Source organism: Indicator indicator, chromosome 15 (assembly GCF_027791375.1).
Source record: "Indicator indicator isolate 239-I01 chromosome 15, UM_Iind_1.1, whole genome shotgun sequence".
NCBI lineage: Eukaryota > Metazoa > Chordata > Aves > Piciformes > Indicatoridae > Indicator > Indicator indicator.
Genome location: NC_072024.1, coordinates 22,179,538 through 22,250,542, shown reverse-complemented (window position 1 = coordinate 22,250,542; position 71,005 = coordinate 22,179,538). Strand labels below are relative to the sequence as shown.

Below are 71,005 nucleotides of genomic sequence, written 5' to 3'. Positions count from 1 at the left end.
CCCCCTCTAGGAATTCTATATTCTCTCCTATTGATTCTATATTCTCCCCTATGAATTCTGTATCCTCTTCTTCTATTAATTCTATATTCTTCCCTTCTATTAATTCTATAGCCACACCTTCTATAAATTCTATATTCTCTCATTCTATTAATTCTATATTGTCTCCTATTAATTCTATATTACCTCTTTCTATTAATTCTATATCACCTCCTTCTATTAATTCTATATCCTCTTCTTCTATTAATTCTATACTCTCTCCTATGAATTCTACATTCTCCCCTTTTATGAATTGTAGTCTCTCCTTAATTCCATATTTTCTCCTCTTAATTCCACATCCTCTCCGTTTATGATAAAAGCTTTCTTGAACCTGCTGTTCTTTCTTTTTCTTGAATGAGGAATGCCATATTCAATGTAAAAACCACCTATTTGTATAAGAAAATTATTATGGATAGTTATTGCAGTCATTATTAAAAATAACTACAGAAATGATTACTTAAAATATTCCTCAACTTTGACTACTGAGCATTTTTTATCCTTGCCTCTGCCTCCTTATCTTCTTAGATAAAACATTTTCCGTATGTTTGGATGAAGGGTTGGACTTGATGATTTTGAAGGTCTTTTCCAACCAAATGGGTTCTGTAGTGTTTTTTTTTTTTTTAAAGATTGTTTCTAGCCCAGCAGAACAATCAAATTTACTCAGGATTATCAGATTCTACAGTATTAGCTACTTCCAAGCAGCACTTTCTTACCAAGAACTCAAATTGCAGAGGAAAGGTAATTAGAACATCCTGGATTTTTGCCACATTTCAAGGCAGGATTCCTTGGCAAAGCATCAGCTCAAGTGTTTGATCTAAGTTGTTCTACAGCAGTTCTACTTTCCTCAAGGAAAAGCTATTTTTCTAGAAAGGGAGTCTCAGTGATCTTTCCTTCTTGACTGCTTTATTATTTCTTGTTCCACACTGCTGCAGCAGGAGCGTAGTTGGGTGTCAGTTCTTTCCATTAGTCACAAAGCCACACAAACATTGTGGGGCTTTCCTCAGAGAATTCTGAACTTCCTACAAAAACAAACAACAAAAAGCTACCAGGAAGAGTTTTAATCACTGAAGTCTATTGTCTTCCCCTAAGAGAAACTTGGATTTTCCACATGCCTGAGTTAAATACTCGAATGAATCACATGGCCTGTAAGAAACTGAATAATCTATGATCTCTTTTTTGATATGAGCTATATTGTGTCAAATCTAACAACAGATCCTGGTCCTTACCTACACTGAAAGACTTCCTAGGAGTGCTGCAGGAATGGAAATCCTTTTGGAACAGGCTTGGTTTATCTTTTGGTCACTTGGCAAACAATCATAGAATCACCTGGTTGGAAAAGATATTGAGGCCACTGAGTCCACTGGAGTGCATCAAGACAAGTATGTCCAGCAGGGCTAGGGAGGTTCTTCTCCCCCTCTGCTCTGTCCTGGTGAGACCACACCTGGAATACTGTGTCCAGTTTAGGGCTCCCCAATTCAAGAGTGACAGAGACCTGCTGGAGAGAGTCCAAGGGAGAGCCAGGAGGATGCTTAGGGGACTTGAGCATCTCCCCTGTGGAGAGAGACTGAGAGCCCTGGGGCTGTTTAGTCTGGAGAAGAGAAGGCTGAGAGGGATCTGATCAATGTCTATCAATAGCTGAGGGGTGGGGGTCAAGTGGAGGGGGCCAAGTTCTTTACAGTGGTGTGCAGTAATAAGCCAAGGAACAACAGGTACAAGCTGGAACATAGAAGATTTCACCTCAGCATGAGGAGAAACTTCTTTACAGTGAGGGTGACAGAGCCCTGGAGCAGGCTGCCAAGAGAGGTTGTGGAGTCTCCTTCTCTGGAGACTTTCAAAAGCCACCTGGATGCATTCCTGTGTGGACTACCCTGGGTGATGCTGCTCTGGCAGGGGGGTTGGACCAAATGATCTCTGGAGGTCCCTTCCAACCTCTAATGTACTGTGATAACCTAACATCTCCCTGGACACAGCTGTTAGACCATGTTCCTAAGCTGCTCATCCAGACAGCTTTCAAACACCTCTAGGGATGGGGACTCCACCACTTCCTTGGGCAGCCTGTTCCAGTGCCTGATGACCCTTCTGGTGAAGAAATCCTTCATGATATCCAATCTAATCCTCCCCTGGTGCAATTTGAGTCCATTTCATCTTGTCCTATCACTTGTTACTATGGAGAACAAGACAGCCACCACCTGGCTCCAACCTCTTTTCAGGGAGCTGTAGAGAGCATTGAGGTCTCTGCTCAACCTCCTCTTCTTCAGGCTGAACAATCCCAGTTCCCTCAGCAGCTGCTCATAGAACTTGTATTCAAAAGCCCTCACCAGCTTTGCAGCCCTTCTCTGGACCTGCTCCAGCACCTCAGTATCCTTCCTATAGTGAGTGGCCCAAAACTGAACTCAGTATTCAAGGGATGACCTCTCCAATGCCCAGTACAGGAGCAAGATCACTGCCCTGTTCCTGCTGCCCACACCATTGCTGATCCAGGCCAGGATGCTCTTGGCCTTCTTGGCCACCCATGCACACTGCTGGCTCACGTTCAGTTGGCTATCGACCAGTACGTCCAGACCCCTCTCTGCCAAGCCATTACCAAGCTGCTCTTCCCCCAGCCTAGGACAGTTCATGGGGTTGTGGTGATCCGAGTGCAGGACCCCACACTTGGCCTCAGCCCATCGCTCCAGCCTGTCCAGGTGATGGTTGGACTCCATGATCTGGGAGGTCCTTTCCAGGCAAAACATGATTATGATTTTATGATTGTGTTGCTGAAATGTATGAACCAGCTGCCCTCACTCCTCTTGACTCCTCAAGGCCAGGTTGGACAGGGCCTTGAGCAAGCTGCTCTAGTGGAAGGTGTCCCTGCCCATGGCAGGAAGTTGGAACTAGATGATCTTTAAGGTTCTTCCCAACCCATTCTGTGATAAATGAAAGCTTCTCCAGGCCCATGGTTTAAATACAAAATACTGGGTAAGACACGGACAAGAACTCAGAGTCTTGTCTTTACTCTGAAACACTCACTACCACCCTCCAGACAGCAGAGGAATTAGGATATATCAGATGTGAGCTCTTTGAGTATTCCAAGGACAAACTTCATGGCAGTTCATAGCATCACAGAACTATTTGTGTTGGAAAAGACCTCTAAGATCATCGAGTCCAACCACTGATCTAACACCAGCGTGGCCACTATGCATGATGCTAAAGCTTTGCATTGATCATGTTTAAATCCTCTGAACTGCTCTGACGTGTGCTCAGATGGAAACATAATTGCACTAAGGCTTGGCACAGAATGTTAGGACACTTGTACAGCTAGAAACAATGGCCCACCTTGGAGTGAAATGGAAGCAAAGCCAAGTGCCAGGAGCATCTGGAAGAGATGACTTGTCCTCCTTACATCCATTTACTAGCAGGGAGCTTGGTAAATTTAGTCCTCTGATACTGAAGGTAATGATTTGATTTTAGTTTGGGATACTTAGGTGTTCTAACATTATTGGCTTGGCTTGTATCAGGAATGGTGTGGCCAGCAGGACAAGGGGTGGAATTCCACCCTGTATTCAGCACTGGTGAGGCCTCAGCTCAAGCACTGTGTGCAGCTCTGGGCCCTCACTGCAAGAAAGATCTTGAGGTGCTGGAGCAGGTGCAGAGGAGAGCAACAAGGCTGGGGAAGGGACTGGAGGGAAAGGCTGATGAGGAGAAGCTGAGGGAGCTGGGGGTGTTCAGCCTGGAGAAGAGGAGGCTCAGGGGGGACCTTGTCACTCTCTACAACTCGCTGAAGGGAAGGTGCAGTAAGGTGGGGGTCAGGCTCTGCTCCCAGGCAGCTTGTGACAGGACAAGAGGGCAGAGCCTGAAGCTGTGCCAGGGGAGGCTTAGCTTGGATGTTAGGAAGCAATTCCTCATGGGAAGGGCAATCAGAGGCTGGAATGTTCTGCCCAGGGAGGTGATGGAGTTGCCCTCCCTGGAGGTGTTTAAGGCAAGATTGGATGTGGCACTCAGTGCCATGGTCTGGTGGATGTGGTGGTGTTAGGTCTTAAGCTGGGCTGGATGAGCTCAGAGGTCTGTTCCAGCCTCAATAATTCTGTGATTCTGTGATTCTGTTTTGTTTGCTTTCAGATTTTTGTTGTGTGGTGTGGTTTTGCTGTGTAGTTTGTTTTTTTTTTTTTTACCCTCTCTCAAAATTAAATTCTAAATGTTGCCTTCCTAACTCTCTGAGCTATGTGAAGATGGGTAGGAAACTACAATTGTAGGAGTTAAAGGGGGGAAAGATTATACATAAAGTTCTAAAAGTGAGCAATCTCAGTCATATGCTTTACCATGAGAGAACTAAAACATTTGGGTTCCATGGAAATATCCTGAATTCTCCTAGGTCTAAACGAAGCAGGTGTGAAGCATTCATTTATAATACATAGAATTTATAATAGTATTTCATTATAGTGTTATCAATATACAAGAAGTGTTCATGATACAGTATTATTAATGTAGAATAGGTACTATAGGATATTATTAACACCTTATTATATTATAATATATGCTGTGGGCCTAGAAAAAAGCTGGGGAGGGACTTTTTAGGGTGTCAGGGAATGACAGGACTGGGGGGAATGGAACAAAACTAGAAATGGGTAGATTCAGATTGGGTGTTAGGAAGAAATTCTTCCCATGAGGGTGGTGAGACACTGGCAGAGGTTGCCCAGGGAGGTGGTGGAAGCCTCATCCCTGGAGGTTTTTGCAGCCAGGCTGGATGTGGCTGTGAGCAACCTGCTGTAGTGTGAGGTGTCCCTGCCCATGGCAGGGGGGTTGGAACTGGATGAGCCTTGAGGTCCCTTCCAACCCTGACAATTCTGTGATTCTGTGTTTCAAATAGTCTGGAAATGTGCTTATAAAAAAAATACGGAAGATTTCTTTTGAACAAAATCATAATCATTAAATGACAAATCAAATAATGACAGAATCCTAGACATACAGAATGGTAGGAGTTGGAAGAGACTCCCAGAGATGATCCAGTCCAACCCCCCTGCCAAAACAGGATAATCTAGGACAGGTCACACAGGAGTGCATCCAGATGGGTCTTGAAAGTCTCCAGGGAAGGAGACTCCACAACCTCTCTGGGAAGCCTACTCCAGGGCTCCAGTATCCTCACACCAAGAGAAGTTTCTCCTCATGTGGAGGTTGAACTTCCTGTGTTCCAGTTTGTATCCATTGACCCTTGTGCTATCAAGGGACACCACTGAAAAGAGCCTGGCCCCTTCTTCTTGTCACCCACCCTTCAGATATAGGTAAACATAGAGAAGATCCCCTCTCAGGATGCTCTTCTGCAGGCTAAGCAGCCCCAGGTCTCTCAGCCCTTCCTTCCTCATCAGTCCCTTCATCATCCTTGTAGCCTTGTGCTGGACTCTCTCCAGCAGTTCCCTGTCTCTCTTGAACTGGGGAATCCAGAACTGGAAACAATAGTCCCAACATGGTGCCACCAGGGCAGAGTGGGAGAAGAATCTCCCTCAACCTGCTGGCCAAACAAACTCAAAGCCTATGACAATCCATCCCAATTTCAGCACAAGCACAGCTGAGGGTATGTTCTCAAATGCTAAGTGAAGCCTAGGGAAAAAAAAAAAGGAAAAAGAAAAAGCCAAGTAATTTTGCTGCATTCTTGTCAGCTAAGAGCATGGCCCTGCTTGAAAACCTGATAAAGCCAATCCTCAGTTACAGGGCCATCAAAAAGCACTGCTGACCCTCTCGTACTGCAAGTGACACTCTGGAATGAGGGCAATAGCATGGCATCTATATAGGAATTAAAATGTTATGTGAAGGCTTCAAACCCCACACTGGAATTATGAGTAAACATGTGAGTGGTCTTGAGAACAGGTCTTTTAAGGAGCAGCTGATGGAGCTGGGGTTGTCCAGCCTGCACAACAGGAGGCTGAGGGGAGCCCTCCTGGCTCCTCTCTACATCTCCCTGAAAGGAGGCTGGAGCCAGGTTGGAGCCAGGTGGGGGCTGTCCTCTTCTCCCAGGTAACAAGCAACAGGATGAGAGGAAATGGCCTCAAGTTGCACCAGGGGAGGTTTAGGTTGGACATGGGGAACAATTTCTTCCCCCAAATGGTTGTCAAAGTCTGGAACAGGCTGCCCAGGGCAGTGGTGGAGTCCCCATCCCTGGAGGGATTGAAAAGTTGTGCAGATGTGGTGCTGTGGGCCATGGTTTAGTGGTGAGCTGGCAGTGCTGGGTTGACAGTTGGACACAATGATCTTAAAGGTCTCTTGCAACCTAAACAATTCTATGATTCCCTGTATTATGTACTGGCACCATAACTTTGCTGTTCCTTTCCCTCCATTCAAATTCATATGTGTTCAGGAACAAAAATACCCTTTTGCTGCTTTCCTGCTGGAAGTGAGTGTGTGAACATGGAGTCAGGTTACTGCAACTCACAAGGATATTAACAACGTGTACTTTAAGAAAAACAGGGCTTTACTCTCCAGGGAACAGTTTGCTTTTTTTTTCTTCCTTTGGCTTGACTATGAAACAGGCTGCCCAGAGATGTGGTTGAGGCCCCATCCCTTGCAGACATTCAAGATCAGACTCGATTGCAGCCCTGGGCAGGCCGATCTAGTTAGAGGTGTCCCTGCTGCCTGCAGGGAGGGTGGACAAGATGACCTTTGAGGGTCCTTTTCAACCCAGTGCCATCTGTGAATGTGCGAATAAAACTGATGTCTGCACTGATGTTTTAGCAGTGCCTGACCCTTTTGTGTCACTGCTGAGGTGACCTGCAGAATGAAAGGCTTCCATACCGCGCCGCCAACAGCAAGCTTCTGCCTCCGCCAGAAAGAAGTCTGAAGGTGGGGAATGTCTGAATAAATTCATCTGAATGCATCTGAGTATTAGACACACGTTTGGAAAGCCTTAAAAATAGTCAGGTAGCAGCAGACATGTCGATACTCATTTCTCTGCAATTGCTGAGAGGTTCACAAATCTCCTAACGCAAGCAGAGTGGGGTTCTGCAGCCAGGCACAGCCAGAGACTCGTATGTTTGCATTCCTTTCACCTGATGTCTTTGCTAATTACTGCTCAACTAATTCAGTTGTTTTGCTCATAGCATTGTTGTGGGCTTTCACTATCTTGCAGAAAGAAAGTTAGGGGGGAAAGAAAAAAAGAAAAAAAGTTTTTAGAGAAATGAGAGCAAAATGGTCATCTTGGATTAGAAGCCTTGAAAGTGATTGAGGGAAAGTATCCCTTGATGCATAGAATCAAGCCACCAGCCAAAGAGAATCACAGGACCATAGAATGATTTGGGTTGGGAAGGACCTTGAAGATCATCTAATTCCAACCCCTGGCCAAGTCTAAGATTCTAAGAGAATGACAGAAACAGAACTCAAAGGCTGCAGAACAGTTCCTTGTCTCATCTGGATTCTCCTCTTGCAGTGGCTGCACAACTGACCCATGCCACAATTTTCCATCTCTGAGAGGCTTCACTTCTCACCTTCTGCTGTCTTTAAGGGCAGTGCTGGGCAAGACACAGAACCTTGTTAGAGTCATGCTAAAAAAATAAAGGGGCTGTGGCTTTGTACCCAATTCTCTGGCTATAAATCTGTGTGAGAAGCACTGTGCTGAGATGTCAGTGGTGGCCCTGATTGTCTTACTACGCAAGCAAGAGTCTGTCTGTTGTAGTTAGAATATATGACTGCAAAAATTAGAGTTCTTACTGTAACTAAATAGTCGAATTGTAGAATGGTTCAGGTTGGAAGGGACCTTAAAGACCATCTAGTTCCAATCCCCTGCCATTCCCACCAGCCCAGGTTCCTCAAGGCCTCATCCAGCCTGGCCTTGAACACCTCCACAGACTGGGCATCCATGACCTCCCTGGGCAACCTGTTCCAGTGTCTCACCACCCTCACTGGAAAGAATTTTTCTTATATCCAAACTAAAACTATCCGCTTTCAGCTTAAACCCACCCCCCCTTGCCCTATCACTACAAGCCCTTGTAGGAAGTCCTTCCCCATCTGAAACAATAACATGAAACATCTGACACAAACACCCCCCACCTTCATGACTGAGACTAAGCCAGCCATACAGATATGCAGTTCCTCATGAAATGACATCCACACAGTGCTGTGTCACCTCACAGAGCTTCAGAGAGTGAAGCCTTCTGCCGTGTGCTGCTGACAGGACTGCTGCTGACACCTGCCACAGAGGTGTAGGCTGATAGCACCTACTGACATTTCCACCCCTGCACCTCAGCCTGGCTCTGAAACCTGCTGGAGCAGCACGCTGCAGGCAGATAACACTGTGAACCTACACTTGTGCAGCTCCCAGGCTTCATCAGCTTAGCACTGAGGTCCTGTCACCACTGTCCTCTTTCCATCAGGGCACTGTTTCTGAAGCTATGTGCTTACAGCAGGATTTCTGATGGGCCTTCCTGCCTCAGCACCGTTTGCTGCACATGGCACTGAAGCAGAGAGTATCAAAGGCTAGCCAAAAGCTGGGGCTATTGCCAAGGGGAATGTGTGCCTTTGATCACCTATCTGTGGTTATCTGCATGTTTGAGATGAACTTGAAAGACAGGGGATAAATAGGCTTCTGCTGAAAGCCAAATGCCTTTTTTTTCCTTCTTACTTTGCATAGCATTTTATAACAGAATCCAGTAAATCAGAGCTCCAGTTTCTCTTAGTGCATGGCTAAAATGGACTTTTAATTTATCTTCTTGCTAGGTACATTGAACCCCTGAAGGATGGCAGGTATTTACAACCTTGTACTCACATTCTAATTAGTCTGGCTGTACCTGGGAATGGCAGTGCTGGAGAGCAGCCTGGATAGACATGCTGGCTAGACTGCTTTTGCTTCCCTTGTCTCTTGGAATCTACCTTTGATAAAAGCTGAATGTGACGTCAAAAAGAGTGTGAGTGTTTCTGTACCCAGTGCTAGACAGCAGTAAGAGCAGGTTTCTCACCAAAACTATAGGGGGAAAAAATAGCTTTTTTAAATGAAGAAGCACATTAAATAGGATTTATGAAAATCCCAGAATCCCAGCATGGTGGGAGTTGGAAGGGATCTCAAGAGATCATCCAGTCCAAACTCGCTGCTAAAGCAGGGAAACCCACAGCAGCTTGCCCAGGATCACAGTGTTCAGGTGGGTTTGTAATCTCTCCAGAGAAGGAGACTCCACAGCTTCTCTGGGCAGCCTGCTCCAGGACTCCAGCACCCTCACACCAAAGTTTTTCCTTCTGATCAGATGGAACCTCCTGGGTTATAATTTGTGCTCATTGTCCCTTATCCTGTCACTGGGCATCACTGAAAAGAGTCTGGCCCCAGCCTCTTGACCCCCACCCTTTAGCTCTTGCTGAGCATTGAGCAGATCTCCTCTCAGGCTGCTCTTCTCCAGGCTCAGCAGCCCCAGGGCTCTAAGCCTTTTCCTCCTCACAGAGATGCTTCAGGCCCCTCAGAATCTTTGTAACCTGCACTGGACTCTCTCCAGTAGTTCCCTGTCTGTCTTGAAATGGGGAGTCCAGAAATGGACAGAGCACTTCAGATGTGGCCTCACTATGGCACAGCAGAGGGGCAGGAGAACCTCCTTAACCTGCTGGTTACACTCTTCTGAATGCACTCCAGGAGACCACTGGCCCCCTTGGCCATGAGGGCACATTGCTGGTTCATGGTGAACTTGTTCACCAGCACTCCCTCTCTGCAGAGCTGCTTTCCAACAGGTCAATCCCTCAGCTGTCCTGGTGAAAAGATAAAGAGAGGTTTATGATCTTTTTTTGTCTGGTTACCTCTCACCCTTCCATAACCTTTGAACACCAGACAGACACACTCAGATATAGGCAGATACACATGTGCATGTTGCATACATTGTCCCAGTATCTTAAGGGGGCCTACAAGAAAGCTGGGGAGGGACTTTTTAGGGTGTCAGGTAATGATAGAACTAGGGGGAAATGGAAAAAACATAGAGATGGGTAGATTCAGATTGGGTGTTAGGAAGAAGTTGTTCCCCATGAGGGTGGTGAGAGACTGGCAGAGGTTGCCCAGGGAGGTGGTGGAAGCCTCACCCCTGGAGGTTTTTGCAGCCAGGCTGGATGTGGCTGTGAGCAACCTGCTGTAGCGTGAGGTGTCCCTGCCCATGGCAGGGGGGTTGGAACTAGATGATTCTTGAGGTCCCTTCCAACCCTGACAATTCTATGATTCTATGATTCTATTTCACCTGCTGCTACTGATGATGATTCTTCATAGAAGTCTCACATTTTGCTGTCATCCTACTGCACATTATGACAATGAATAACTCCTAGAGAAACCAAGCACTGAGTGTGGCTCAGTGACCACACACTAGAAACTGTCCCTGCACAGGAAAAATGCTGAATAGCTTGGGGTTTTGCCAGATCAGATGCTCAGCCTCTTCATGTTGCTCTAGATCAGGTGGAGTAAGAAGTCTCCTGAGCAATTATATATTCAGGGTCGGCTCTGACAATGTTTGTCAGGAAGGAGCTATTTCTGCTTTGTTATTTTTAAACTCTAGTACCTGGCCCTGAATAGATTTTATTGTGGTTAGACTTTTTTTTTTTTTTTTCTTTTCTCCAGAAAGGCAAAATAAACCAAATAAACCAGTTTGGTTAGGTTTCCAAAATAGAATCCATGTATAAATCAAAGTGCTGGATTTATTGTCTACCAAGTAGGGATGACTGTTCAAATAGCCACAAATTAAAGCCTAGATTGTTTTGGTTTGGGTTGGCTTCCCCCTACCCTTGTTGGAGATGCTTATTCAGACTGAGTATGTGTTCACTGTGCAGGTGGCACCCATCAGCTCAGCATCTCCACATTCCATTTCCAAATCATTATTCTAAGAGGATTTTCATGCTTTTATATTCTTGATGTAAGCTGGTGCACCAACTGACTTAGTATTTTTGTCTTGTGCTCCTCTTTGAAGCTTCCCATGTTCTGTCTGTGCCAAATGGAAGGCTACCCAGGCTCTTGATCCTTCTCTTGGGAATCTGACTACCATCCCTCCATCATATTTCCAGATACAGGGAAAATCCACAGCTATTGTTGCCTAATAAAATACATCTGGACCTGTCAGACACAGTTTAACAGAAATCACTTCAAACCCAGGTGGCTTTAGTGATATTTTTATTGTTTATGCTTTGGGTTTTTTACAGTCAGCTTGTGATGCATCTGCAAACAAGTAGGCAGCCAAGATCTGCCAGAGCAAATGAGTCACACAGCAGGGACAATTGTCTGTAAGCAGGACCTGTGCCTCGTGTCTCAAGTTTCAAAGTTATGACCAGCATTTATGTCTCCTCCCTGGGGATGTTCAAGGCCAGGCTGGATGAGGTCTTGAGCAGTCAAGTCTAGTTGAGAGGTGTCCCTGTCCATGGCAGGAAAGTTGGAGTAGATGATCTCTGAGGTCCCTTCCAACCTAAGCCATTCTATGTGTCACAACTTCTGGCTGGAGAAGAAAATGAAACCCTGGTCATAAGTACTGCAAATGAATGTCTGAAATTCAGGAAAGCAGCTTAACTCACCCTGTCTGCAGAAGAGGCTGAGAGAACTGGATGGGGTAGTGCAGTGCCTCTGAATTTTCCTAGAAGCAAATTGCTTTGCACTGAAACTGGAGAACCAGAAATTCTCTGCTGTACTGTATGTAACAAGCCCAGGGACACTGGATATCTCTAATACCATAAATTACAGCAGGAGCATATGGATGGCTGAGAGCTGGGAGAGAGTTTGCTGAACACGTTAGGAATGCTTCATGGAAGTTTATCAGTGAAGAAAGGCTAATATAACTTTTTGTTTCAGTAAGAGATTATTGCTTACTGTTTATAGAGCTGCTCTCAGGATTCACAGAATCACAGAATCAACCAGGTTGGAAGAGACCTCCAAGATAATTGACTTATTACTCCAAGGCTTAATGAAGATGTGTTTCAATTGTACTCTGAAGTAAACAAACTCATATTGAAAATCTCTTGAAATTGACATTTCCATCAAATGTTTTTATTGTTAAGTTTATATAAGGACAAGACAAGAGCCATATAGGTGTAAATATCTAACAGATGGATTGTAGTGTTAGAGAGGGAATTGATTTACTGCAAGAGTGGTCAGGCATTGGAACAGGCTGCCCATGAGAGTTGGTGGAGTCACCATCCCTGGAGGTGTTCAAGTGTGTGGATGTGGTGCTTCAGGATATAGTTCAGTGGTCATGGTAGTTGGGTTATGGTTGGACTTGATGATGTTTAAGGTCTTTTCCAACCTTAATGATTCTGTGATTACAATTTTTTTCTGATGACAGTTTTTCCTGACTCAATTTTTGTTTCATAGACTGCATCAATGGCCACGGTGGTGTTAGGTTGCAGGTTGGACTCAATGATCTTCAAGGTCTCTTCCAACTGAAACAATTCTATGATTCTGTGACTCCGGAAGAATATACCAATATGCAGAGGATAATAGTCCTTGACTTTAGAAGGAATTGCCTCATGTTGTATCAGGGAAGGTTTAGGTTGGATATTAGAAACAACTTCCCCAAAAGGGTTGTCAAGCCCTCCAACAGGCTGCCCAGGGCAGTGGTGCTCCCTAGAGGGGTTTCAAAGCTGAGTAGATGTGGTGTTGAGAGACATGGTTTAGTGGTGACCTGACAGTGCTGAGTTAACAGTTGGACTCAATGACCTTAAAGGACTCTTCCAACCTAAAGGATTCTATGATTTCTTAAATTAAAATGTAGAAACAGGAAAGAGAAGGAAAGAAGGAAAGAAAGAAGGAAAGAAAGAAAGAAAGAAAGAAAGAAAGAAAGAAAGAAAGAAAGAAAGAAAGAAAGAAAGAAAGAAAGAAAGAAAGAAAGAAAGAAAGAAAGAAAGAAAGAAAGAAAAAGAAAGAGAAAGAAAAAAAAAAGAAAGAAAGAAAGAAAGAGAAAGAAAAAGAAAGAAAGAGGAAGGAAGGAAGGAAGGAAGAAAGGAAGAAAGAAAAAGAAAGGAAGAAAGAAATGAAGAAAGGATAAAATTAAGATACAACCAAATTTATATGCAGAATGAAGTGGTGAAGAGATAAGTCAAAGCTTGTTTGCAGTATTGTGGAGACAACTATGGCACAACACATTTACCTTTGAGCAGTGTCTCACAGTCTCTGTGTGTGTGTGTAGCACACCAGCTAAATACATTTGGCTAACTGTCCTAAAGCATTTAAATTAGCTTGCCCCTAGAAATAAATAAAGTGGATTTAAACCCATATGCTGTTATTACTTCAGGCTTCAGTATCCTTAAGGTTTGTATCAGAGAGGCCATTCTGCATCATGAAGTACATGAGTTGATTTCACAGAGATGAGGATTTGCTGCAGGAAATCCTTGTGGGTCAGAGCCTGCAGATACACTCACCTGCACAACCCTGTCTCAGGGTCTGACTGACTTTCCCTAGAGTTTTCTGAGCGCAGGAGTTGGTTAAAAGGATCTACTTCCAGAATCCAGCTCTTTCAGGGAAGAAGTCACTACCTGCTTACTCTGTGACTGATGATAAAGACCACAGCTTTTGGAAGGCAGTGTCTTTGGTGTTGTGCCAATGGGAAGTCGGGTGCTATTTTCACAAGGAAGAGAAAGAGTCCCAAGATTTAGCTTCACTGTTTGGCTGAGGAGATGCTGAACAGGGCAGAGGAAGGTATGCACTGCAGCCAGCCCAATAGCAACCACATTTAGTTGGAAACTGCTAAAATGAAGAGAGTTTGTTCAGGGTAAAACAACCGAAATAACTAATATGAACAGACTGTGCTATGGTTCCATTCCAGCAAAACAAGCTTACTGCTTTGTTACCAGCTTCATATATAATATTCCTATTCTTGTAAAGCAATGTATGCAATTTGAATTCTACAATGCATGAAAAAACCCCAAACAAACCATCAATTATATTCCCACCCCTCTTCTTTGATCACTTCAGTCACATAGGGAAACAATGAAGTCTTTTAGCTGAACTATAAAGCATAGAGTTTATGCATCACCATATAAAGAAGATATTCCTTATTTGGAGTATTTATGTGGTAGGTTGCTATTGCTTGATTTGATCAAGGTCACTTTCTTTCATGGCCTCTTTGTGTTGGACTTCTTTTGTACCCAACTTGACTTAACCTTTTCGTCAGCAATGTCTTCTTATTAAAAAAAAAAAAGAAGAAGAAAATAAATCTTATGGGGGAATAAAAGAATAATTTATAGCTTATATATCTTAACAGCACATAGAAGCTCAGTGCTTTGAAAGTGGCTCAGACTGAATAATCCTGGGTACAATGGCAAAGTTTGTCTGCAGCAGGCCTTGGCTTGGGAGGTAAGGGAGTAAGATTTGATACCCAAAATGTCATCATAAAGTGATTGTATACCTTGCTTTTTTTGTTTGTTTGTTTCCCCCAGCCAGCACTACACTCCCACTCTTGCTACTTGTTCTTCTGAGCCTCATAGAATCATGGAACTGTTTTGGTTAGAGGAGACTTTTAAGATCATTGAGCCCAACCTTCCACCCAAGACCACCATGGCCACCAAACCATGTCCCTAAGTGCCACGTCCAAGCATTTCTTAAACACCTCCAGGGACGGGGACTCCACCACCTCCCTGGGCAGCCTGTTCCAATGCCTGTTTTACGTACTAACAATACAATTAAGGGACAAAAAGGGAGTTCCCAACTCTACACCCCAGGATTGTAGTTACTGCCACCAACTCAGCAAGCCCTGCACCCCAGTGGCACCAGTACTCGATCTCTGCAGGGGCAGCTTTTTATAGAGGGAGAAAACACCTCAGATGGTGAAAATGTAAGACTGAAGGATATGCCTGGACAAATGCAAGTCTAATACCTGGGTGTTCAGATGCTAAACACATTGTAAACCCAACCACTAAACACAAACAGATCAACCCCAGGAAGAACGCTAATAGTTTGCAGCTTATTTTGGAAAGTGTGTTCCAGTTCTGTTTCCCTTCCACTTCAGTGTGGTAATGTTTGAGTTTCTTTGCTTGGCTTCCTTCTTTGCCTTTTTTTTTTCTTGTAATTATTGTATTTCTTTGCATGTGCTACATTGTTTTATTCTCTGAAATTTCCACCCTATCCCTGTTTCATTTGTTCCATGACTACAATCCTTAATCCTTCCACTCTTTAAAAAGGAGGTTAAAACTTTACAGCCATTCTTCTGTCAAAATCACCTCTTCTGGAAGCAGTTATCCCTCTTTTCTTTCCCTTCTTCTCTTTATGCTACTCATGGTCTTATTCCTATTTTATATTAGGATATTTAAGCTCCTTTTGCATATTTTGAGGAAGTCTGTACTACTCTTTATCCTATTATATGGATATGTTTAATCTTAAGCCATGCGAATATTTATTGTACACTCTGCTCTGTGTTTATTTGTTTCTCCTGGCCCAGCTCTTGAAGTCAGATACATGGATGTGACTCCTGTAGAGTCACATAAAAGCTGCAGTGTGTGCATTAGAAGACTCATTAGGGCCAGGAAAATGCTCAGGGGGTGGGATCACCTCTGCTATGAAGACAGGCTGAGAGTGTTCAGCCTGGAGAAGAGGAGGCTCCATGGGGACCTAATAACGATGTTCCAGTACCTGAAGGGCGCTTCAGGAAGGACAGAGAGACGGTTCACAAAGACCTGCAGTGATACGACTAAGGCAATGGCTTCAAACTAGAGAAGAGTAGATATAGATCGGATGTTAGGAACAGGTTCTGTACCATAAGGGTAGTGGATCACTAGAACAGGTTGCCCGGGGAGGCATTGGGGCCCCATCCTTGGAGATATTCAAGGTGAGGCTCAGGAGGGCTCTGGGCAACCTGATCTAGTGGAGGATGCTCCTGCTGACTGCAGAGGGGCTTGGACTGGATGACCTTTGGAGGTCCCTTCCAACCCAAACCATTCCATGAGTGTATGACTCCTTAGGCTTCAATGTGACATTCAGGAGAAAACCAACTCCATAAGAACTTGAATGATTCACATTTTTCGGTTTTGTCCTTGGTTGATGCAATCATAGTATGAGATTTTCTGAAGTTTTTTTGGTAGGTCTGAGGAAGAGAAAAAAGAAGAGAACAAGCACTTTTCCTAACAAAGTTTGGAATCTCCATGAGGTTTGTCTTGCAAAAGAGTGCTGCAAAACTTTAGTTAAATCTTTGATAATATCCTCTGAATGCTTTAGTACACTGGAATAAGTGGATAACTTCTGGAATCTAATGGGAATAAAGTACTGAATCACACTATTCTAGAGACATGGGAATATCTATTTCAGCCTTCTAGAGCTCCTGGTTGCCATTCTCATTCCAACCTCCTATTATTTGGCAACCACACCTCTTCCTGGAGGGTACCAGTAGCCAAAGACTTTGCATCATTTTTTTTTTTTTCTTATTTGGGGCTTAGGAGAGGCCAGCCCAGCACTGCTGCATTTTTCCTTACCTTTGCTATGCTTCTATGGGGTTAATATGACTTCAGCTGAATGCACACTTTGGTTTATATTGGAATAAACTTTCTTCTGTAGAGAAATCCCAAATAAGGCTGAGAGAATTTTGCTGGAGGCTCTTTTAGAGCAGTGCTTATTTAATTAACAATTAATGTGACTTACACGACTGTAAACACAAACACCTATGCTCTTTTAAAAAGCAGTTCTAGGAGAAATGTTTTACTTTGCAATGGCTATCCTCAGAAGTTTTGTTTTGGGATGATAAATTAACTCTTTACCATTTAATGTGCAGTGCTGCACAGTCGCAAAGCCTGACCTGAAACAGGTTAGTTTGCAGTGCACTGGAAGTTAGCAGCCAGCAGAGTCCTTCGGTATCTTTACACCCTTACATGGAGGCTGTGAGGACGAGAGGAAATGGCCTCAAGCTGCACCAGGGGAGGTTCAGGTTGGACGTTAGAAGTTCTTCCCTGAAAGGGAACAGGCTGGCCAGTGAGGTGGTTGAATCCCCATCCCTGGAGGTGTTTCAAAGAGAGACGTGGTGCTGAGGAACGTGGATTAGCACCAGCCTGGGTAGACTTAGGTAACAGTTGGACTCGATGATGTTAAAGGGCTTTTCCAAGCGAAACAATTCTGCGATTCCCACACGGGGCATGGCTGGCTGACAGCTGTTCCCTCCTGACAGTCTCCTCCAGGAAAGGAGGCTGCACGCTATGTATTTTTTTTTTTTTTTTAATTTCTCCACAGATACCTTTCCCAGCAGTTCACACCCCACCCCTCTCGGCACGTACCGCCCCTTGGGAATTTCTGCCTGTGCTCTACAGAAACACGATTCGCTTTCGAGCAGGTAAGACCGACCGGCTCCGAGCTGGGAGCGCGGCCGAGGTCGGGGGCTGCTCGGGGAGGGGAAGGCTTTGTCCCGGGGTCCCACTGGTGCCCACCCCCCGGGAGCTCACTCACTGCCGATGCGCCCCGTTTAACTAATTGTCAGACAACCAGCAGATTTAACCTGGGCTAGGGAAAAGCGAGGGGCATGCGGCTGCGGGGAGGCAACTGTCCCGCCAGGCTGGAGGCAGCACTGAGGGGAGACAGCCCAGTCACCTCAGCCTGGCCCGCTCCAGCTGCCCCGGAGCTCACCCTCCATCCCCAGACCGGTTCCTGAGAAGGGACGGAGAGGAAAGGCGGCAGGATGATGATGAGGAAAACAGCTCCCAGCAGCTAATCCCCTGCCTCCCCTCCCAAATGGCGGCCCGCTGAGGGGCGGAGAGCAGTGGTTCTATCGATAGCTCGGTGCTCCGCCGTCAGGCCGAGGGGCGGGGAGGAGGACGGGAAAAGAAAGAGAGCCAGGCGAAAGGGAAGGAGCCGAGTGCTGAGAGGTCGATGGACGGAGGATAAATGTCTCGCTGAGTGTGAGGCCGCCATTTTAGATGAGGAACGAAACGAACGGTGCCGAGCAAGACAAGAGCCTGGAGGGACTCGCCGGGAGGGAGTGACATAGGTAGGAGCAGGGTCGGGCTGCTGAGCGGCAGGGTACGTGGCAGGGAACGAGGGAGCGGAGGTCTGTCTCTCCTTTTCTTTCTCTCTCTTCTCCTCCTCTCTCCCTTTCCTCGGTGCTGGCGCCTGGAGCGGCGCCGGCTGCTCGCAGCGCGCTGACCCGACGGCCGTCTCGACCGTGAGGGGAACCAGTTCGGAGGGGAGCGGCCGCTCACCCCCTGACAGGGTCTGAGGGCACGAAGGAGGAGAAGAAAGAGGGGAAAGAGGAATCGACCACCTCTGTACCTGCGGGTCGCGGCTTATCGCGGAACCCTTTGCGGTCGAATCGTTTAGTGCCCGCCGCCGGGGCGGGCGTCCCTGCCGCGGGGCCCGGCCGGAGGCTCCCGCCTCGATAGGAGAAGAGGCTGTGCGATGGTACCGGCCCGGGGAGTGGGGAAGGTGCCAAAAAGGTCGTGTGGGGGGTGGGTGTCTGCGGCCCGTGGCGGCGGGTCAGGTGTGTTAGGGCCGCCGCCTGTCAGTGCCAGCGCGGAGCCCCGGGGCCGCAACCGCCCCCGGGGGAGATGCGCGGCCCAGGCGGGTGTGCGCCGGTGCTGGGGCTCCGCCCGGCCCGGTGCTGTGGCGGCTGGCGGGCGGGACGGGTGACGGGCATCCAAAGGCACCTGGAAGGGTGCCCTGGTCGCTGGAGGAGGGAGATGCAAGCGGCGGCTCCACTTGGCTGCTGGCAGCTTTGTCCCTCCTGTGCTTCCAGCGGGGACTCCCTAACCTCTGTTACTTTGATCTGCTGTTCGCTGAGCCGCGAACGGAAAATGCGTTGAAGTCGTATTAGCATAGCTGCATACATTCTGCTGAGGCATTTTCCAGTTTAAACTGCTTGTCTTTTTTTTTTTTTTTTTAAAGTCAGTGTAAGTTCTGTTAGATTTTAAAAATGGCATATGTCAACTGGAGTAAGATTCTTTACTTTCCGGATTTCTTCTAAACTATTCCAACTTTGCCATGTAGAAATGGTGTTCCACCAGAGCCAGGGCTCTGGGATTGTGCTGAGGATTCTGGGCTCCTTTATCTACAGTGTAAAATGTACACACAAATAATCTGCCTGTGCTAACAGCAGAACGTCTTGCATCCATTGTTTGTCTCGCTTACCTCAGGCTAAATAACTCTAGATTTTTATTTATTTTTTTTTCCTTCTTGGCCTTTAAGTGATATCCATAAATACAGGGACCTTACCTGGGACAATGAGACGTCAAAACCAGTTGTAGTGGAATTGCTACAGCACTGTGCATTCCAGGTGCAATTGTAGGTTGTTGCAGATGCAAAACAAGAAGGGTCTGTAATGGTGCAAAACTAAGGTTCTTCCAAAACTAAAGCCATCTTAAAATATCTGAAAATAGTTTTGGACAAAAGAACTTTAAAATGTCTTTTATTTTAATGCTTCTGAAAAACTTGGCTCCAAATACTGCCTAAAGGAGTACTGCATTGTGTAAAATGAGGATATAATTTGAATGGACTTGTTTGTCCTTTAGGACATGTGTGCAGTGTTGGTGCAGAAGAAAAGATTGAATTGGTGAATGTGAGAGTTAATTTCAGGCAGTTCAGTTACATCTGTTCTGGGGAAACCCATTCAGAATGAAAGTCGCTTTAATGTACTTTGTCTAAGAGAAATCCTGCTTTAATTTAGTTTATCTTGAAGAAAATTTTCTGTAGGTAAACCCTAAGGCTACAGTTAATCATTAAAAAAAAAAAAAAAAAAAAGTATGGATCTGTATATATGTTCCTGAAATGGATGAGTGATGAATATGGTAAGCAATTTAATTTTAGAGGATTGAATCAGAAGTGACCTGGCTTAATTGGGTTGGAGCTGTGGTGCTTCCGTAAATCTGGAACGTGTTTTCCATATGGTTTGTTGCCATACTCAATATCTTCAGGACTGGACAACTTATTGTGCAACGCTGCTGTCTAACCTGCTTTGAGACAAAATCTGGAAGTGGCAGAGAAAATTCCTGTTTTCTTCTCCAAAGAAGATATTTAATCTAATGCATTTGGTGTTTACCTATAATTGTCCATTTTTAATTCTTTAACAACAACAACAAAGTCTATTAAAATTACATATGAAGTTAGTGCTGTCTCAGGGCCTGAACTTACTACAACTTATTAAAGTAACTCTTATTTTATAAACCACAAGCATGACCCACAGAAATCATTGGTCAGCACTTCTTGGTATGCTACATCAGCACTAGTTTCTTCTGGGACATAAACCCCTTTCTTCCCCCTGTTTTATTTTTTTGGCTCTTTCACTGCTGTGAAATGAAGAGCTGAGGAAAAAAACCCAAATTTTCCTTGTTTTCTGTCTTTGAAAACAAACTAGATGGAGATGGTGAGAGCTGTTGGTTCTGAAACTTCTGTAGGAGATGGGAACCAGTGGGTACGGGTAAGTCCTCAATCAGTCTGAAGTGGAGGAGTTGTGCTGATGAATTTGCTTTCGTGTTATGGGTATAGAATGTTGTTTTCATATTCCTAATAAAGCTATGAGAGGAAATGAACTAAGAAAGTCTAGTTCAGTACAGATCACAGATGGGTCTGTGATCACCTCTGCTGCAAACACATGCTTCCATGACACCTTCCATCATTCCCTTTACCACACCTCTAGCTCCCCTCTCTTCCCTGTATTTGCTCTTGCCTTACTTAAACACCCTCCAGACTTTTTCTCCTCCTCCTCTCCCTCCATTCTTACATGGCTTGTCTACATTGGCCTGTTAGCTAGGCAGGAGGGAAGGTTTGTGTTCTTGGTTTGCTTTGTGCTGCAGTGCTCTGGCTGATGAGGAGGCCTGGGCAGCAAAGGATTCTTCCGTAGTGTGGCTACCTATTTCCATAGCCTGTGGGAATTGACTGTTCTTGATGCCTCTGCCTAAGTGTGTAGTTGAAGCAAGCTAATACATCCAGGAGCTGCTGGAGGAGAGGCAGCAAGAGACCTGAGTGCCATGGTCACATAACACCGGTTGCTTGGGAAACAAGGGTACTATGGTTTGGTGTAGTGGGATTTCCAAAACTTCCATGCAAATTCTGCTTGAAACAAAGCAATAATTGAAAAGGAAGATTGTCTTGTGAGGAATGAGTTTGTGGACTCTCTTCACACTCAATGTAATTCACACAGAAATGTAAAGGCTGTGTTACTGTGTGAAGAGAAACAGAAGTTCTGTTTCTCCTAAAAACATCGAATTGCACAACTGAAAATAATGTATGTTTGGGGCAATAACAGAAACAGTGAAAACAAGATTAAAACTTGTGCTGTGACTAAAATTTCAAGTATGGTAGTTTAAGTGGTGAAGTTTCACAGTTTAGCTTGTAAACAAGCAGACATTTACAAACATCTGCATTGTGCTCCTTTTGAGGAATTGCTTAAGCAAAACACTTCAGTATTTTCTGATGTGAAACGTATCCACTGTGTGTTGAATACGGTTGTGGGAAGGTTTTGTCATCTCTAGAAATTAAGAGATGTTGATAGAATGCAGGGAAATCAAGTGAAAACACTGACTTTAGGACCTAGGTACCTATGAGAAGGTATTTCAGCAATGAGCATCCCTTAGCTTGTGAGTTTTGAGACAGCATGAAGTCAATACAATGCAATGGGCAATCGGATAAGTATGTAGTGATGTCCCTAGTGTTTCTGGCAAGACCTGGCCAACTGCTGGATCCTGCACTTGGGTCATCACAACCCCATGAACGCTCAAGTCTTCGGGTAGAGTGTCTGGAAAACTGTCCAACAGAGCAAGACTTGGGGCTGCTGGTGAACAGTGACTGAAGATGAACACACGGCAATAGTGTGGTCAGGAGGACAAGGAAAGTGATCTTGCCTCCTGTACTGGGCATTGGTGGGGTCACACCTTGAGTACTGGGTTCAGTTTTGGGCCCTTTACCACAAGAAGGACACTGAGGTGCTGGAACACGTCCAGAGAAGGGTTACAAAGCTGGGTCTAGCGAACAGGTCTTGTCAGGAGCAGCTGAGGTTGTTTAGCCTGGAGAAGAGGAGGTTGAGGGGAGAGCTTCTCACTCTCTACAAGTCCCTAAGAGGAGGCTGGAGCCACATGGGGACTGCACTCCTTAGTAATAAGTGCTAGGGCAAGAGGAAACGGCCTCAAGTTGCCCTAGGGGAGGTTTAGGTTGGACTTTTGAAGAAACTTCTTCCCTGAAAGGGTTTCCAAGCTCTGGAAAGGGCTTCCCAGTGAGGTGGCTGAATCTCTGTTCTCGGAGGTGTTTAAAAACTATGTAGATGTGCTGAAGGCCATTATTTAGCCCCAGCCTTGGTAGAGTTAGAGAGTGGTTGGACTCAATGATCTTAAAGGTCTTTTCCAGGCAAAATGATTCTATGATTCTAAGAAAGTCTGTTTTGGACCAAGTTGTGTGAGTAATTCTCAGTGCTCTGTTGGCTCTTGCTGCGTACGCTATTTTCTTGTAAACAAGGGTTTTGCTTTGAAAAGCAGCTGGCGCTGGTTTATCTCTTTAGCGACTTGAATGTTGTGTTTGTACTCTAAATGCCATCTGTTTCACACAAAGTTGATTTTATTGCAGCAGCGTGTGCTGACCTTTTACAGTTTAACAGAATATGGTCATCTTGGCTGAAATGCTGCAGCCTGTACAGTAGATGAGGAGAAACAAAGCACTGGTCTGGAGTCATTTGGAAATGAGTAAAGCCTTTGCTTGGCTTCAGAGCTCAGAATTATAACTGATAAAAAACCAGAATGTTTGTTTACATGAGTGAGTATCCTTTTTTCAGGATTCTAAGCCACATAGTCAATGTGATTGAACTCTGTTTTCCAGAGGTTTTTTGCTTCCAAGCTTTTTACAGCTAAGGTTTCAAGGCAGGAAAACTGCATCTATGTAGAAGAACGTGGTGGCAAATGCGAGTCACTGGGTTTGTTTGCAGTTGCAGGTGTGTCTGTGTCCTGCTGTTTCTCCTTTGCTTGTTCCAAATGTCTCCTGCACAACCAAGCAGAGCAGCAACACAGTTAAATCAAAGCTGGTGGGTTTGAACTGCAGGCAAAAGAGTTGGAGACTTGCCTTGCAAATCATCTGTGCCCGTGGTGAGTGTGTGTCTCTGCCGCGTTTTCTGCAGGCTATCTGAAAATTTGCCAAGAGGTCCTGTACCTTCAGCTCTCCCCTTGGCAGCCCCTCTTTATGTTAGCGGTGGTGGTGGTGTGCTGGGTTTCACTGCTCTGTGGAATCATTTCACTTGCAGTGGCTCCCTGCAGATGCTGAGCTGATTAGAGTAGTGCTGTCTGTTCTCTTTGGTTGCTTCTCCTCAGATTTCAGCTTGCATTGCAAGCTGGCTGTAGGTTTGCCCCCAAAACGTGTCACTTCTGACAAACAGCTGACAAAAGGCTGTTAATTAACGCTGCATTCCGATTGAAATACGTAGTATCGGTTAAGAGCAGTTGAGACATCTTGTATATTTTTAGTTCACAAGCTGGAGGGAGGTTGCTTCACCGACTTGCAGCTGGGTGTGGCATGGGGTAAACCATGTTAATTAAAGCTGGCTCAGAGGTTTAGGCTTTGAAAAAAATGGCTAAGGGCCCCCACTGCAGTCTGCTGTTACATAAATTTATTCACTATAGAACAAGCTGGAGTTTTGAAATGAGTGTTTTAAGAACATCTCTGGAGAGACTTAAGCAAGAGGGGGGTGCAAGGTAATGCACAATCAGAAGGAAGATCTTGAATGGTGTTGTACCACTGTAGGGCTAACATTTATGCATTGAGGAACTTCAACTGATTTTACTTTTTCTTCTTCTCTAATATCTTCTGTTTTTCAGTTACTTGCTTCCAGTTTATGTCCCTGTCAACTCTCTGTGCACACTCATCTGTGCTCGCTTTTGCATCTTTCACTTTCTTGTCCTGTTCTCAGTCACTTGACAGTGTTTGTTCAAAGTCTAGTCATGGTTTCACTATTTTCTAGAATGCTTTTTTCAGTCTTCTGGCGACAAAAGCCCTGGTCTCTTTACTCTTGCTACCTGTGAATGAGGTAAACTGTCTCTCTCCCACTGTGCTTGTTAGGCAAACAAATTCTTGCTATTTTTTTTCTTTATAATTTTCCTTGTGTAGAAGAAACTGAGATTTACTACCAAGAGTTTCTCCGTGAAACTGCAGGAAGCGGAGTGAAACAGGTGAAGATCTGTGTGCTCCTTTTTGTTTGCATGAATTGTTGCAGAGAGGAATGCAGAGGGATAATCCTGCAAAGTAATGCAGTTGGTGTGGGGAGGACCATTATGCTGGAAGCTTCAATGGTGGCAGTGTTGCTGAGGAGAAAAAATACAGGTTAATCATATTTTAACCATCTTTTGACTAAGTCCCAATTTATTACTACCAAAAAAAAAAAAAGAAAAAAGTGGTAGTTATGTTATTCTCAAGTGATTATCATATGAAGTACAGCATTTTATCACAGAAAAAGTGTGGTGGATTTTAATTCCACTTAATGTGGAGGTGAATGAAAGAGCATGTAACTCCCTCTCTAGCTTCCAGGTGAAAAGAAGGTGCATTTTGATATACTGTAACAACTTGGGGGGTATCTTAACTTTCTTTTAAGAACATATCATGTTTATGACATAGAATCCCATGCTGGAGTCTCATCCTATAAAACGTTTTATTAGAATTCCAGAAGTTCATACTTTACCCAGCAGTTGTTAATTCCAAAAAAATTCCTGTCAGGTTAGTGTTTTCTGAATTATGACAGTTCCTGATAGAATTTGAATTCCTTCATGTCTAATATTATTTCATAAGCCCATTAAAATAATTTTTATCAGGTTTTATGGACTTTTTGCTGCAATTTTCTGGGCTTTTTGTAAAACCTGTGTTGTAAAGCTCATGCATTAAGTAGGACAAATGTGTCTAAACTCTGCTGTTGAATTTGCATGAGACCTGTGTGTATTTCTTTGTATAGACACAGCACTGGCACCACTTTGTGCAAATAAGAAACATATTTGACTGTACCAGCACTTTCAAACTTGAGAAGAGTTAAATATGTTGATGATTATTTGGTTTTTCTTAGACTGAGGAGAAAAAATGGAATAGCGACTGTGGAAGCTACGTGGCATCCTGCTTTTTTATGGCTTTTTCCCTCCCTTTCTCCCTCTCCAATAGCTTTGGAAAGCTGTGTCCTATCAATCCCAGTCTGTAGGCATGAGCAAGCAGAAACCTGTTTGTGGTGTTGAAGATGGGAGGAGACTGGTTTCCCTGCTACCTAATTAGAAAGCTAAGCAATTGCAATCTTCTCTAAGTCAAGCTGCTGGCTAAGGAGCCTGAATTTCTTCTAGCAAAACAACATTTCTGCCTGTTTGATCATAGGTCTAACAGTTTTAGGTGTTCGTGTTGTGATGGTTGTTATCTTCATGTTGAAGCATGGAACAAAACCCATCCAGAGCTGAGGTGCTGAGGGCTGCTTATTCCAGGGTGGTTGGAGTTTAGGGGGTGCATTTGTTGAAGGCTCCATTGGAGGATGTCTGCAAGAGAATATAATAAATTAAGTAGCTTCTAAGCCTGTGTTGCAGCCAAAAGAAACAAGAAAACGTGCAAGCCTCTAATTTTATGCTGACATTTCCCAAAAAATAAGCCGTATTCTGGATGACGTCATTCCTCAGTGAAATGCTTTAGAAGCAAGTATAAAGCTTACCCAGGCAATAATAGCATGCTGAAACAAAGTGGCTGTGGCAGGGTGATAGAGTGGATTGATTTCAGCTGAAAGGGAGCTCCAGAGCTTACCCTTGGATTTCTCAAACCTTTTAAGTTGACTGTGTAACTCGTTCACTGGCAATCAGGAGGTTATAAAAAGAGAGCCAGCTGATGTTGCAATCTAAGCGCTGGCCATATAGTGGAAAGACTCTCCTTTGGCATGTTCACTAGTGCTATTTTTACCTATTCCAGTAAGATCTGCCTTTGGGATGTTGAATTACAGGGCAGTACCTGGAATTATTTTGTTTTACAGAAGTGCTGTATGCTCTGAAGAAAACTTTCAATAAAAATGTCAGGCAGATTGAGACTAAAATTGTCTTACCTTTTAAAATAGCTTTTCAAACCTATTGGGGAATAGGTCTTGTGAGGAGCAGCTGAGGGAACTGGGGTTGTTCAGCCTGGAGTAGAAGAGACAGAGCGGGGACTTTGTGGCTCCCTACAACTCCCTGAAAGGAGGTTGGGGCCAGATAGGGGTTGGTCTCCTCTCCCAAGTAACAAGTGATAGGACAAGAGGAAATGGTCTCAAGTTGCACCAGAGAGGCCTAGGTTGGACATTAGAAGAAATTTCTTCACTGAAAGGATTCTTAGACCTTGAAACAGGCTGTCCCTGGAGGTGAATCCCCATCTCTGGAAGTGTTTCAAAGATGCAGAGATGTAGTGCTGAGTGGCTTGGTTTAGTGCCAACCTTGGTAGAATTAGGGAATGGTTGGACTGGATGATCTCAAAGGTCTTTACCAGCCTAAATGATTCTATGATTCCATGATTCTGACACCCTGAATAGTCTCACCACTGTAATTGTAAGATTCTTTCACTTTTGCTTGCATCTTTATGTCTGGATTTTTAAAAATTTGGTTTTCTTTGCATGTTGAGTGTTTTGTCTGCCTTGCTTTCTCATGTGGAGGCTTTAAATGGAATAGGTGTATCAGGAAGTTTTTGTCACAACTTTTAAAAAGCTTAGCTGATTTTGATGAAACTTTAAGTTGATAGTTCTTTTCACAGAATATAAAATGAATTGATTGTTTATTTCCAAGAATAGCTTCAGTGTCAAAGAGCTGCATCTCCCAAAGTGATCATAGTGAAAGCTGGAAGAAACACCAGGAGCTCTGTGAGAGTTTTAACTGGGGTTTACTTGTAGAAGCATCACATCTAGGATACCACACATGCAGAGGTATGACAACCTGAATCACAGTTCTGACATTTGTAACCTTTGTGATTACCTGATCTTTAATACAGCAGGGTCTAGGTACCTTCTCTAAAACTAACAGCATCTACCTCAAAAGTGACTTGGCCACAGTGCAGCACAACCCTGTCACTACAAAACTCTGTTCCAAACTCCTGGCCTGGCTGTTTGTGCAGTAGCTGTGTATTTGTAAAGGAATTTGTAATCATTCAAAAGCATTGCTTTGACACTGAAGCGTGATCAGCTTGAGCAAGTTCCCTTGCCAAAACACCTGCTTCCCCTGCTCCTTCTGCACTGTGGAGTATCTCAGGTAGAAATCCTGCAAGTAGGCAAACTTCCTCCAGTGCAGAAACGTTTTCTTCTCCCTTGGCTTTGCTATTGTCTTAGGTGAACAATTCTGCTTCTCAGTTTTAATTGGATCTCCCATCTGCAATAACCGCTGGTATTTTTGTCAGCTCTTTTGCTTCTCAAACTCTTTGTTGCCAGTTCTAGTAGCAAATGTTCTCAGTGGTTTTTGGTTTTTGTATTTCTTACCTGCTCCCTTATGGCTATTATTTTGGCTGCAGGAAGAAATACTGTACCTGCTTCTTTAGCTTTTCACTCTTATTTTGTGCTATCCCTTCTCCCCTTGGTTTGTATATGAGGTTCTCTTTTTCTTCTGGTTGATGTTACAGTAGAAGTGCTTTTAGTTCTCAGTCTGTAAAACCAACAGCCCTCCCATCAGTTTTCTCTCTCTTTCATTTAACATTATCCATCATACTGACTGGATTAATTTTCTCAGAGTTCCTTTCAACCTCTTTTCAGGTCAGTTTTTATCTCTTATTTCCCTCAGGAACTGGTACTTTTCAAATCTCTTGACCTCCTAGCTAAACATGAGGATCATAACTGTATCCTAACTCTTATCAGTTTGCTAATGGCCAACTCAGCTGCTTTAAAAACAAACAAACAAAACCCCCACCATGTCCCCCTTACTCCTCTATGCCTATATTGGTTCCTATCAGAATGTCTTTTCCTGGACCACTGCTTATTCTTAGGATTCTTATGGTGCTTTTGATCTTCCCTGTTTTTCTCTGCTTCTGGCCTCCTCATGCCCTCTCGTCCCATGGCTTTCCACATGTTATTCCTCAGTAATGTAATCTGTTAAAAAATAAACATGATGGAAACCATATTCACAATATTTTGCATGTCACATTGCTAAATGTTTGCTGTGGAGAGGTACACAAGTTAGGAGAATAAATGTTCTGTTCAGACTGCAAGTAGGTTTGAATTCTAAAATTGCTAAATTGCTGAACGTAAAGATCCCAAAATATTCTTCTGGTTCTTTGTTAGTCTTTGGGAGTTTGCTATCATGGATTAAAAGCATTGCAGCATTTTCCTGATTTCTTTCTACCTGCTCTGTCCAGGAGAGAGGATACTTCTAACCAAATGTGAGCTAGCAGTATGTGAGCTCTTCTTCCTGGTTTTATTTATTTATTTGTTTGTTTGTTTATTTATTTATTTTTCCTCTCTGTAGTTTCTTGTATTTCATTTAAAGAAATGTGAGAGGAAGCTGGAACAGTTCACCTGGAGAAGAGAAACCTTTGCAGGGCACTCTGTCAATGTTATGACTACACTGATAGGAGGGAATGATGAGGACCACAGCCTCTTCTCACTACTGCCCAGAGACAGCACAGGGGGCAATGAGCATGAATTAAAATTCAAGATCCTCTGAGCACAAGAAAACAAGCATGAACAGGTTGCACAGAGGAGTTGTGCATGTATCTTTGTGGAAATGCTCAAAACTCTATGGAGATGGTCCTGGGCAGGCTGCTATCACTGACTGCTTGAGCAGGAGGGTTAAAAGAAATGATCTCAAGAGGTCCCTTCCAGCCTCAGTGGCTGTGACTCTGTCGCATCTTTGCCTTCTCTAATCTCTGCTTTAGAGTGGGAGTGCTTTAGGAATTGCTAATTTGGATGGGAACTTTGGGTAAGAAAGCATTTGCCATTTACTGTCTAGCGAGTACTTTTGTGTGTTTGACTTACACTTTAACTTATCTCAGCTTCCAATCTGTTAATCAAGACTTTTACAGCTTCCCTGGGAATTCCTCTGCTTACGGTTTATCATATGCATGATCCAAATAGCCTTTAGAGGGTTCTCATCTTCCTGCTCGCTTTGTTTAGGATCCGAGAGTACTCAAAACCTAACACAGGCTCTCTAGGGAGGTGGTCGAATCCCCATGCCTGGACGTATTTCAAAGAGGCAGAGATGTGTTGGTGAGGGACATGGTTGAGTGCCAGCCATGGCAGAGTTAGAGAATCAGAATTGTTAGGGTTGGAAGGGACCCCTGCCATGGGCAGGGACACCTCACACTACAGCAGGTTGCTCAGAGCCACATCCAACCTGGCTGCAAAAACTTCCAGTGATGAGGCTTCTACCACCTCCCTGGGCAACCTGTGGCAGTGTCTCACCACCCTCATGGGGAAGAATTTCTTCCTAACAGCCAATGTGAATCTACCCATTTCTATTTTTGTTCCATTCTTCCTAGTCCTATCGTTACCTGACACCCTAAAAACTCCCTCCCCAGCTTTCTTGTAGGTTGGACTAGGTGATCTTAAAGGGCTTTTCCAACCAAAAAGATTCTATGATTTGTCACAGCAGTGGAATCAGTGAGGTGTTTCTGTGTTGAAGTGAGGAACTGCTGTCTGAGAAGGAAGTAATCAACTTGTGATTAATTTTTGCTTCAGTGAATTTTCAGCTGTAAAAGATGTTTATGACGTTCTTGAATAATAATGGGATGATGTTGAACTGAGGTAGCATTTGGTTATCATGTGGCCTGGCATTGCATGGAGCATCTTGTTACACTGGAAAATGAAAGGCCAGAAGGCCCTGGAAGCTCTAACAGTAGAAGAATGATAAGTTAACTCCAACATCCAGCCAGGCTGAATAGGGCTTTGAGTAAGCTGGTCTGGTGGAAGGTGTCCCTGCCCATGGTAAGGGGTTGGAACTAGGTGATCTTTAAGGCCCTTCCAACCTAAACCAGTCTACGATTCTATGATAGTGTTGATGGAATTCACAAAATGATTTTTTTTTTTATTAATTTGATACGCTGTGCATGTTTGTCTGTTAAAATAGTAATTGTCTTCTGCTTTTTTGTTGCCTTCCACAGATGATGAACTTCATCTTTTTGTCATAGGACTTCATCTGCCTGAAGGGGAAACTGAAGGTATAAAGAACTTTTTCTGGTTATCTTTTCTTTCCCCTGCCTTGTTCTTTCTTCTGAGGTCCTTGGCTCTTTTCCTGGGGGAAGAGAGACTTACACAACCCAGCTCTGTGCTTGTATTCCTTCACTGCTACTAAAATGTGTTTTTGGGGTTTTGAAACATTCCACAGAATGGATAGGATACCTTCAGTTGTTCAGTGTTTGCTTTATCAGCAGTGTGTGTTTAACTTAAACTTTTGCTTTAGCTAGTCTCCATCCATATTTACTCTGCAGGGGGAAAGCCCTTTCCCAGTTTAGAACTTTAGGTCTTGATATTTGCCTGTCCTCTCCAAAGAACATTAGCCTTTCCACCCAGCTGCAGATCTGTTGTGAGCAATCCAGACCTAATGTAAATCATGTCTGCAACTTTATCTTAAACCTCTTTTCTGAGACTGTACCTTTGAAACAAAGTCTTTGTTAAATAAACACAACCCACCCAAACCAGAACTGTGATTTCATAGAGTCGTAGAATGGCTCAGGTTGGGAGAGACCTTTAGTGATCATCTACTCCAACCTCCCTGCCATAGGCAGGGATGCTTCTCATCTAGACTTGGCTACTCCAGCCCTCATCCAACCTGGCCTTGAACAGCCCCAGGGAGGGGGCATCCACAATCTCTCTGGGCAACCTATTCCAGTATCTCACCACTCTTGTACTGAACAACTTCCTAAGATCCAGTCTAAACCTGCTCTCCCTCAGCTTAAAACCATCCACCCTTGTCTTACTGCTAGACACCCTTATGAAAAGTGACTCCCCGGCCTTCCTGTATTGGAAGGCAGCTCTAAGGTTCCCCCAGAGTTTTCTCTTCTCCAGGATGAACAAACCCAGCTCCCTCAACTTATGCTTATAGCAGAGGTGCTCCAGCCCTTGGATCATCCTTGTGACCCTCCTCTGGACTTGCTCCAATAGCTCTGTATCCTTATGATGGGGACGCTAGAACTGTTTCATGGATTTCATCGATGTGTTGAGTAAGACAGAATTAAAATGGAACATAATTGTGTTTTGGAGGCAGTTAGGATAGTAAAAGTTTGAAGTCTTTTATTTGCCATTTCATACAGACTACTTTGCAAATGCCACTGCATAGGGACAGTAAAATAAAGCCGGTAGAGCTGTCCAGGCAGTTTGTAACTAAAATAGTCCGGTAGTATCATGTAAGATTTAGTTCCTGTTTCATAAATGTGTGTTAGATCTTCCAAGGTGTGCTTTATAATAAAATACAAAAGAGAATCATTTGTTCTATCTTCTCACAGAAAAATACCTTGACGCCCCTTCCAAACCTCTCTTGGTGCTGTTGCCCCTGTTCCTTGCCCCCTGCCCCATGATCTCTACGTTGTTTCCATGCCCAGGCTCTTGGAATAGAGGTATTGACCTCCTGGTGGCACTGCTGATTCTGGCACAGAGCCAATGTTTAATAAACGTAATTTCTCAGTTTAAAGCAGCCCTGGTTGAACGCAGAGGACTCCCAACTCTTGAACTGGCTGGATCACCGCATGCCATTCTGTCTAACTGGCATTGTCTGGAATTGTGTAAGGGTGTTTTAGCAGGAACTGTGGTGTCTGAAGTGCACAGTTAACCTACCTAACCAGCAGCTCCCAGCCGTTAACCTGAGTAACCTAATCTCAGGCTGTCTCTCCACCAGCCAGGGTTGGTTTAAAGGCTGATGTGTCCTCAGTGTCACCTCATTTACTATGTGCAAAGCAGGGAGGACAGAGCCAGCGATTCTTTGTGCTGAGGTTCTCAGTCACTGTTGTTTAATCCTTGAGAACTTGTGTGGGAAGGGCATTTGGTGGATTGCTGACATTTGAGTAACTTTTTCATCCTTGCTGTAAAGTGGATGAGTTCCAGGCGACTGTAAACACAGTCTGGGGCTTTCATCCCAACTTGAAACAATTGAAGCATGAGCAAGTTCAGAATGCAAATAAGCACGTGTCTGAGAATGTATGTGCGGCTGATTGAAAGACTTGGGGGGGGAAAAAAATGCTTCTTCAGAGAGTCTTGTCTGGGTAACTCATAGCCTTGCTTCTGTAGTGCAAGGTCGTCTTTAAAGATCTTCCTTTCTAAATCCTCCTTTGGAGGATATTGCTGTGGAGAATTTAATATGATGGTGAAGAAGCAAGAAGTTTATGCATGATAAGAGTGTCATACAATGTCATCCTTACAGAATCAGATGTAGGAAAGTGGTGTTCACTAGTTATTTCTAGTAAGACATTTGAATTTGCCAAATGAAAAAGGAGAACATCTTAAATACCACTTCAGCTTAAATTGTCTTCATGATGTTGAGAATGCATTTGACCACCTCTCAATATTTATCCATTTTGATTGTAAGATTAAAATTGTAAGTTATTATGCTAAAAAAAAGTGGAGGTTCTGGTGCGTTGTTATCAAAATTGGTACGAAGTATATGAATGAAATTTGTGTACTTTCCTTGCTGACCTTTTCCTTTCCTTGCTCATTTAATAGATTTACAAACTTTGTAGCGAATCTGTATAATCTGTACTTAACTGAATCGTAAGTTCTGATCCAAGTGCTTGGAGATACCTGCTGAATTTTTCCCTAGGATTGCTTTTTTGCTTTGGAAGAGGGAAGGATTTGGATTCTATATCCAAAGTGCTCCTCTTTCTATAATAAAGGAATTCAGGTTTTACAGGGACACTTGCAGAGCTCTGCATTTGAACTCGACAGCAAGTTGCAGGTGGAAAGAAATGGGTGACTGATATGGGAATGATCTGTGTGGAAAGGACAAAGCAAACAGATCTTTCGAAGAATTGGGTAGAGGAGGTAGCAGAACTCTGATTCCTTCCTCATCTGTGCTCTGTTGCGTTTCTGTGCTTTTGCTTGTGTTCAAGCTTACACACTGAAATATTTCTGCTGAGGAGTTTGCCTGCTGCTAAAGGGCTACACTTTGTAGTGGATGAAACGCCTGCACAGATGGCTTTAAAACATATCTGTCGATCAGTATGATAAAATGCTATCAAATCCACCCCCACACGGTGAGGTGATGCAGCAGTCTGAGCTGTACCTTATCACATGCTAAAATAAAGCTGAGCATTGCTCCTCACGCAGTTCTCTGGTGTGATGCTTTGAACAGCATCTCAAAAAGAAAGACTGTGAAGCTCGTTAAGCAAACCACTGGTCAAATGACAAAGAAAAGGGATTTTGATGGTTTCTGTAGTACTTGGTAAATGTCTGTCTGGTTAGATTTTGATCGCTAGAATTTGCAAGGATAGGGTGAGACTGGGTAGCAGGATAGGAGCCTGAAAGCTGGATGGGTGTGCCCTGGATGTTTTTAAGGCCAGGCTGGATGTGGCTCTGGGCAACCTGAACTGGTGTAAAGTGTCCCCGCCTCTGGCAGGAGGTTTGGAACTAGGTGATCCTTGAGGTCCCTTCCAACCCCGATAGTTCTTTGATTCTGTGATCAACATAGGAATGGGCCCATATTCGTCTTGTATTGCTGTGAAAAGCAGCTTTTAAGAAATGCTGCTATGTATCACAACAGATATTTATTAGGTGTGGGGTTGGCTTTTTGTTCTCCTGGGACAACTTGGTCACCTATGCAATGTTAAAGCAATTGTGAATTATTGTATGAGAAAGGAACTGAGAAAAGACCATAATAAGTGTCCAACCTTTAAAAGGTCCAATCTTTTAAAGGTTGAACCTGATGGTCTTTGGGGTCCCTTCCCAAACTGGTATTAAGTGATTCTGTGATTTTTTTTTTTTCTTTTTTTTCCCTGTCAGAGATGAAAACTTTTCTTATAAGCAACTTTTAAAGCTTATCTTTTCTAACAAAAGTGTTCATTTTGGAATGGATTCTGGATTCTGTTGTGGGATGATTTGTCTTTGCATATATCATTAAACAGAAGTGTGACCATTGATTGTTGTGTGGTTAGAAATGGCAGTGTGTGTCTCTGTTTTGGGAAGGGGAACTATTTACATTTTCTTTGAAAGCATTTGGTATTTGTTTCAGAAACAGGGAAAAGGGCAAGGCACCTAGACTCTTTACTGAGAGAAGTTTAGCTTTGTATGCTGTGAACCTCAGGCCTCTTCATGACCAGTTTCAGCATTCCTTAAGAGAATTGCTAACAGCTGAAATTGCTAATAGCTCAGACTAAACACTATTTGCCAGTCATGGAAAAAAAGCTAAAGTACCTGAAGGTGTGTTTCAGATATGAATGAATGATCTGAGTAGATATGAGTAATTGATCTCCAGGAATTTGTTGCTGTCAGATGTGCACATTGCCCAGCAGCTGTTTTGTGCACTTGTTTTTAATACTTGTTCAAACAACTAATTCTCAAAATTAGTAATCACTGCCAAAAGTACCAATGAGGAGTGCAGTCTTGCTGGAGTGTGCAGTTTGCCTGTGGGAGTTGGGGGAAATAGGAGGGTTTTTCTCTGCTCACATTGAATGTTTAATATGAAATGAATTGGTATCAGTTTCTGAGCAGCAGTGGATCTACAATGGGACTGACGTATTTTAGTATATTAGAACAGTCTCTGAATGCTGCTGTTGCAGCTGCAGACAGGCTGTTTGATTGACTTTCATCTTCATGAAAGGGAAGAGTTGCAGGAAGAAATATGTTAAAGAAAAAATGCAGAAAGCTGCATGAAAACAGCCAGCTGGCAATGGATTGTTTGAGCATGGCATAAGCAGGAGCCTAGTGTCTGGTAATGATTATGTTTCAGCAAAATGCTGTGGTAACTCATGTAAAGGGAGCAAAGCTTGTTTAGATAGACTAAGAATTAGGTACCTAAGTATTGGGTACCTGTGTCAGGGCAAACCCAAGCACAAACACAGACTGGGTGGAGAATGGAGCAGTGCTGAAGGGAAGGATTTGGGCGTGCTGGGCGAGCTGATCCCCAGCAGCATGGGCAGCAGGTAGATGAAGGGGATTCTCCCTCTCTGCTCTGCTGAGACCCCACCTGCAATGCTGCGATACCTCTGGAGTTCTCAGTACAGGAGAGGACCTGTAGAGCAGGGCCAGAAGAGGTCAGAAAGATGATCACAGAGCTGGGAACTCCTCTGCTATAAAGGCAGGCTGAGAGCATTTGGGTTATTCACCCTGGGGAAGAGAAGGCTCTGGGAACATCATAGAGCAGCCTTTGAGTATTTGAAGGGGGCTACAGGAGAGCTGGAAGGGGACTTTTTACAAAATGCTGGAGTGGCAGGATGAGGGGTGATGGCTTCAAACTGGAAGAAGCTGAATTTAGATTAGGAGGAAATTCTTCCATGTGATGAGAGTGATGAGGCACTGGAACAGGTTGTTCAGAGAAGTAGTAGATGCTCCAAGCCTGGAAGTGTTGAAGTCAGGTTGGACAGGGCCTTGAGCAAGCTGTGCTAGCAGAAGGTGTCCCTGCCCATGACAGAGGGTTGGAGTTAGATGATCTTAAAAGTCCATTACAACCCAAACCATTCTGTGATTTGTGAAGGTATCATTGTAAAAATCTTTCCTTTTTATTTCAAATAAAATTTCTCTTTAGAACATATCTTTTCATTGGAGTGAATAGGTGTGGCTCTTGGGAGAGTCAGATAAAATTAATTTCAGCAGAAATAGCTTTTATCAGTTACTGGTTGGAGCAAAAGACTCTAAATGACTGAATAGGTCAGTGCTAGAGCTCAGGTTACAGGACACAAGGTGAGCTGTGCTGTGTTCTGATGGGCACAGGAACCTGTGTCCCGGGCAGTAGTCTGTCATCTGCTGCTGTTGTGCTTGGTTCTGTGGACCAGCTAGAAATCCCTTGTGTTTTTGTGATGTTATGTGGTGTGACTGAGTGTTTTTGCTAGTTCAAAGATGGTCAGATAGTTGCCTTGCTGATTCTCTTGTGCCATATCTATATATGCAGGGTTTGAGTTCAAAATGGATGGGTTTATATATAATATATTAATATAATTGTTTAAGCTAGCTTTCTTCAGAGGGAAGGGGAAAGGTGTAATTAATTAATGAGTTGCTTCTCAAGAAGCAGCTGTTAAGACTGTCTGTTATTCCATGTTCTTGTAGCACCCCTGCTTATGAGGACAGGCTGAGGGAGCTGGGGTTGTTCAGCCTGGAAAAGAGGAGGCTCCAGGGAGACTTAATAGCATCATTCCAGTACCTGAAAGGGGCCTACAAGAAGGATGGAGAGAGACTGTTTGCAAAGGCCTGCGGTAACAGGACCGGGGCAATGGCTTCAAACTGGAGAAGAGCAGATTTAGGTTGGATGTTAGGAACAGATTCTTTACCATGAGGGTGGTGGTACACTGGAACGGGTTGCCCAGGGAGGTGGTTGAGGCCCCAGCCCTGGAGATATTGAAAGTGATGCTCAACAGGGCTGTGGGTGACTTGATCTCGTTGAGGATGTCCCTGCTGACTGCAGAGGGGGTTGGACTGGATGAGCTTTGGAGGTCCCTTCCAACCCAGACCACTCTATAATTCTATGGTAATCATTTGGGATAAAAACAATGACTGTATCTGGGAAGTGAACATGTCCAGTGGCTGCTCATGTGGCATCAGCATCAAAGTGGTGTTGACTAGACTCTTCTTGACCTGGAAGAAGAGGTGTTTCTGAGGATCTGGAGCCTTCCCATCAACCCACATGAGGGTTGCCTCCGAATAGTTGCAAAAGTAAGCAAAAGAACAGTTGATTACTGCTGTCTCTGCAGCCAGCTCCACCTTACCAACAGCATGCCCCAGTACTATGAATGCCAAGAGCAGTTTTAACAACTTCTGAATGTGGAATTACCTACCTCTTCCCAGGAGATACTGAGTGCTTTTAAACTTCCTTTTCTTTTCCTCTACCCCTCCACCCTCAGGCCACTTGCAGCTTTTTGTCCACTCCAGACCATATCTGAGCTAAGTTTTCATCTGCTTCCTTCAGTGGTGGCTCCTTTTTGAAGTGTGTGAGTATAACCTATAGTAGGAGGTACAATTAATTTCCTAAAAACAAACAAACCCAAAACCAAACAATAAAGCGAACAAATAAAAACCACCTCCCAACCAACCAATAAAAAAAAAAAAAAAAGCCCAACCCAAAAAAAGAACTCTTGGTGTCTGTGAGGAAACCCAAACTGTCAGGGACGCAGTCATCAGCTGTAGCCAGAAAGATGGCAAAAATACTCTGCTAAAGCATGATGGCAAGAGGGAGCAGGGCTCTGCTAGGAGAGAGGATTATGCCGAGCACACGCAAAGCTGAGAATATCCAGCACTTGTGAGGCAGAGATCTTCAGAAAGAGGAGGATGCAAATGCACAAAGATACAGCTGAGGTATGTGTTGTACAGAAAGGTGATGGCAGTTGCTCTCTTTGCTTTTTCTGTGTGTACAGCAACCTTAGAACATAACTTTCTTTGATCTTCTGTAGCAGGCTATCCCTAGGCAGTGGGCTGAGGGAACACCAGTAGAGCAGGGAAGTACCTTTTCTGGTGTGAAACTTGGCTCTTACTGAGGTGCCAGTTTGAATTTTTTTTGTCATTTCCTGTTTTCTCTTGAATTTTTCAGGAAATGTTGGCAGCATGTCAAAATACTAACTAAAAAGGCTGTGTTGTCAACTTAGGTCAGCAGTGACGCCAAGGAGGCTGTGATGGTTGCCCTGCTTATTCCTTACCTCAACTTACTCAGCAGAGAAATCCAGTTGAGCTCTTGTTTTGTCTTATGCCTTACCTAGGAGGAGGAAATAAAATGGAGCTTCCCATAGTGGGCGATTTGAAGAGGAACAATCCAGCTGTCTGGATTTCATCTTACCCCTCTTATTGAGCAGCTCATCTCCACTCTGTTTTTATAATGACCATCTAACTAGTTACTCTCTTTAAGCATCACATACTTGTTGTAACTGTACCTCACTTCTTCATCTTTCTGATTCCTGATGCATTTGAGTGATGAGCTTGTTGTAGTGGCTTCTGTATGCTGAATGCAGTTATATTCCTCAATTTTTCTCTCCCCTTGTGTGCTGTGGTAGATCTTTATATAAACCAAAGCTTTTCCTTTAAGTGTGTTGTTACCTGTTTCCTTTCTACCTACAAGTGAGGTTTGAGTTTAGGTCTGTAGCAACATTAAGTACTTCCAGATCTGGCTAAGACTTCTTGGGGTTGGGCTGGCAGTGAAAACATTCAGAAATGCACGGTTTATCCTTCTGGGCATCCCAAAATAGACACTTAAGACTACTGGAGATCTCTTTTTCCATGAATTCCATTGCTTTAGCTCTTGAACTGTAACAAGCGCTTGTCTTTCTCTCTGACATAAACATGTCTGGGATAAGAGGACCTCCTTCCTTCTCCCCTTGTTAGGGTGCAAAACAGCCCACCAGAGAGGCAGAGGCATCTCTCTCCCCATCATTTCCTAGTGATGCCTTGAGGTCTTCAAGAGGTAGTGTTGGGCTTGATCTTAAAGGTCTTTTCCAACCAAAATGATTCTATGATTCTGTAATGAATCTTACTACTTGGGCGTTTATCGATGAGTACATTTCACTGTTTAAAACTGTTTCAGACTTTGAGTTTTGAATCAGGTGCATCTGGAGTGTAGTTTGGAGTTCAAGTTGGACTGACATTGTGATAGCTAGGGATAAACACCCCACCCTGATACCTTTTATCTTTCGTCCCTGAATGTGTAAAAATAGTAATGTGTGCTGATGTAGAAGTATGCAGGGGGTTGTTCATGTCCCTGCACTGGGAGAGGTTTATGCTGAACTGTAACTAAGCATAACTTGGGACAGAAGGTGTCCCTGCCTGGTTGGTACTAGATGATCTTTAAGGTCCTTTCCAACCCAAACTATCCATGATTTTCTGATAGTGTGTGTGTGTGGTTAGAATATTTATATACCTATCTATATATATCATAAATGTGATGTATTTTGCTGTGTGCTAACAGTATTAAATTTACTACCATTGTTAGAAAAAACAAGCCAACAACCAACTGCCCCTCCTCAAAACCACAGCTCAAAAATCACTGACAGAAATAGAATCTCTTCAATGAATTCTTTTTATTGTCATTCCTGTTGGGCTGCTTTTTCTTAACAGTACAGTCTGTGCTAATGCTGACATGTTATATCTGGTTTACAGGACTATTCAGGCCTGCATCTGGCATCTAGCCACCCTTCTTGAGTTCCTTCACGCATTGATTATCTAAATTAACATGATGGTAACTGCTCCAGTGACATGAGAGATGGAGAGAGAGGAATTACACGTGTATTACTGATTATCTGTTTATGTGCAGAAGTCAAATGCTTTCCAGACTCAGGCTGATTTTGCAGATGTGGGTGAGCTGTGCCATGGATGTGTAGGATGATTGTGTCACAAGGGAGAAGGCAGTGCAGTTTTCAGATGCCTTCAGGAAAGGCTGTGAGGTCTGCTGTCTCAGAAGGAGAGAGCACCACTTTATAGTGAAGAATATTGCAGCAACGTGCTCAGGTGGCCAAGAAGGCCAATGGCATCCTGGCCTCTGTCAAGAAGAGCGTGGCCAGAGGAGGAGGGAAGTGATCGTGCCCCTGTACTTGTTACTGGTGACAGCTTTGGTACTGGGTTCAGTTTCAGGTGCCACAGTATAAGAAAGACATTGAGGTCCTGGAGGGTGTCAAGAGAAGAGCAAGGAGGCTGGTAAGGGATTTGGAGGGTGTGTCATATGAGGAGTGGCTGAGGGAAATGGGGTTGTTTAGTCTGGAGAAAAGAAGGCTGAGAGGAGACCTCATTGCTCTCTACAACTGGAAGGAAGTTGTAGTGAGGAGGGGTTGGTCTTCTCTTCCAAGCAACTAGCAATAGGACAAGAGGAAATGGACTTAAGTTGTGCCAGGGGAGGTTTAGGTTGGATATTCAGAAAAATTTCTTTCCTGCAGGAGTGGTCAGGCATTGGAACAGGCTGCCCACAGGAGGTGGTGGCGTCATCACCATCCCTGGAGGTGTTCAAGAAGTGTGTGGATGTGGTGCTTCAGGATACAGTTTAGTGGTCATGGTTACAGTTGGACTTGATGATCTTGAAGGTATTTTCCAACCTTAATGATTCTATGATTGCAATTTTTCCTCTCTCATTTTTTGTTTCATAGACTGCATCAATGGAGCACATTCAAGGAGCTTGGAAGACCCTCAGTAATGGGTTTGGACTGAAGGATTCTGTCTTTGATGGCCCAAACTGTATTTCACCTACTATTGTCCAGCAGTTTGGTTATCAGCGCCGAGCATCTGATGACGGCAAAATCTCAGATACTTCCAAAACCAGCAATACCATTCGTGTCTTCTTGCCCAACAAGCAGCGCACAGTGGTGAGTCCTCCTTGCCTCACTGTGAGGAACATCCTACTGCTCCCATTGCTGGCACTGTGACCTCTGTCTGGGCAGAGAAGTGCCAAGCTTCACAAGAGATCTTGTTGTTATTAAGTGTGGTGTCAACAGGTTGTTAATTCTAGAGGAGACCCTTTGGAAGCACGATGTGTTTTGAGAACCTGGATTTTTCTACCCCAGTGCTGTATTTTTCCACTATACTTGAGCAGTGTGCTTGGCTTGCATATTCAACATGCAAAGCCAGTAGCTGGCTGACCTAAACAATGATGCCTGTATGAAGTAAATTGTGTAGTCATTTCTGTCCCAATTTTCTTCCACTGGATGCCCACTGTTTGAAGTATGGTAGTTAAAGATGAAGTGAAACTTCTTAAAGGAATACTTCTGTTAGATTTCTTGGAGCTGACTGTACTAATAATAGACTAATGACACACAAAGGTCCTTGAAGTCTAAACTAAACCTTTTTCTATGCACAAGACAATTCCGTTTGCTGGCATTTCTGTTACTTCTCTAGTAACACAAGGAGGGGATGGAACTGCTGGATTGAGTCCAGAGGAGGACCATGAAGATAGCTGGAGCACCCCTTCTGTGGAGATGGGCTGATAGAGTTGGGGTTGTTTAGCCTGGAGAAGACAAGGCTCTGGGGAGACCTTAGAGCAGCCTTCCTGTACTTAAAGGGAGAGCTGGAGAGTGACTTTTTTAGAAGGGCATGGAGTGACAGGAAAAGGTGGGAATGGCTTCAAACTGGAAGAAGTTAGATTAGACATCAGGAAGAAATTCTTCCTGATGGTAAGGCACTTGAACAGGCTGCTCAGAGAAGTTATAGAGGCTCCAGGCCTGGAAGTGTTGAAAGGGGCCCCCTGAGCAAGCTGGTCTAGCATGAAGTGTCCCTGCCCATGGTAGGAAAGTTGGAGCCAGATGTTGGAAGGTTGGAGCCAGGTCTCTTCCAAACTAAAATGTTCTATGATTCTGTAGGCTATATACTTTTGACTGCTGTATAAAGTCATGTTTCACAGAAAATTAGGCATCTTAAAGATGTCAAAAAGTTATAAAAATGCCTTCAAAAATTCCTTTGTAAAAATACCCAGTAGTTATTCAGAAGCAGAAAATGGGCCTGCCTGAAAGGTTGGCTTCATGTGCAGTGGGGTCAATCAGAAGGTCTGGCAGTCTGCAAGTGCTTTTTACTTATTTATTAACTTCAGTAGTGAACCAAGCTGCAGTTTTACTGGAACTTGTAAAGAAAAGGAGAAAAAAAACCCTGCTTTCCCTCCCCCCTCAAAAAAAAAAAGAGAAAAACAAACAAACAAACAAATAAACAAACCTTACCTAAGTTGTGCAGCCACTGACTGTGTGTCCCCTTTGGTCACAGGTGAATGTGCGCAATGGGATGACCTTGCACGACTGTCTCATGAAGGCACTGAAAGTGAGGGGTCTGCAGCCAGAATGCTGTGCAGTCTTTCGACTCCTAGCTGAACCAAAAGGGTAAGAGTCTGGGGTTATGATCTGTGAAACTTCAAACTGGAGGGTATAAAAATCTTGGCTTTAGAACGGCATCAATAATGCTTTCCTCCTCTCTTGCTAGTTTCTTTGAAGAGCACAGTTTGGCTGTAAGCATTTCCATGTTCCTCTCTTCACCCTTCTCTAGGGTAACTTTACCTTCAGCTTCCTGACTACTAAGGGTTTTGTTTAAAGGAAGCATTGCTGTGCTTGTGGCAGTGCTTTTGTTGTACTCTAGTTAAACAACGTGATATGCTATCATATTTGAGCTGCGTCTGTCCTCTGCATTTGGAGTTGGTAAACATCAGTGCCAGTAATTCATAGCCAGCTAAAATCAACTATGTTCAAGTACTGGGTTCAGTTTTGGGGCCATCACTACAAGAAAGAGGTTGAGGTGCTGGAGCGGGTCTGGAGAAGAGCAATGAAGCTGGTGAAGGGTCTGGAGAATAGGGCTGGTGAGGAGTAGCTGAGGAACCTGGGGTTGTTCAGTCTGAAGAAGAGGAGGCTGAGGAGAGACCTCATTGGTCTCTACAGCTCTCTGAAAGGAGGTTCAGTGGGGTGGGAGTTTGTCTCTTCTTCCATGTAACAGGTGATCGGATGAGAGGACATAGCCTCAAGTTGCACCAGGGGAGGTTTAGGTTGGACATGAGAAGAAACTTCTTCCCTAAAAGGTTTCTAAAAGGCCTGGAACAGGCTACCCAGGGAGGTGGTTGAATCTCCATCCTTAAAAGTGTTTCAAAGAGGCAGAGCTGTGGTGCTGAGAGACATAGTTTAGCCCCAGCCCTGGTGGAGCTAGGGAATGGTTGGACTGTATGATCATAAAGGTCTTTTTCAACCAAAGTGATTGTGTGGCTATCATCTCTGTGTGCTCAGTTTTAAGGCTCTCCATTCCTCTAGAATTTCTCAGTGTTTGGATTTGAATCTCACTTCAGATGTTCCTTATTTTTCGTAGGACCGGGGATGCTGCTATTAAATACCAAATGATTCTTTTACAAGCAGAGGGAGTGAAGGTATCTCATGGAGTTAATACATTTAACTTCACACCTCGTAAGGCTTGGGCTTAATGCTCATGTGAGCCTCATCGTGAAGCAGCATTTGTGGGTTTACATCTCTGTGTAACTGAGTTCATTCTGGGGTCCCCAGTAACTGTAGTGCTGGAGCACATAGTACAGCTTTCGTGTCACCAAGTCTGCCGTTCATAAACCCTTATGTTTCCTTTCTAAGAGTATTTCTGAGACTCCATTCCAGCTTCTAGGTGCTTGATTTCAAATAATCTGTGTATCTAAATGACTTACACATGACAAAATGAACAGAGATGAGCCTTGATGTTTTTAGAGTTGCTTCTAATTCTGTTTTAGGAAAGACACTGAAATATAGATCACTCTAAGAGGTTAGGCACTCTTTTTTTCCTACATTTTTTTGATTTGCTCAAGAAGACACTTGATTAATGTCACTAGACATTAATCATTGACTAGCCCACGCTTACCTGCTCAGTGGCTTTCTTGTCCCCTTTTTCTTCCAGAAAAAAAGTGCGTTTGGATTGGAATACAGATGCTGCCTCCTTGATTGGAGAGGAACTGCAAGTGGACTTTCTTGATCATGTTCCACTCACTACACACAATTTTGTAAGCTGCTTCTTGTCTGTATTTGGATGTAGCTTTGTGGAATGGTTTGGGTTGGAAGGGACCTTAAAGATGATCTTAATTCCTAGGCCAGGCTGGATGTGGCTCTGGGTCACCTGATCTAGTGGAAGGGGTTCCTGCCCATGGCAGGGGGGTTGGAACTAGATGATCCTTGGGGTCCCTTTCAAACCCTGACAATTCTGTGATTCAGACAAAAAAAATCTGAACAAGTTTGTCAGCTTCATTTGCCTGCTGGTAATTGTACTAAATATACAGGAGTGTTTTTGATCCTGCAAGGTCACAACATTGTTGTGTGAGCCAATGCTGCCTTGTGAATTGACAGAGTATTTTTGGGGGGAGATGAAAGACTTCAGATTTGCTATAGTTCCTTCTGAAAAACAGATTACTTGCTTTATCTAGAACAACTAAATAAAGCTAATTTCTTGTTGGTGTGGGTTTTTTTTCTTTTTTCTTCTTTTTTAAACAAAGAGGTAATGCCTTAACAGCTTTACCTTGCATTATTTTGTTCCCCCTGGGAAGGGATCCTGTTCTTATATTCCAGTCTTTTTTTTTTTTTGTCCCCCCAACCCCAAAATATATTGTCAGGTATCAAGCTTAAAGGATCATCATTAAATCCATTAAGTTAGAATTGATTTCCAAAGCCTGAAAGTAGCTTTGCTGCTGCTTTATTTACAGTTTTGGAAAACTACAAATAAAATTTTCTGCAGTTGGTCACCAGAAACTGAATATTTTTCTGCATATCTGGAAGAAGCTCTGACTTGGAGCCTTCCTCGACAGTATGCTCCAGAGGAAAAAGCCTTTTGGTTCAAAGGAATCTTTTGTTTTGTGTTTCAGAAGCTTTAAAAAAAAAGACTGAAGTGACCCAAAGGGCTTTCTCCTCTGGAGTGTACTGTGGAGGAAGGCTCCAAGTTGGAGCTTCTTCCAGATCTGGGAGAAAATGTTCAGAAGTAGAATTTTCTTAAATGGTGTTATTTACTAAGGAAATTCTTTGCTATGCAAAGAGGGGGTAGTGGTTAATCAAAGCATTTTGACTAATAAAATAATGAGGTGGTTCTTACCATCTGATCCTCCATCATCTCCCTGGTCATACAAAAAACTCAATTCTTGGCCCACTCAACTCTGTCAGCTTCCTAAGCACAAAACAGTGCTTTTGAATTTGACAGAATACCACCTTTTGAATTTCTTTTCCTTTTTTCTCCCTGTCTTCCTTCATAATCAGGTAATGAAAACTCAGCTTTCCAGGCTTCCAACCAAACCAGAAATATGTGCAAGAACACTCCTGTGGTTTTTCAGTTCATAGCACTTGGGGGGCACTGCTAACATTTTAACATAGCACTTATTTATGTCAGGTTCTGAAGTTGTTCATGTCATAGAGTAGTTTGGGTTGGAAGCAGCCTTACAGACCATCTAGTTCCAAGCCCCTGCTGTGGGAAGGGACACCTGCCACTTCATATCAGCTACTGAAGTAGCTTGGATTAATTGTTGAATGTGTTTTCTAGGCTCGGAAGACGTTTCTAAAGCTTGCTTTCTGTGACATCTGCCAGAAGTTCTTGCTGAATGGCTTTCGGTGTCAGACGTGCGGTTATAAGTTCCACGAACACTGCAGCACCAAAGTCCCAACCATGTGTGTCGACTGGAGCAACATCAGGCAACTCTTGTAAGGACTGTTTCTGATTCATAGCAGCTATAGTTCTCTGTGACAGACAAGCATTGGGGTTTTGATTCCCTTATGGTAGAGAGGAGTTTGGATTGGTGGGGAGCGTAATTACTGTGATCAATATACAGAGCCTGTGTGCTGATTTCCTAAAACAGCCAGCAATGATTGTCTGTTCCCAGGTAAAGAAGGCCATTTACATGAAGTGCACTTCATTCTTGCTCTAAATGTTAACGTTCTGGGGCAAGCAAAGATCTTGGATGACCAGACAGTTGCTATAACAGCCTCTGTTTCAGCAGATTAATAGTACCTTCTGTTGCATAACACTTGTTAGAAGGAAAAAAAGGTCATGATTCGGTTGTTTTTTAGCTGTTGAAAGTGTGAGTGTTCAGGGCTACCACAGCTTTTGACACCCTGTTGAAAATGAATGGAGTGGTGAGAAAACTCATGAAGGATAATCGTGGACTCAAAGAATGGTTTGGCTTGGAAGGCACCTTTAAAGGTCATCTAGTCCAACCTCCCTACTTTTACTAATACTGATTAGGAAAAGCTGAAAGTCATTATGTTAGAAGAAGACTTATGCAAAAGTGTTAAAAGCTGAAATAGATTTTATGTATCTTAGTGAATGTATTTTTTTCCCCCAGTAACTGAAGTTGGCCTTTATAGTTCCACATTTTCTTACACCCACAGTCGTTAGACTGTAGGGTGACTTGTGCCACTTGGTGCTACCCAGGTTTAATAGAACTGCTGCCAAAAACCCTTTCAGGAAGATCTGAAGTCTGATGTAAAAAGATTTGTATCTTAAGTTCAGAAAGAACTGATGGAAATTTCCTCTGGGAGTCTGAAGACATTTTTCAGTCCTACCATACACAGAGGAAAAACACCATGTGAAGATAGGAATGTGTTCATGAAATTAATCATCCTGGAAAGAAACAGCCCTTGAGCTTTTCAACTTTTAAGAGCATTGTACAGGAGGTAGTGTAGCAGTTGAAATTGTAATTGTCTTTGTTGATATTTCAGATTGTTCCCAAATTCAAATATCAGTGACAGTGGTGTCCCTGCACTACCTCCCTTGACAATGAGACGGATGCGGGAGTCTGTCTCCCGGATACCTGTTAGGTAAGCTAGTATTTCCTGTCATTTCTGTTTGGGGAAATACAGTTGTCTAAAACCCAAACCAGACCACCCCCAACTCCTCAAAACCAAAAGGATCTTCAAGGAGGTTGGGATCAATGTGCAAGAAGGCAACACCACTTTGCCGCAGATAATGCCTAGTGTCCATTCTTGTGCTTTAGATTCAAGCAAAACTTTGATTTTGGGATTTTACATTACAATTCTTAGTCTTAAGATTTTAAGGGAGGGTATTAAAGGTTTTCTGGAGACCTTTGTTTTCCTAGCCAAGAAAATTCAAGGCTCCCTTTTGGTATTTGTGTGAATTAATTTTATCTGATCAGGTAGTCAACGTGTAAGGGTCCGTGACTTGTTTTGCATGACTTACATACATCAACTAAGATAATGTTCTAATGTTATGATGACAGATAAGAGTTCAAAGAGGGAACAGTGGAAGCTGGAAATCTGCTCCTTTTAAAGAAAATTGAGACCTAAACAGAACATTCCTGTAGTTTTAAATGCTAGAATAAAAATTGCTTTTCTTTTAAAGGGACCTGTCTTCTGATCCTTACATGTGCCTGTATTCTTCTCCTTGAAATTCTAGAGGCTGAAGAGGGCAGGCCACCTTTGCTTTATGCTACACCTCTGAAAAAATCCTGGGCTATTCAGGAATGAGGCACAGAGCACGTAGCTGACTTGCAAATGGTTCTGTGTATTTATTTGTTTATTTTAGTGGGAAGGGAACCAGGGATTGATCTTCTGTTCTCTTTGCCATCTTATGCTGTTTCCAGTCATTAAACTGATGGTTTTTTGAAGTTTTTTGTGAAGGCTGGCTGATTTCAGTTAGGATACTTGTGATTTGGGACAAATAAGGTTTGAGAGATCTTAGCTGTGATTTGTAACTTTTTGCTGAACTGGATTTTACTGTTGGCCTCCTTTTTAACTGGTATTGGGTTTCATGACTTCCTTGCTGGCTGTTCTGCATGAACCATTGAACAGTCTTGCAAACCGGCACAAATGCAGGGCTTAGCTGTAAAAGTAGCTCTTAAGCTGTGCAGTTAACAGACTTGACGTGAGCAGTTCTTTTAAATTTCACAGATCTGAATGAATCCATCAGAGCCAGTGTTCGCTCAGTTTGTTAGATGGGATTTGATGGGGACTCAGGCGAACTGTGGTGAAATTTATCATGGCAGAAACAGTCTTGTGTTAAACACACTAGATAAGTATGTGAGCTGGCAACATCTTCTAATTTATTTCCAAAGTTAAGCTGGGAGTGATTCAGCTGACCAGATAATTTAGTTAGAGTGTAAGTCCCAACTTTTTCCCTTCAGAATTCTGTGTATGTTGCTTTTGGACAAGTTACATTGAACAGTGTTTTTCAGTTGCTAGACGGGGAACATCATAACCACAATTTTCCTTTTCTCTTTTTTTTTTTTTCTTCCCAGTTCCCAGCACAGGTATTCTACACCTCATGCCTTCACGTTCAACACATCAAATCCTTCTTCTGAGGGCTCTCTTTCCCAAAGACAGCGATCTACATCCACACCAAATGTCCACATGGTTAGCACTACGATGCCTGTAGACAGCCGGATAATTGAGGTAATCCTGGGAATAGAACAAAGTTAGACTGCAGTTGTGACATGGCCAACCAGTCACTGGTTGGTTTTTCTTCTTGTCTTTCTGTCGTTTTCTGTCATCTTACTGTTTGCCATAGTTGGCTGAGTGATGAAGAGTGTAGGTGACACACAGCGAGTAATTAGTTCTTACAGCCTTTATCAACTCTGAAGTTCTGCTTAGAAGTTGGGGAGCTTTAGTAATCAAGTTTCACAGATCCAAAATGAAAATAAGCTCAATTTTGCTGAAGAAACCATTTTTAACCAGGCCTAATTTTCTTTTACCCTTAAAAATCTGGATTTGTTGGAGGGGCCTGATGTTTAAATTAAGGTATAGTCTGGAGTAGTTCTTTGAGTTGGAATATACCAAAGTCAAAGCTTACTGGCAATATGCTTTGTGTTGTACAGGGTTAACAGCCGTTCTGGACTTGTGCTCTAAAGCCATCTCTATCTGAGGATATTTTTGCTGTTACTTGCTTTCAAACACCTTTTTTGCTCTTTCTTCCCCCCCCCCCCAACCTTAGACTGGCAGTAGTGAGAGACATCTGTTTCAAATTAGACTTAAAGTGCTGGTTCTTTTCTGTGATAACTTGAACAAAATCAGGGAGTGGTGTTGCAGAAAAGGCTTGCAGAAAGGAAGTGCTGAGCTGCAGCACTTCAGAGAGCACTGATAGCTTTTTGCTCTGAAATAGTTAAAAAGCTCTTTAGGCCAAGCAAAATCCTTTGACTGCCAAGTTTACTTGCATCTTCAGCTATTAGTTTATGGGCTTCTGTGAAATGTGAAGACTGTTAAATATGCTAGAGGAGTCCACAGGACCTTTAGAGCTGAAGAAAAATGTGCTGCAGGCCCCTGAAGCTTTTTTCTTTTTTTTTTTTTTTTTTTTTTTTTTTTTGTTAGAAGCTTTGGTGTCAGCTGTATGGAAAGGTAGCTTCCATTTCTCTTTGATTTTTCTCAAGCTTACAGCTTTTTTTAACTGCTTCAGAAGCCTGGCTGCCCCAAAAATAAAGCAGCACTCAAGAAAGCAAACAAGAATTATTGATCCTTGTAGCATGGCAAGCCTCTAGGGAGACATTGCTTTCTTTTTTATGAATAACATAAAGACAGAAATACTTTCTGTTCTTGATAATATCATGGGGACTGAATGAAAATAGCTGTTATGCCTTAAAGGCATTTGCTGATTTTCCAAAAGGCTTTAAAAAAACCTACAAACCCCCCCCCCCAAACCCCCAAAAGTTTAAAAAACCACAGCAAAACACCACAAAAAAGGCAGTGGAGGCCTTCTAGCATGACAGGACAAAGGCCTCCCTCATAAAGTGGTTTCCCAGAGCATAGACGCTAGTGAACTTCGGGGTTTGAACAGGGATACTTAAAAGTTATACTGCACTTAATTACCATATATCAAAACAAATGAGGTTATTTTTTAGTTTTCATTTACCCTAACATTTAATTTTTAAAGTATTTTTTCTTTTATACTTCCTCTGTTCTTTTCTTTTATCTCTTGCTGTGTTGGCCTAGAATAACAGCCTGAATGCTTCTCCCAGTTCCTGGTGCAGACGGTTTTGTTTGAGGGGAAGAGTAGGTATTTTCTTGGTGCCTTTTGGTTTCTTTTTTTTTTCTTCTGTGATTAACAGGATTGCTATAACTTGTGAGCCATGGCCACATGAAATGTTTAATCTGGAGTTGATTTGGTGAAAATCTTTATAGCATGTTTATGAGGATGCTGATTGGAAAGGGGCAAACAGAAGAGTTTTGGTTTTAGTTTAGCTGGGTGAATCCATACTATGAAATTTGGTGTGAATTTGGATTAGAGATGCATTTGGTCACACAGTTGTTTTTTTTAAAACAAAACCTCCTCAAACACATCTTGTGTGGCTTTTCTCTGGAAACTATTTTGTTGACTATAACTTTACAAACCCCTTAGGTTAAGAACATGATATATTATTTCACATCAAAGCAAAGGTAACAGGACTATAGTACTGCAAATGGGTTTGTATTGTAAGACCAACTGTAAAGAACTCTGGTTTTGGTTCGTTTGCTGTAGGATTCATAAGCAAAAAAAATCCCAAATATTCACATTAGGATTGAAGCTCAAAAAGATTCATAAGCAAAAAAAATCCCACATATTCACATCAGGATTGAAGCCCCCAAATACTTTTTTCTCTTGAATAAGAATTCCATATACATTTAAAATTACTTAGTTATCCCTTGTCAGCTTACTTGGAAGCAGCTACATTCTCAGGCTGATGTATAAAACTCATCACTTACAGTTAATTCAGGTTCTTAACAATTTTTCTTGTCCTCAAATTGGACAAAAGTAGAAGCTTTCAAGACTTTTTCATTGGTTGTTTCTGCACATTGTAATCTACTCAGGAGTAGAATTGTACTCTGCAAGGATAATATTTATGGAGTCAAGCCCGGGAGAATGCAACTAGCTAGCTAAAATGATGCATTTCATAAATGGATCTTGACTAAAGATGCTCTGAGTTAATTTGCAAACTGTGTGGTGGAATGTAGGCTTGTTCTGTCCTCCTGTGAAATCATACATTAATTATTCTACTAATCAGTTAGCTTGAATTGATTTCTATTAACTCTGACGGTATTTAACATTTCTGTAGTGCATGTTCTTGCTTTGTACTTATACAGTACCTGGATATTTTACCTTTCCTGTATGTACTTTGGGATAATGCCTAGCAGGTGAGAAGCTGTAAAGTCCTCTTTGTCAGAGCTTAGTTGATCTTGTGCATGGCTGTAGAATTGTGTTGTAAAGTGCCTGTGGCATGAGGTGAGACTTGTCGCACTGTGCCAGCTGGTGACCTGTGTAACAACCTGCTTCTCACACAGCAGCATACTGGGAAAAGTTTTGCACAATAGAGGCTTCAGTATTAGGGCACTAGATGTAGTCTTTTGGGGTTGAAATAGTGTGGTAGATATTTTTAAATGTGCATTGTTAGGAGCTTTAAAAAGTTTTCCTGCTTGTAACCCAAAACCTTGTTGAGCACTTGCCCCCTAGAGGTACAGGCCCATCACAGTGGCTGTGTTCAGATCTCAAATACAAGCATGTACAGAAGTCCAGTGGTGGGAATGTAGATAGTATTTCTGGTGTTTCTACTTGTTCTGTGTCTTTTTTTTCCTCTTTTCTATTTTATGGTAGCAATACCTCTTCATATGCTGTAAATATTTGTAACGTGTAAGAATTCACAACTTGCATGTTTATAGCAGAAAGGTGGTGGTTTTTTTTTTTTTAACTAGAAAACACCCAAGCTTTCATCTTTTGTAGAGTGTTGGTTGATAGCATAGCTCTCTTGATCAAAAATATCAGGGATGATTTCAGCACTGTTCCTGCTTGTTCTTTGTATGCTTTTATGTAACTCTGCTATCTGTCTCCTTTGTTTTAGGATGCAATTCGAAGCCATAGTGAATCAGGTATGGTTTCATCAACTCAAGTAATTCATAATACTATTTGGTGTTTGTTTCCTGGTTCATAAATATTTTTCCCCTCTATTTTTCTATTTAAGCCTCACCTTCTGCTCTGTCTGGAAGTCCTAACAATATGAGCCCAACTGGCTGGTCTCAGCCCAAAACCCCAGTCCCAGCCCAAAGAGAGCGAGCCCCTGGATCTAACACACAAGAAAAAACCAAAATTGTAAGTATGGTAATATTTGATTTGAGTTTTTTAATATGTTAAACTATGCTGGGAGAGGTGGTGTGTTGGAGTAAAGTTCTGTACTTCATGGAATCATAGAATGGTTTGGGTTGGAAGGGACCTTAAAGATCATCTGGTTCCAAACCCCTGCCAGGGTCAGAGACACCTACTAGAGCAGCTTGCTCAAGGCCCCATCTCCAGCCTGTCTTTCAACACTTCCAGGCTTGGAGCCTCCACAGTTCTCTGGGCAACCTGTTGCAGTGCCTCAACACCCTCATCTTCCTAATACCTAAATCCAGCTTCTTCCGGTTTGAAGCCATTCCCCCTTATCCTGTTACTCCAGGCCTTTTTAAAAGGTCCCTCTCCAGCTCTCCTCTGTCCCCCTTCAAACACTGGAAGGCCACCAGAAGCTCTCTCCCAGGAGCCTTCTCTTCTCCAGGCTGAACAACCCCGACTGTCTCAGCCTCTTCATAGGAGAGGTGCTCAAACCCTGGTTTAGGTTGCCTGGAGAGGTGGGAGATCCCCCAACCCTGAAACCATTCCAGGTCAGGCTTTTGGGGGCTCTGAGCAAGCTGCTCTAGTTGCATATGTCCCTACTTTAAAAAGGAATTTAAAAGGTCCCTTCAATCCCATCCAGTCCATGATTCTATCGTCTAAGAAAATGTTTTGTCTCTTTTTATTTTGCAAACAAACCCACCACCCCTCATAAACTGAGGAGAAGAATAAAATTCCAAACTGCAGGACAAACCTCTCAGGCTTTCAGTGCATCTTAAACTTGTCTGAAGGAAATTATTTAATTCTTGCTGTGTTTCTGTAACATATATGATTAAATACTTAGAGTAAAAGCCTTGTATCATTTTTTGTTCCAGAGGCCTCGTGGACAGAGAGATTCCAGTTATTACTGGGAAATAGAAGCAAGTGAAGTGATGCTTTCTACCAGAATAGGGTCAGGTTCATTTGGAACAGTTTACAAAGGCAAATGGCATGGTAAGTTCTTGCTGAGGGTTACCATCTTCTCAAAATGTTGATATGGTAGGACAGCAACCCAGAAAAGGTAACATTGGTTGTTATGGTGCTGCGTGCTTGTCTACCACCCGAAGCTCTAGATGAGAGAGATTATGTCCTAATACTGGCAGTGGGGGGAAAGAAGGCAAAGAACAGACATCAAAATCTGAATCTCCCAACTGCCATCTGTGTGTTTACTGTGTTGGAGCCTGCAGTTGTTACCATATTCTGCAACAGCTTGTCTGAAAAGATCTTGCTTTCCATTAGCAGGATTGAATTAGCTTGGAAGCTTCACAGACTGTTGTTAAATTATATTAACCTTTTTTTTTTTAATCCCCCTGTGGTTTAATTAGCATACGTAGATTCAAGGTGGCAGGTGTATAAAAAGCATAATTTGCTTTTACTGTGGAGTTTTGCCAAGGGAAAAATGGTTGGTGTGTGAGAGTTTATGATACTGAGTTAGGTGGAATACTTTGAAAAGAAGCACACTGTGGAACTGCAGAGGTAATTTCAAATTCAGGGCTTGCAATTTAAAAAGAAGCACACACAAAACCCTCCAGGCCCTAATTGAAATAGCATTTTCATTATAAAACAAGCAACCAAAAAATATCTGTAGACTTATCTTCCACCCTCTATTTTTAAAGATTAAATACTTGCAGGCCTTGAAGTCCAAATAGTGCCAGCATCAATGGAAGGACTATTCTTGTGCTAAAGGTTATGTCCATGAACAGTTAAAATGTTAGAAGTGAAATAGTACACAAGATCAAGAGGAAAAACAGATTAAGAAAGATTTCAGGAAACCAAAGAAGAAATGAGAATTTCTTGTTAGTAGTTTAAGAATAGACATTTGCTGTTCTACATGTATCAAGAGGTGTTAAACAGGAATGGATGGAGCTACCTATCTAGAAAAGGGCCCTCAGCTGTGTCTACAAGATGGGTGTACTGCTGTTAGCAAAAAGATTTACTCTTATTTGTTCATAGTTTTCCTGACTTCTCAGGAGTGGATAAGTTAAATGACTAAATGATTTGCAGCATCATCTTAAATGATGTCAATGTTTATATTTAATGACTTTTCCATTTAGAATTGAGGAAACTGCACCAACTGGTGAAACTGCAGACCGTTTTTGTAGTACCTGTCCTGGTAGTACAAATGTAGCAATAAATATGTCTTGAAGTAGCTAAATCATAGAATCCCCAGCATGGTGGGGTTGGAAAGGACCTCTGGAGATCATTCTGTTCCAACCCCACTGCTAAAGCAGGGCACCCACAGCAGCTTGCCCAGCATCACAATGTCCAGGTGGGTTTGGAATCTTCCCAGAGAAGGAGATTCCATAACCTCTCTGGGCAGCCTGCTCTAGGGTTTCAGCACCCTCACACCAGAGAATTTTCTCCTGATGCTCAGGTGGAACCTCCTGGGTTCCAGTTCGTGCCTGTTGCCCCTTGTCCTGTCACAGGCCTCACCAAAAAGAGTCTGGCCCCATTCTCTTTCCCCGCACCCTTTTAACTCTCACTGAGCATTAAGAACATGCCCTTCTCAAGGCTCAACAACCCCAGGTCCCTCAGCCTTTCCTCTTCACAGACAAGTGGGCAGATTGCTGCAGTTCTAGATTGTCAGAGGTGTTGGATTCCCTACTGGGCTCACCTGCAAAGGGCTGTTTGCAGTGAATGTCTGGAGAGCACCTCTGGAAGATGGTGTCAAACTGTACTGGCTCCCCGGTAGCCTTCCCTGACTTAGGCTTCCAAAGTAACATGAAGTGTCAAGGGCAGTCTTGCTCTGAGGAGGACATCTCTGGTTGAACAGCTATCTTGCACTTCCCTATTTTTCCAGGTTGTTCAGATGGTTAAGTACTAATTTTCCTGTTTGTACCACTTCTGTTACAGACCCCATTTGGATCCTGTAGTGTCCTGTAGCATGCTTCTAAATTTAAAAGGTGGAAAGAGAACCAAGGCAGTTTAAATGGGTTGGAAGACTACCTATCATAAACACTCACATTCCCCCCTTGACCCTGGTAATCTGTTCTAAGGGGGTTGGTGGTTGGGGGGGTGCTGGAATCTGAGTTGTCTTCAGATTGCTGCTGAGCACCACAAGTGCTGTTGTCTGTCTGTTTCTGTAGAGAAAGCTACTTGGGAAATGCTGTCAAGGATTGAAAGTAGTGTGGCACCTGATTGAGTAAGAACAGTGCAAAGTGAAAAACATCTCTTCAAAGAACAAAGATCATAATGGAAATACTGAAAAATAACCTGAGAACATTTGGCCTTTAATCAGTGGATGCTGCCTCCTTACCTTGTCTGGACATAGCTCATTGCAACAGGCTTCGAGTGTTGGTGGACCATCTGTTGGTCTTGCTTTGTACCTCAGGAGGAGCTGCAGTAGGATTTGGCTACTTCAAAGCCTGTGGGTTTGGTAGTTACAGGAGAGGGTAATCTCTTTACCAGGTAGAGTCTCCTGCTCTGCTAGCAGAGGTCTCTAAGTTACAAAACATCGTGCAAACTGCAAATGCAAGGTGGTTCTCTTTATGAAGGTAAAATAGGAATTCCATTGCCTTTATTGCAGTTAAAGGAAGAAGGTATAAATGTATAGCAATGTGTTCAGTATTTATGCACCTTTGTGACTTCAAATGATGCATAAAGGAGCTGGTAACTACAGCAGAAGATACTGCAGCTTGCTCAGGGTACTCTGAAACTCAAGTGTCAGTCTGCATGGCCTTCTCACACTTTGTTGGAAGTATTTTGGTTTTTAATCATAGAATGCATCAGGTTGGAAGGAACCCTTGAAAGTCATCTTGTCCAACCTCCTGCAGTGAGCAGGGCCATCTCCAACTACAGTAGATTGCACAAGGCCTCATCAAATTTGCCCTGGAATGTCTCCAAGGGATGGGGCCTGGCCTCTCTGGGCAACCTATTCCAGCATTTTACCACTCTCACTGTGCAGAACTTCCTCCTAATGTCCAACCTAAATCTCCCCTGCTCTAGATTCAAACCACTGCCACTAATTAAGCAGTATTCCTAATGTATTCACTTGATGATGATATTCTAGAAACTTCCTAGCAGATTTTTCATGTGTCTTCAAAAAGAGACCATACAAAGCAGATCAGTGATTGTGGCAGCAAAGAAATCTGTCACTCCAGGGATATTTTTAGTGTAGCTGATGATTCTGTAGCACTTAAGTGTAAAGCAGCCTTTAAGCTATGGGATAAGCCTGTTGGAACATAGCAACTCTCCAATCTTGTTACTGCCTGGGGCCTAAGACTGAAGTTCCAGTTTTCCTAAGTTGCTGTTGCCATCCTGTAACAATGTCAAGGCAAGTTTACCCCTTTTTGAAGTCTCAAAGGCTGTCCATCTGTACTTAAAAATGAATGTGGTACTTACTGCTTTCAGTGAGGAGTTGTTGGGTGCTTTTGCTTTGTTAGAACAGGCAGCTCCATTCCACTAATCCACTTTTTTTGATTCATAATTCCACTGCTTTCTGGATGTACACTGTGTAAAGGGCTTTACACAGCTTGATACTCCAGAAACAGTCTCTGAGCAGGTATCACTGAACCATGCTGTGTTCCTCCCTACCACCCTTCCACAGATGCTCAAATTCAAAACAAACTGACACTGAAAGCAATTTAAATGAAGCTTTAAAGTAAAATTTTATAATGCATCAGCTTAAGGAACAGGCAGATCTGATGATTTCCATAGTCCTCAAATTTGTTAATGAAACATTAAAACTGGTTCTAGCATTCATGGGTTTTCTGCCATTCCTAGATAGTTTTATTGCTCCTGTTCCTGAAATTCAGCAGTATTTAAATCTAGAAAGTTTTGGGGTTGAAGTTTGTATTAAAAAAGCAGGTATGTTTATGCAGTTAGAGTTTAGATAAACTTTAATATCTAAACCTAATTATATACAAATACAAAGGTGTATGTGTAGGTGTGCTAAAACTGGATAGGAAAGAATAGAACCATTTTGGCTGGAAAAGACCTTTAAGATCATCCAGTCCAACCATTCTCTTAACTCTACCAAGTCTGGTGCTAAACCCTGTCCCTCAGCACCACATCTCTGCCTCTTTGAAACCACTCCAGGGGTGGGGATTCAGCCACCTCCCTGTGCAGCCTGTTCCAATGTTTGAGAACCCTTTCAGAGAAGAAGTTTCTTTTAATCTCCAACCTAAACCTCTTCTGGCACAATTTAAGGCCGTTTCCTCTCATTCTATCAACTGATGCTAGGGAAAAAAGATCAACCCCCTCCTCACACCAACCTCCTTTCAGGGAGCCATAGAGAATAATGGTCCCTTCAGCCTCCTTTTCTCCAGGCTGAACAACTGGTGAAGCTTTGGGTGCCATTTGGAAGCTGTGAGACTGTGATGTGATTGTGGTTGAAATGCTGTGCTGAGAATGCACACCTTCTCTTTTGAGCACTACTGGAGATTTTAGTAGTTTTATATCCTGCAAAAAAACATAGAGGTAGTTCTAGCCAGCCACAGCTGTTAACAAATGGAAGGGAAGCATGTGAACAGTGAATTACTTTTTCCATTAGCCTGAAATTTAGGTAAATTAATTGCCTGCTACTACAGAAATTGATGTCAGCAGGAAAATCTTCACCTATGAACAAATAAGTAGAGGTGTGCATGAATCAGGAGTTTTAAGCATACTACATATTAATGTTGGGGGGGGGGGGGAGGAAGAGGAAACCAAACAACAAACCAGCTGCATTTGTATTAACTGTTATGGTAAATGTATTTTCAGGGGACGTAGCAGTGAAGATACTAAAGGTTGTAGATCCAACCCCAGAGCAGTTCCAGGCTTTCAGAAATGAAGTGGCTGTATTAAGGTGAGTTGGTAGTTCCATTGTTAAATTCTCTTCTTTCAAGGCACTGTATTTGACTCCTACCCCTCTTTTAAACAGTCTTAACCCATATTCTGTGTTTGATGGACAAAAAAAGAAAAGGCAGATTTCCAGAGAAGACGTATAAAAAAGCAGGCATATAGTGATACTTGGAGCAGTGAGACAGCAATCATCATTCAGAGTATTTCAGTGGTTCTTCACTGTTTCTGAACATTGTGTTTTTGGAGAAATAATACCAACATCCATAGTAGTTCAGGTCTCATTTGGCATGCAGTGAAAGGTGAGGAATGATAAATTCTGTTAAGTCTCATCACCAGACAGAATACTCAAACTGCACCATTTAAAATTGCAGCATACTCTAATCTAAATAACTGTATTCTGCTTTCAAATGCTGGTTTTGTCCAACTCTCTCTAATGTCACTCCTGAAGCTGAACCAGTACCTAAGGGCTATCTTCTTGTCTGTTGATTGCTTCACAATTTACAATGACCGTTCAGTTTCCTGTTGAGTCACAGAATTGCCTAGGTGGGCAAAGAGCTGTAAGGTCATCAAATCCAAGTTAAGCTAACACAGACAAGTCCTTGAGCACTGGCAAGTCCTTGAGGTTCAGTCTGCTATGTAAAGATGTCAGTTTTTCACAGCTTTCAATGTGATTACTGTTGCAGGAGAGTGTCCTGAAAAGGGCAACAAAGCTGGTGAAGGATCTGGAGAACAGGGCTGGTGAGGAGCAGCTGAGGGAGCTGGGGGTGTTTAGAGTGGAGAAGAGGAGGCAGAGGGGAGACCTCATTGCTGTCTACAGCTCCCTGAAAGGAGGTTGGAGCCAGATGGGGAGTAGTCTCCTCTGCCTTGTATCAGGTGATAGAACAAGAAGAAATAAATGGCCTGAAATTGTGCCAGGGGAGGGTTAGGTTGGAGATTAGGAACAATTTCTTTCTACAAGAGTGGTCAGGGTTTGGAACAGGCTGCCCAGCTATATGGTGGAGTCCCCATCCCTGGAGGAGTTCAAGAAACAGCGTGCACATGGCACTTGGGGACATGGTTTAGTGGCCATGGTGCTGTTGGGTTGAAGGTTGGACGTGATGTTTTTGGGGATCTTTTTCAACCAAAACATTTCTATCATTCTATGACTCCAGAAACTTTTTTAATACCACTTGTAAGCTTGAATGCTGGATACAAATTCCAAAACCCTTGAATTTTCAATGACATCGTTTTCTTGAAGGTTGATTTTAAAAGACTTCCTTGTAACTAAAAGGAAGTATTTGAGCTAAAAAGCAGAGGATCAGCTCATTTTATTTTAAAATTATAAATGGGCAACTCGTGACAGCTTTTTAAAAGCAAATTTTGCACACAAATTCACTTAGCAAAAATTTGGCAGGACACTTAGGCTTTGGGACTCCTTCTGGAGCCCGTATTGCAAGAAAGATTTGGACATGCTGGAACATGTTCAAAGAAGGACCATGAGGATGAACAGAGGGCTGGAGCTCCTCTCACATGGAGACAAACTGTGAGAGAGTTGGGGCTGTTCAGTCTGGAGAGGAGAAGGCTTTGAGGAGGCTTTCTTGTGGCCTTCCAGTATCTGAAGGGGACTACAAGAAAGCTGGGGAGGGACTTTTTAGGGTGTCAGAGAGTGACAGGACTGGGGGGAATGGAGCAAAACTAGAAGTGGATAGATTCATATTGGATGTTAGGAAGAAGTTCTTCACCATGAGTGTGGTGAGAGACTGGCAGAGGTTGCCCAGGGAGGTGGTGGAAGCCTCATCCCTGGAGGTTTTTGCAGCCAGGCTGGATGTGGCTGTGAGCAACCTGATGTAGGTGTCCCTGCTCATGGCAGGGAGGGTTGGAACTGGCTGATCCTTGAGGTCCTTTCCAGCCGTGACACTTCAACGATTCTGTGACTCACTAGCTGAAATCTGTTCCTCCAACCAGGAAGGAAGAATTAGGAACCATTTTGTATAAAGATCCTGATGTCTCTTTGTCCTTCCTTCGGTTAGGAAGACTCGGCACGTGAACATTCTGCTCTTCATGGGCTACATGACTAAAGACAACCTGGCCATCGTCACGCAGTGGTGTGAAGGAAGCAGCCTGTACAAACACCTGCATGTGCAAGAGACCAAGTTCCAAATGTTCCAGCTCATTGATATTGCTCGGCAGACGGCACAGGGAATGGAGTGAGTAGGATCAATGCTGCTGGCTGCTTCTCTCCTTGGAATGGTGCTGCCCTTCTCTTCCCCAACCCCTGATGTGTGACTTGTTTTTTTTGTGTGCTAAAATGGGTCAACGTGGCAGAAGTGCTGGTGGATGAGGAGCTGGATGTGAGCCAATGATGTGTACTTGCAGCCCAGAAGGCAAATGGCATCCTGGGCTGCATCAAAAGCAGTGTGGTCAAAGATGGAGAGTGGTGATTCTGCCACTCTGCTCTGTTGAGACCTCACCTGGAGTACTGTATCCAGCTCTGGAGCCCACAACACAAGAGAGACATGGACCTGCTGGACTTGGGTCCAGAGGAGGGCCAACAAGATGATCAGAGGGCTGGAGAGCCTCTCCTATGCAGACAGGCTGGGAGAATTGGGGCTGTTCAGCCTGGAGAAGGTTCTGGGGAGACCTTAGAGCTACATTTCAGTACCTGAAGGGGACCTGCAGGAAGGCTGGGGAGGGACTGTTTACAATAGCTTGTAGCATTAGGACAAGGGGCAATGGTTTGAAACTGGAGCAGCGTGGATTTTGGTTGGATATTAGGAGTGTGGTGAGACACTGGAACAGGTTGCCCAGGGAGGTGGTAGAGCCCCATCCCTGGACATGTTCAAGGTCAGACTTGGTGTGGCCCTGGGCATCCTGACCTAGTTGAAGGTACCCCTGCTCACTGCAGGATGGGGTGGACAAGATGGGCTTTGAGCGTCCCTTCCAACCCAATGCAATCTGTGAAAGCAGTAAAGATTTTGTGCAGTGTTACTTCAGTACTGAGTTACCTTCTTGACTTCCATTTAGTATTTTTCCCCTCCATGGATTCTTGCCCTAGTTCATGTTAGACCACTAGTTACATAATAGCCTTTCAGTATGTGATCTTATTTTGTAACTTGAGGCCCTAATAACAAAAATAATTAGTCTAACAGCTGTAGGGTCTGCCTGCTTGCTTACAAGAAAGGGCTAGAGGAACCAGGGTAAGTGCAAGGCAAGGCCATCCCTACCCCCAGGGATAAAAATCAAGTATGCCAGGTGCTCCTCCTGTATGGATTGGTTATATCACTTGGATTTAAAACTAAACCACACACAGAGGGAGGTCTCAGCATATGTTCATAGCATAGAAGATGCTGATAGTGTCAATGCTCCACCATTTGGTAGATCAGGATCCCTGTTTCCAGGCATAAAAATGAGGGACATGGATTGTAACTGCCAATTAAAGCAGGTCACAAAAAGTAAAACTTAGCACATGGTACACATTTCATGCGTGTGAGGACAGTGCCCAGCTTTAGATTTCATAGAATGGTTTAGGTTGGAAAAGCTCTTTAAGATCATCCAGCCCAACCATTCTCTAACTCTACCAAGGCTGGGGCTAAACCATGGCCTCTGTACCACATCTCTGCCTCTTTGAAATACCTCCAGGGATGGGGATTCAACTGCCTCTCTGAACAGCCTGTTCCAGTGTTTGACAGCCCTTTCAGGGAAGAATTTTCTTCTAATGTCCAGCCTATACCTGCCCTGGTGCAACTTGAGGCTGTTTCTTTCTTCTCACAGCACTTGTTACTAGGGAGAAGAGACCAAAATGCCACCTGGCTCCAACCTCCTTTGAGGGAGTTGTAGTGTCAGAGGGTCTCCCCTCAGCCTCCTTTTCTCCAGACTCAACAACCCCAGGTCCCTCAGCTGCTCCTCACCAGCTTTGTTCTCCAGACCCTTCACCACCTTTGTTGCTTTTCTCTGGACCTGCTCCAGCACCTCAGTGTCTTTCTTGTAGTAAGGACCTCAAAATTGAACCCAGTGCTCAAGGTGTGGCCTTGAGTTCTGCAGTTCTGCAGTTACAGAACTGATGCTGCTCTGTCTTCCTGGGATTTGTTTACTGCATTGCTTTCACTGTCTGTAGTGCTCGAGGCAGTAGCCATCATCTAGCACTTGCTGCTTTTCTCCCAAAGCAGACACATCATTGTAGAGTCACTGTAAAACTGACAGCAAGAGGGCTGGGAAGTGGTGGAGTATGTAGTAGATAGTCACAGGGTCTTACCTGTCATTTGAAAGGCTAAGTTAGTCAACAGCTTTCATAATGCTGCTTCTCTCTTTTTTTTTTTTTTTTTTTTTTTTCCCCCACAGCTATTTACATGCAAAGAATATAATCCACAGAGACATGAAATCCAATAGTATCCTTTTTTAACCATATTTCCTTTCATCTGAGTGATTTAGTGTTAGTCTGGAGCTTTTTTTGGGGTGTTGAAGTGACTGTTTCAAATATCCATAACAACTGAGTAATTCCTGTTGATGAGCACTAAGTTACTTTTTAACCAGGGCTGCCACAGAAGATTTGTGCTTGCTTGGCAAGTTGTGATAAAGCTGGGGGAAAAAAAAAAAAAAAAGATATGCAGGTTGTGTTCCAGGAGTGTCTTATTTTGCTGCAGTGGTATTTATGCAGTTCTTTGTTGTCCAGATGCTGTACTGGAGAGGAGCTGCACTCTTCACTTGAGAAGAGATCTGTGTGTGCACATGTGGGTTATCTTACTGTTCCCCTGATATTTTCAGTAAATTTAAACTACCTTCACATCACTGCCAGAAATTAAGCCCCAAAATCTAATTTCAACTCAAGACAAGGCACTGTTTTACCACTATCTCCTGAAAAAAAAAAAAATAAAAAAAATAGAACTTCAGTGACACATGTGGAGTAAAAATGTTGTGAGCTCAGGTCTTTTGCCTTTGGAAATGCCTGCTTTTGAAACTGCCACGAGGAGCATCCACTGAGCTGGCACCATAAATTGTAACTTCCTGTCGTAAAAGGTGAGCAGAATGTTTTGCAGATGTCATCCTAAAAGCATCCCCACCCAACCCAGTAGCTCCAGAATGTAAGGGGCTGCCTATTTGTACTGAAGCTAGAAAAAACATTGTTTGGGTGGATAGGAGGTGAGGGCTGTGTGAGTTCTGGTAGTGAAATTAACTCTTCTGCTGACATGGAGATGAGAACTGGGAGTCTGTTCTGCTTCTATTGCTGAAGGATCTTTTTGAGTCACAGAAACGTTTGGGCTGGAAAAGACCTTTAATATCATCAAGTCCAGCTGTTAACCCAGCACTGCCAGCTCACCACTAAACCATGCCACTCAGCACCACATCTACACAGCTTTTCAATCCCTCCAGGGATGAGGACTCCACCACTGCCCTGGGCAGCCTGTTTCAGGGCTTGACAACCCTGCTGGGAAAGAAATTATTCCTCATGTCCCACCTAAACCTCCTGTGGCAGAACTTGGAGCCATTTCGTCTCATTGTGTCTTGTACTACTTTGGGGAACAGACTGACTCCCACCTTGCTCCAGCCTCCTTTCAGGGAGTTGTAGAGGGCAATGAGATCTCCCCTCAGCCTCCTTTTCTCCAGGCTAAACACCCCCAGTCCCCTCAGCTGCTCCTCCCCAGCCCTGTTCTCCAGACCCTTCCCCAGCTTTGTTGCCCTTCTCTGGACTTGCTCCAGCACCTCAGTGCCCTTCTGGGAGTGAGTTGCCCAAACCTGAATTCCAGTACTCAAGGTGTGGCCTCACCAGTGATGAGTACAGGAGGACAATCCCTGCCCTGCCCCTGCTGGCCATGCTCTTGCTGACCCAGGCCAGGATGCTGGAGGCCTTCTCAGCCACCTGAGTACACTGCTGGTTCATCTTTCTCTAGTGGGCAGTTTCCAGGCACTCTACCTCAAGCCTGGAGCATTTGTGGGGTGGTTGTGACCCAAGTGCAGGACCTGGCACCTGGCCTTGTTGAATTTCAAAGGTAAAAACATTCTTAAATGAAATTGTAAAACAATTCTTCTTGAGAAGAAGAATGACTCAAACAAAGAAGTCCCTCCCAAACAGTCTTACCAGGCAGCTCTAGTAAGTGGATGGATTACAGATTGAACAGATGTGTATGTTTCAAGTTGAAATGATTAAATCTCAGGAGATCTGCCAGAGAGCTTTATGTAAATAGATTTTTCTTTTGGTATTTTGATGTTTCTACTTGTAATTGTTTTTCCTTAGTGTTCTCTTTGGAGTTATGGTGACTTCTGATACCAGTTATTTAAGTACCTGCAGTTGTTGATGTTAATTAACCCTCTTGCTTTCTATCCTACCTCACCCTAAAGATAAATGTACAAATAATGCTGAAACATCTGCTCTGGTTTACTCTTAAATTTAGCCTAGACGCCATAAAACCGTTTTTCCTCCGTTTAAGATACAACTCATAGGAGGTTTAACTAAAATAATCAGCAGTTTCTGGGGTAGTTGGCTTGTTTGTGATGTCAGAAAATTCCAAGGTGGTCACTCAAGTTTTCTACAGAGTTTCTTTAACAGATGTTTAGATATATTTCTTCATGAAGGCCTCACAGTGAAAATAGGAGACTTTGGTCTGGCCACTGTAAAGTCCAGGTGGAGTGGATCTCAGCAGGTGGAGCAGCCTACTGGTTCAATCCTGTGGATGGTGAGCAAAACACTGCACTGCTTTTTCCTAGCTGCCTTTCACTCTGTTGTCAAAGCTTCACACCTCAATGAACCAAGATACGCTTTAAGGGCTGTGTAGGCTCTTACTCCAGTTGCAGGACAAGGCAAAATTGAAGAGGTGTCTCCAAAGCAGACAAGACACTACCTAAGGATTCTCCTTTCAATTTCTGGAGTGATTTTCACTATCTGGGGCAGAGGCAGAGCTGTCAGTGGAACCATAAGTTCCTTTCTGAGGGAAGAGGAGAGCTTTTTTCCTGCTGTCATCCTGCCTTTCCCCGTATGGGATTGTCTCATTCTAGAGCAGGCTTTCACCTGCTTCATGGTGGCTTTGTGGATCAGTGAGACCCTGCCTTTCCTCTATGTTCTTCATTGCAGCCTCTTCTTCCCCAGCTCCCTGCCTGGGACTTGGGCATTATCCTCCTCACACTCCTGCTGATCACACACTGGAGGCTTGGGGAGAGGATAGGGAGTGCTCCTTGAGGTGTGGGAATGGGTACAGTTCCTCTTTGGTGCTGTAAGGTGTTCTGTATGCACTAAAATATTGCTGTCAGGCCACCACTGCTCCCTACCCTGCACCAAAGAGTTGCAGGAGGTGATGAGGTAGCTCAAACCTACTGTTTTCCCCTTTTTTCCACCCCTTCTCTTGCCCTTTTCCCCTTTTTTCCACCCCTTCTCTTGCCCTTTGCCCCTTTTTTCCACCCCTTCTCTTGCCCTTTGCCCCTTTTTTTTCCACCCCTTCTCTTGCCCTTTGCCCCTTTTTTTTCCACCCCTTCTCTTGCCCTTTGCCCCTTTTTTTTCCACCCCTTCTCTTGCCCTTTGCCCCTTTTTTTCCCACCCCTTCTCTTGCCCTTTGCCCCTTTTTTTTCCACCCCTTCTCTTGCCCTTTGCCCCTTTTTTTTCCACCCCTTCTCTTGCCCTTTGCCCCTTTTTTTTCCACCCCTTCTCTTGCCCTTTGCCCCTTTTTTTTCCACCCCTTCTCTTGCCCTTTGCCCCTTTTTTTTCCACCCCTTCTCTTGCCCTTTGCCCCTTTTTTTTCCACCCCTTCTCTTGCCCTTTGCCCCTTTTTTTTCCACCCCTTCTCTTGCCCTTTGCCCCTTTTTTTTCCACCCCTTCTCTTGCCCTTTGCCCCTTTTTTTTCCACCCCTTCTCTTGCCCTTTGCCCCTTTTTTTTCCACCCCTTCTCTTGCCCTTTGCCCCTTTTTTTTCCACCCCTTCTCTTGCCCTTTGCCCCTTTTTTTTCCACCCCTTCTCTTGCCCTTTGCCCCTTTTTTTTCCACCCCTTCTCTTGCCCTTTGCCCCTTTTTTCTCCCCCTCTTCTCTAGCCCTTTCCCCTCTTTCCCCCTATATCATCTCTCTTCTCTTGCCCTTTCCCTGCCTGAGTTCTCAGACTATTGCTCACGATTTGTGTTTTCCCTCGTTCCCCAGGCTCCAGAGGTGATCCGGATGCAGGACAGTAATCCATTCAGCTTTCAGTCGGATGTCTACTCCTATGGAATAGTGTTATATGAACTGATGACAGGAGAGCTGCCCTATTCCCACATAAACAACAGGGATCAGGTAAGAAATGTTCCCAGAGTGCTGCATATTGTCTGGCCATAGTATGGTTGCCCTCCAGAAATGTAAGACACAAAGGCAAAACAGGAGCTGAGATGTTTACAAAGTGCTTGGTTTCAGCAGTAAATCTGTGTAACTGAATGCCTGTTTCAAGATTGAAAGTGGCACTTACTCAAGGGAAAACAATTCTTTTCATTAATGTTTTAAGTGCCCTCTTAATTTATTCATGGTGAGGCACTGGAAAGGTTTCCCAGAGAAGCTGGGGAAGCACCAAACCTGAAAGTGTTCAAAGGCAGATTGGATGAGGCCTTGAGCAACTTGGTCTAGTGGGAGGTGTCCCTGCTAATGGCAGGGGGTTGGATGTTTAAGTTCCTTCCAGCTCAAAGCATTCTGTGATTCTATGGAAACATGTGACACCTGATCCCCAAGTAAGCTTTCCAGGGAGGAACAGAATATTTCCTGGAGAACAGCACCTGACACCTTATTTTTAGCAACATGATATTGACCTTTTTTGTTATTATTTCCTTTTTTTTTTTTTTGAGACACCATGAGCTGAAAAAGAAACTCTAACCCAGTTAGTTCTGTTTACCTCTCCTCCCCCCCACCCCCAAATAAAATCCTCAACCAACCAAACCACAATTTTACCAGGTATAGTCTCACCTAGACTACAGAGGCAGCTCTTAAGGTTACTGGCAGGCTGATGAAAACCCTAAGTGATGAACATACTAACTTGGGCTAAACAGAAAATGTATTTCCCAATACTGACAATGTCCTCTACTGTCTTCTAATGTCTTATTATCTGGAGGAGGCTGAGGGGACATCTCATTGCTCTCTACAATTCCCTGAAAGGAGGTTTGGAGTGAGGTAGGGGTTGGTCTCTTCTCCCTAGTATCAGGTGATGAAGAAATGGTCTGAAATTGTGTCAGGGGAGGTTTAGGCTGGAGATCAGGAAAAATTCCTTTGCTGCAAGAGTGGTGAGGGATTGGGTCAGGGATTGGAACAAGGTGCCCAGGGAAGTGGTGGAGTCACCATCCCTGGAGGTGTTCAAGAAACCTGTGGAGATAGCACTTCAGGAAATGGTTTAATGGCCATGGTGGTGTTGGTTTGGCAGTTGGACTCAGTGATCTTAGAGTTCTTTTCCAAGCAAAACAGTTTTGTGATTCTGTGAAACAAACCAAACCCTGTTTCCTTTTTGCTGCCTTATGATTAGTTCTGATGATCTCTCCCAACTTGCTGCCTGTACATCTCTTTTTGCAACACTGAGACCTGAAGATAAAATCCTGCTGACATGAATCTTTTGTGCCAAACTGGCTGCTTTTAACTGCCTAGATTGAGGCTCATTTGTCCTTGTGGCCTTCAGCTGAGGGAAATTGCTATGTCATGTTCAGGTCACGTAGCATCTTCCAGTGTCCTTCACTTGGTGTCATTGTGATTTAATATAGAACCACAGAATGGTAGGGGTTGGAGGCACCTCCAGAGATCACCGAGTCCAGCTCTTCTGCCAAAGCAGGATCACCCAGAGCAGATCACACGGGAATGCATCCAGATGGGGCTTGAGAGACTCCAGAGAAGGAGACTCCACAACCTCTCTGGGCAACCTGCTCCAGGGCTCCAGCACTCTCTCACCAAAGTTTTTCCTGGTGTTGCGATGGAACCTCCTGTGTTCATTTGTGTCCATTGCCCCTTGTCCTGTCTCAGGACACTGAGAAGAGCCTGGCACTGGCAGGATCATTGTTCAATTCGGGAACTCGGAGAAACCCCCAGGGCTCTGCTTTTGTGTGCACCTTTGGTGTGTACTTTCTTCACTCTTAAGACACCAAAGCTCCCAACCAGTGAAAACAGCTTTTGTTTTTCAGCTGCTTGCTTGTCCTTTTCCAGATTATTTTCATGGTTGGCCGGGGCTATGCTTCTCCAGACCTCAGCAAACTCTACAAGAACTGCCCCAAAGCGATGAAGAGGCTTGTAGCAGATTGCTTGAAGAAAGTGAGGGAAGAACGACCTCTGTTTCCACAAGTAAGTGTCCGCAGTGTGTCAGCAGTTGATGAACAGCCATTAGCACACACCACACCGTCCACAGAAGTCTGGGGCTCTATGAAGTGCAGCCTGCTGCCTATTTTGGTCTTTATTCATCTGTGCATTTTTCATAGCACAGCTCCCTCAGGCTGTTTCTAACTCTCATGGTAAAGGGCATCAAAAAATCCTATGCCTGCAGACTGAAGCAGTGTTGGACCAACACTAGAGCAATTTGCTTTCAGCAGCTGACACATCTCAGGGATAAGCAGAATAACCACCCCCAGCCATAATAAAAATCAACTCTATATTTGTATTTATATTTTATTTCAGTGTAGTTTTGACAGAATTAAGAGCCTGTTCCTCCTTTCCTGCCCCACAACCATGAGCAAGCAAACAAAATCCACTGGGGATATAAATTCATGTAGCAATGTTTTGGTATTTTTACAAATAATACTTTTCCTGTCACTATGAGGATGATTGGAGGTACCTTCTTAGGATATTCATTAAACAGTTGGAATCAAATATCAGCAGCTTTTGGGAAAAAAATACTTCTTGCTGTTACAGTCAAGTAGAACTTTTGTTGTTGAAAAGGTTCTATTGTTTTGTAACCAGACTGTAAGGCAGCAGAATCATAGAATGGTAGGGCTTGGAAGGGACCTCTAGAGAGCAAGTCCAACCTGCTGCCCAAGCAGGATCACCCAGGGCAGGCCACATAGGAACACATCCAGATGGGTGTTGAAAGTCTCCAGAGGAGGAGACTCCACAACCTCTCTGGGCAGCCTGCTCCAGGGCTTTGTCACACTCAGTGTAAAGAAATTTTTCCTCAAGTTGAGGTGGAACCTTCTGTGTTCCAGCTTATACCCTTTGTTCCTTGTCCTGTCACTGGGCACCACTAAAATGAGCCTGGCACCCTCATCCTGACATTCACCCCTCGGATGTTTGTAGACATTGATCAGATCCCCGCTCAGTCTTCTCCAGACTAAACAGCCCCAGGGCTGTCAGTCTTTCTTCATAGGAGAGATGTTGCAGGCCCAAATCATCCTCCTAGCCTCTGTTGGACTCTCTCCAGTAGATCCCTGTCTCTCTTGAATTGGGATGTAATTCCTTCCCTGTCACTCTGCTGGAGAGCTGCAGAGGTGCTTGCGAATGGATGAGAATTCCTGTGAGCTAAGGACAAGTATCCTCCCATCCTCTGGAAGCCGTGAGGCTCCCACCAGCAAGGGAAGCGTTTGGCAGAGTTGGCTCATTCCTCCCTTTGGCAGGGGATACTCATTGCTGCTTGTTCTCAGCTCCTCCACATAGTGTGGTGTTGCTCTTAAAGATCTGCTTTGACTCCACAGTAGATGAACTCCAGCAAAGAGCTGCCTGCCTAAGCAGCTTGCTTCTAACGTGCTGTGTTTCCCTCAGATCCTGTCCTCCATCGAACTGCTGCAGCATTCTTTGCCCAAAATCAACCGGAGTGCTTCGGAGCCGTCCCTGCACCGCGCTGCCCACACAGAGGACATCAACGCCTGCACGTTAACCTCCACCAGGCTGCCTGTCTTCTAGGCTCCTGCTCCCCTTCCCTCCTCCTCCTCAGGGATGGGAAAGGAACAGAAGTTGTGCTTTTTAATGCCTCCATGTACAGGATCAGTGCCAGCAGGATTATCTGCATCCCAGTTTGAAGAACAAGCTGCTAAGGGTTTCTGCGGTTCTTACCCTGCAAGGACACAGCTCCACATTGCCTTTTTTCTACAGTTTCTTTCACTGGGATGGTTCACAGATGAGAAATCAAGAGATCTATTACTATTTTTTTTTTAATAGATGCACTTGAGCCTTATTTTCCCATCCACAGAAGCCATGGATGTTCCTTTGGCAGCGTTTCTGGACTGACTGGGATCTGTTTTTTTTCACAGCCAGGATGGCTCACCTTGGTGTTTTGAGGAAAAGTGATGCCTTGTGGTGCTCCTCAAGTGCCCTGTGCCACTCCAGGGTGGGGGAGCTTGGCCTGACATAGGTGGCTGCAAACTAGACTGAGGGGGAAAAAGAAAAAAAAAAAAAACAAAACAAAAACAAACCAACAACAAAAAAAACTGTCTGGAAATCAGCTCCTGCCTAAGAGCTTTCATCAAGCCAATGAAATAAGTGAAAATGCTAATTCAACACAAAATAGTTTTGCAATAGTTTTGCACATAGAAGAAAAACTCTTGCAAAAGAATGGAAAAATACCTTCTGAATCTTACTGCTCAGAGAAGGAAGCTAAAGCCAGGCTTGCTATGGTCATCTTCAGTAACTTCAGCAGCTTACTTTGGTACTATGGACTTGTTCTTGCAGCCCGGCGAGTGCAGGAAGGGACAGGCTTTGGGGGCTGAGGAAAGGCTGAGTAGCAGCTGAGTAACATCATCCAAAACTCTTCTGCAGAATGAGTCTTCATCCCATGGGAAGCTGTCATCCAACAGATGCACTATCAAGAGGAAACTGAGCATATACAGTTTTTCTTGCTGATTTGGGGTTTTAATTTTGTTTTTATTGCTCCTGAGAAAATGCATTTATTGTAAGCCAAGGTTCCTCTGATTATCTTATTTTAATAAAATAAATTAAATTTTAGGTTTCAGACTCAATGTCATCATTTGATGTAGTGATGGCACAGTTCTGACATGTGGAAAACTGCCCCCAAAATGACATTTTGAAGAATGTTTGACAAGTTACAAGGTAGGTAGTAGCAGTTCAAGTAAAAACACCAAGGATGTGACAACCAACAGGTTTCCAATCACTCCAAGGTGGTTTTGAGTCTGCTGTCATTACCTTTCAGCAGCATCTACTCTTAAGGTACCTGCTTGATGCAGTATTAGGCTGTTCAACTGCACCATTGCTGATCTGCGTTTTATCTGCTGTGAGCCTGTTGTTTACTTGGCTTAGAAGGAAGTGTCTTGCCTTGGCTGAGCTCCACAGATGACAGAAAGGAGGTGCTTTAAGCTCAGGATTTGTTTTCAGGTGTTCTGTTTTGATGCGTTTATTAGGGAAAGAACGGCAACCAGGTTTTCCAGCTTGGAATGGCAGCTTGGGATCTTAAGGCTGGGGGTCCTGGCTGAAGGCATCACTGGTGGCTTGGTGACTGAGGAGACAAAAGATGTCTGCAACCACTGTGATCTCCATCTGAACAGCTGCCCCAACTCTGTAGGGCAAAATGCTTTTGCAGTGGATTTTGAGAACCCTTAGCTGTCTGCCATGTCTCAACAGCCTTATTTTCAGTAAGGAGAAACTCTCAAACTGCTTTTGAGAGGGAAAAGAGGAACTTGAACTACTTAAGTCAGACCTACACTTAAAAATATATCTAGGCTCTCCTCAGGGTATCTTGTGGCATCCTAAGAAGGGTGGAATATTAATCCTTAGGTGATCATTTAGTGAGACCATGAAGTTTTGCTTGCTTGAAGGAAACTGTCCCACAGAGTTCTGCAGGATGTTTAGTAATACTCTTGGTATTGAACTGCAGCCTTCTATCAATGTCATTTCTCTCATTTTACCTTCTTCAGAAGTTTAAGAAGGGGGGAGAAAGAAAGGT

General features: G+C 43.6%; 1 protein-coding gene across 1 annotated transcript; it reads left to right on the top strand.

Annotated features, from left to right (window-relative positions):
• Window positions 1-20,300: 20,300 nt before the first annotated feature.
• RAF1 (Raf-1 proto-oncogene, serine/threonine kinase) lies at window positions 20,301-69,488 on the top strand. Its single transcript, XM_054387419.1, has 19 exons — window positions 20,301-20,318; window positions 29,933-29,989; window positions 40,025-40,240; window positions 41,625-41,737; window positions 43,275-43,377; window positions 44,895-45,052; window positions 46,070-46,168; window positions 47,605-47,758; window positions 49,289-49,348; window positions 51,169-51,196; window positions 51,289-51,416; window positions 52,286-52,403; window positions 57,150-57,234; window positions 59,240-59,416; window positions 61,548-61,594; window positions 63,759-63,877; window positions 65,323-65,454; window positions 67,330-67,464; window positions 68,872-69,488. Exons 3-19 carry the CDS (start codon window positions 40,034-40,036, stop codon window positions 69,010-69,012), a joined length of 2,004 nt encoding a protein of 667 aa, XP_054243394.1. The 5' UTR covers window positions 20,301-20,318; window positions 29,933-29,989; window positions 40,025-40,033; the 3' UTR covers window positions 69,013-69,488.
• Window positions 69,489-71,005: the final 1,517 nt, after the last annotated feature.

Excerpts from the sequence above, each read along its gene's own strand:
- RAF1 (XM_054387419.1), top strand. The coding sequence starts at position 40,034 with ATGGAGCACATTCAAGGAGCTTGGAAGACCCTCAGTAATGGGTTTGGA. Across the intron at positions 59,417-61,547 it reads CAGACGGCACAGGGAATGGA|CTATTTACATGCAAAGAATA; the intron begins GTGAGTAGGATC and ends TTTCCCCCACAG. Across the intron at positions 65,455-67,329 it reads ACATAAACAACAGGGATCAG|ATTATTTTCATGGTTGGCCG; the intron begins GTAAGAAATGTT and ends GTCCTTTTCCAG.